Source organism: Mus caroli, unplaced genomic scaffold (genome assembly GCF_978045245.1).
Source record: "Mus caroli unplaced genomic scaffold, Mus_caroli_1 scaffold_8, whole genome shotgun sequence".
Classification (NCBI taxonomy): Eukaryota; Metazoa; Chordata; class Mammalia; order Rodentia; family Muridae; genus Mus; species Mus caroli.
The window spans coordinates 72,221,322-72,293,410 of NW_028227263.1; the positions used below are offsets into that span (position 1 = coordinate 72,221,322).

The following is a 72,089-nucleotide window of genomic DNA, read 5'->3' on the forward strand; positions in this document are numbered from 1 at the left end:
TCCTACCTCTATCTCCTGAGTTCTGTGATCATATGCAGGTGCCACAATACTCAGATTCTTGTTGTCATTTTAATAGCTAAAATACAAATTGGATCCTGTCTCCACAAAACAGTGCCTTGAGCAGCTAAGTCTTGAATACAATTGTTTCATTTGCTAAACAGCACAGAGGGGAGGGCTAAGGAAGTCAGTCAGTGATTTGACCTTGGACTGCCCAGAATATGGAGATTGGCTGCTGTCCCTTTGACACTGATTGGGGTCAAGTGGATATGGGAACTGAGGAGTTAAGATAACCCTGGCACACGGAGGAGTAGAACAATGCAGCCCTGTTCCTGATGTTCAGCTGAGGAAATCTCCCAGTGCTGTATTGGACGGGGACCAGTTCTTTCTCTGGTTACAAAGACCCATTCTCAATGGGGTAAAAGATGGCATCCATGTGCCCTTCTTGGAATTTTATGCAAGTATATGCCAAACAGCTGAAAAATGTCTCATGGCCTTACATGGGGTCATAGCTACTGAGATGTATCTGCCTGACTCCAAAGGGCACAGCTGTTCTCCACCACAACTGGCTGACTTGTTAAAAGCAGGTTCCTAGACTGACAGAAAATAATGTTTATCATAACCACTGAGCTCTGCAGACTGTGGGATGACTTGAAATAAGATTTATCATCATCAGAATGGCTTCTAGCCACTGAACACTTATTGACACAGTGAAAGATGGCATACAGGGCTGGAAGATATCTTCCTATGAATCATGGGTTCAACTAATATTCACTATGGACCTATTAGAGGATAGGCATTGTTTCATGCACCAGGGTACAGAAATGATGAGATAGAAAGGTTATTCTCTGTTGTAGAGTTTATATTCTAGTAAGGAAGCCAAACAGGGAACAGATAAATGAATAAGTAAGATAAGATAAATTCTGTTGATTATGAGTTGCCATTATGGCAAAACGTGGCATGGTGGACAGTCAGCATGTGGGGTAAGAGAAAATCTTTCAATAAGTTGCTCAGAGTGACCATCTTTAATGGTTATTCTGTTTGCTCCTCCTGACCTGCTGGTTACTCCTCTCTTCCAGCACTGTGTCCCAGGAAAAAGCCCCCATGCAGCTCTTAGAAATGAGCAAAACCAATGACACCCCAAGTATGTGTAGGCAGAAAGAGAGAGGCATTCAGAAAATACTGGTGAAGCCCACCAGGAGAATGACTGTTTGTATGGTCCATGAGGTTTTAGAATGAGACCATCTACATGGTGTCATTCCTTCAGTTGCCATGGGCTTCTTACATTATAGAGAGATTCATGTTTTTTCATAGCAATTAATACAATTTCTGGAATATGAATTTGCCTTCTTTTTCCTATGATAATTCTTACAGCACTCCCTGCAAACTAAAATATATAGAATTTCTTTTCTTTTTTCTTGGTATGTCTGCACAGCTTCTTCTATAAGCAAAGGAAAGAAAGCAAATGCAAACTCAAGAGCCTGGTTTTGATACTTTGCATGGATTAATCTACACCATAATCCTATTATACAGAGGTTGCTATTGGCTACTTTTTTACAGGCCCTAATGATATAATTAACTGACCTAATAACTACTTGAAGGAGATTGGATTTGTCTTTCTAATAGAATCCACAATAATACATGCATGTTTTCTCTCTTCAAAGAGGTAGAAATTAACTCCCATCCCCTTGAGTCTAGTTTAGGCTTTTTTTTTTCAACATTCCCAAAGAAGCTTACAAGAAACTAACAGTTCAGTTAGTTCAGTTCAGATAATGACTTTAACCAAGTGACTGAAGACTATGGATAATGTTGATAGTGTGCTTCCCTAAATGATACAATGAGAAAAGAATATGACATCCATAATGTTTTACCCAACTCTAAATCCCCAAACCCCCATCTACTCATGAGAAAAGCACAAACAAACCCAAGTTGAAAACCATCTAGAATATCTGACCTCTGAAAGTCTAAAGGTAATGAGAAACAAGGAAAAGCAGACTGATTATACTGGATCAGACTAAAGAATAGCGATGACTCACATATACTATAGCATCTCCGAGTGCAAAACAGAAAGCCATTACACCTGGCAAACATACGTAGTTTAGAAAGTAGAACTGTAACAGTTTGAGTTTCTTCACTTTTACAAGTAGGCCAATTTCCCACAGTTGGGAAAATGGGTAAATTCTTGATAGTGCAAGGATTTTAAAACAAATATGATAGTTTAAAATTAAATTTTCTTCAGAAAGCACAGACAACAGATCACTGTACAGGATCCCTTCTGAGTCAGAACAATTGACAGCACCTTTCTGGCTACTTTCCATTTGGGAACATTCAGTCACAGACTTAAGAAGTTTTGCCTCTCTGCCTAATGATGGAGAAAACAATATCATGGTGGTGAACAATGGGTCCTGATTATAAAGATTACTACGATGTGACTGTATGTGTAACACGCTCCCACTACTAAATAGACTCAATGACCTCCCATCTCATGGTAGGTCGAGTTGTTGAATGTTCCCTGTGCATCCATAAAACGAGAAATTGTATCTTTTTCTGAAGTCTCCGGTCTCACTTCCTGAAAAATTATGCACTGGTCATGATGAATAGCCACTGGCAAATACCATTTGGGACAATCCGAAGCTTCATTACACATTTGCCTGAAAAACAGCCTCTTTTGGTTAATATTTTTAATGCAGTTCTCACACCCAGCTCCACTGGGATTCCCTGGGCTGGAGAATCAATACAGGCAACAAATGAACTCAGGAAACAAAGAAGGTGAAATATTATCACCAAGAAGCAAGATCCAGGAAGTGGTTTGCTTTGAGCTATTATCAGTTGCCATAAGGTGCTAATCTCTACCATACAATTTACATTGAATGGTATTTATTAATTAATAAATATATAAAAGCCTATTTATTAAACATTGGCAGCAATAACCATCACCACCTTTTATCACAATGGTGTTGCTTTACTGACTATCATAATGTTCTCTACCTTTATCTCCACTACTACACATAAAGTGACTGAAATTCAGAAGGACTAAGTCATACCATCAGTTGAGCCTCAAATACAGATTTCCTTCACTTTAGCCATCAAGTACTTCCAGAACTTAACATAGTTACTTCATAAGAAGTGGTACTTTTCTTGTATGAGCAACTCCACACAGACCTGACACCCATGGCAAAGCAAATGAGAGCCCAGAGGAGAGGCCATTATTTCAGCAAACCATTAAAAACACAAGACAAAACCAAAGAAGACAAGTTAAACATTCAGTTGTTACTTAACTCCAATTGCCTCTGTTTTTCCTTCTTAAGTATGGTCCAAATCCATGTAAACATTGAACAGAAGTGATTTTTTTTCACCATGAGCCACCTGCTCAAGAGAATATCTTTCAGCTTTTTTTCTACCCTTGAATCAACATACATTGCTTTCCTTTTTAAAAAAAAGAGTAACAAAAATGTATCTGTATGATATGCAAAAACAGACTCTCAAACAAATGCCCAAACAGCAGTTTTGTTGTTTTCAACAGGAAACCTTGAACACAGCGAGGAAGGTGTCTGAGAAGCTGGGTAAGATGAAAGGCTCCAGTTCCGCAGACTGCATCACAGTGGCGGAGCACAGGGCAGCCACAGAGGACTCAGAGGCACACTGGGTAACTCTGCTGTATACACAAATTAAGCATCATCCAAGTAACTGAAAATAAAAAAAAATGCCACACTTGATCTATATACAAATATCCTTCAACACACATAATTTTTCATGCACAGAATTATCAACAGTATTGTATAAAATTATGATCAGACTGTATATGTAAGGTCTATGTGAAACAAATTTCTTTTGGCCCTGACTTGTCCTATTAGGGAGATATAAGCCAAACATTCTAGATGTAAATCAAAGTCTAAAATACCTTTAAACTACATTTAAAATACATGTACATCCAAAATCTGAGGAACCAGCAATACCACTCCTGGGCATATACCTAAAAGATGTTCCACATGCTCCACCATGTTCATAGTAGCTATATTTATAATAGCCAGAAGCTGGAACAACCCATCAACAGAGGAATGGATACAGAAAATGTGGTATATTTACACAATGGTATATTTACACAACTCAGCTATTAAAAACAATGACCTCATGAAATTCTTAGGCAAATGGATGGAACTAGAAAATATCCTCAGTGAGGTAACCCAGTCACAAAAGAACACACATTTACTGATAAGTGGATATTAGCCCAAAAGCCCAGAATACCCAAGATACAATTCACAGACTACATGAAGCTCAAAAATAAGGAAGACCAAAGTGTGGATGCTTCGGTCCTTCTTAGAAGGGGAAACAAAATACTCACAGGAGAAAATATGGAGATAAAGTGTGGAGCATAGACTGAAGGAAAGGCCATCCAGTGGCTGTCCCACCTGGGGATCCACCCTATATACTGTCACCAAGCCCAGACACTATTGTGGATGCCAAGCAGTGCATGCTCACAGGAGACTGATATAGCTGTCTCCTGAGAGGCTCTGCCAGAGCCTTACAAATACAGAGGTGGATGCTCACAGCCATTGGAATGAGCATGGAGTCACCAATGGAGGAATTAGAGAAAGGACTGAAGGAGCTGAAAGGGTTTGCAACCCCATAGGAAGAACATCAATATCAACCAACCAGATGCCTCAGAGCTCCCAGGGATGAAACCACCAACTGAAGAGTACACATGGAGGGACCCATCATAGCTCCAGCTACTCCACATATGTAGTAGAAGATGGCTTTGTCAGGCAACAATGGGAGGAGAGGCCCTTGGTACAGTGAAGGCTCGATGCCCCAATGTAGGGGAATGCCAGGGGATGGGGAGTGAAGCAGGATTGGGTGAGTAAACACCCTCAGAAACAGGGGATGGGGGATGGGATAGGGGGTTTCCAGTTTGGAGGGAAACCAGGAAGGGGGATAATGTAAATAAAGGAAATATCCAATAAAAAAAATCAAGTGGCAATTGTCATAGCAAATAAATTACTAAATGTCAGTCACAAACAGGACATACCAAAGGAATGGAGAGAGTTTCCTCTTGTGCCCCATTTTATAGTTGGTAAAATGGAGTATGTTTTCAGACATTTGTCTATAAAATCGCAGCCCTTAAAATTGCAAGAACTCAGTTCATGAAATTTTAGAGAGTAAAATACACTGGAAAATATTACCTCAGGCCATAGCAGAATTGAGGATACAGAGAACCAGAGAGAAGAAACCAAAGATTGGGTTGTTAAGTCATTTGTCCTTGCTCAGATTTGGGGAACATGAGTGTGGCTATTTTGGTTCCCATGGCAAAGAACCCAAACAAAGCATTAATAACACCATGTTTAGGGATCCAAAATAAAAAGAACAACATCTTTACATCTATTTTCTTGAAATTGTGATTCATAGACTCTGTGAAACAGCAGTGGCAGCGGCAGCCAGTCTCTCTAGCCGCTTGACTCACGGATCTCATTAATCTGGGATGCTGTGGTGGTGAGGTTCCCACTTCTGCATTCTGGTCTAGCTCCCTGCTCTCTCCTACACTGTCCCAGTTCAAGGCTCTTGTGTCGTGACTTATTCTGTGTCCTTCTGCTTGTTCATCGTAAAGCCTCCCAGATCTTTACCTCCTAAACTCTTTGTGACCACAAAGGCAGGTGACATTTGCCACACTGATGACACGCTGTGTGACCTCTACCTCTACAAACTCAGCAAAGTTGGCATGTTTGTTCTCACATATCTCAGAGAAAAAGTCAAATAGAAAAAAAAAAACCAAGGTATATTTTGTTCATAATTTAGTCAGTAAAGTCATTGGCATGTCACATGTAACACAGAAATACAGATTAAATGGCTAAAAGGTACATAAGTGCCTGTGATCGTTATGAGTTTCTCGGTGATGGTTGACTTCTTGGCTCTCCTTTCCATTTTTGTCAACTGCCATTGAGTCTGTTTGTTGTCAGCATCATTATTAATTGTTTTGTTTTGTTTTGTTTTTTTCAGGAGGAGGTAAGGCAAGATTTAATGGAGTTTTCCTCTCCCTTTTTTTTTTCTCTCTAGGCAGAATTCATGCAAGGAAAATGGATTTGATTACAGCAGTACAGAAAAGGGGAAAGTGGCATTCGGAAACAGAAAAGCAGCAGCTAAGGAAGAGGAGATGAACGTCGTCCACATGCACATCACACACAGGCACTGGGCTCTACCTCACTAAGAGAAGTCGATGGGAGGATCTATCTTAAAACATTCTTCCATTCACCAGCCCTCAACATAGAACATTTCAATTTAAAGATTAAGTACAAATAATTAGGTGTGAAATCATTCAAGCATTCACACAAACCATTCAGACAGCTTCTTTAACCACTCAAAGGAGTTTCTTTTTAGTTTATATAAAAAAATTAACAAAAATGCTTTATCTGTGATGCTAACAGAACACAGAAGTTCCTTGGGAAATAACTGGAAGCTGCCCTCCAGGCTTCGCCCTGGCCAGTGAGAAGGCTGGGAAGACCAGAAGTGCTAGGACTGCTTGGTGGAATGGGATCCTGGTCACAAAGAAACCAGAAAATCAGGGGTAGGGTAAGGTGGGTGTTTTGAGTCACTCCCCACTTACCACAGGGCTGTGTGGAAGAGAGGGAGCAAAGGAGCCACAGAGACTACCTTCTGCCAGTTGCAGGGCAGGCATCATAAAGATCCAAGCAGCTTAGCACCACACTGAGGGAAACCTGCCAATATTTAGTCACTGGCTACTTTTAAAATTTATTTTGATTGATTTTGGAATAGATAATTGACATTCCGGAATAATTTAATCCATCCATCTATTCATTCACTCTTTTTGGATCATTGGTTTGAGACAGGATCTTGCTGTGTAGCCCAGGTTGAACTTAGACCCCTGACCCTCCTGCCTTCTTCTGTGCATGTTAGGATTCCAGGCATGTGCCACTTAGCTGGCTGTTTTCTGTTTTTTAAGAACAAAAGCTGTCCAAGTTAAATCTTTCTGGTAATTTTACTACATATGCCAAATTCAGAGTAGGGAGGAGAGGGTGATAGTCACCAAATTAGTTCTCTGACCTCCAGGTGAAATCAAGAACAAAAGTATTAGTTTCTCTTTTTTTATTAGGTATTTTCCTCAATTACATTTCCAATGTTATCCCAAAAGTCCCCCATACCCTCCTCCCCAATCCTCTACCCACCCATTCCCATTTTTTGGCCCTGGCGTTCCCCTGTACTGGGGCATATACAGTTTGCAAGTCCAGTGGGCCTATCTTTCCAGTGATGGCCGACTAGGCCATCTTTTGATTCATATGCAGCTAGAGTCAAGAGCTCCGGGGTACTGGTTAGTTCATAATATTGTTGCACCTACAGGATTGCAGATCTCTTTAGCTCCTTGGATACTTTCTCTAGATCCTCCATTGGGGGCCCTGTGATCCATCCAATAGCTGACTGTGAGCATGCACTTCTGTGTTTGCTAGGCCCCGGCATTGTCTCACAAGAGACAGCTACATCAGGGTGCTTTCAGCAAACACTTGCTAGTGTATGCAATGATGTCATCGTTTGGAGGCTGATTATGGGATGGATCCCTGGATATGGCAGTATGGTCCATCCTTTTGTCTCAGCTCCAAACTTTGCCTCTGTAACTCCTTCCATGGGTGATTGTTTCCAATTCTAAGAAGGGGCAAAGTGTCCACACTTTGGTGTTTGTTTTTCTTCAGTTTCATGTGTTTTGCAAATTGTATCTTATATCTCGGGTATACTGAGTTTCTGGGCTAATATCCACTTATCAGTGAGTACATATCATTTGAGTTCTTTTGTGATTGTGTTACCTCACTCAGGATGATGCCCTCCAGGTCCAACCATTTGCCTAGGAATTTCATAAATTCATTCTTTTTAATAGCTGAGTAGTAGTCCATTGTGTAAATGTACCACATTTTTTTGTATCCATTCCTCTGTTGAGGGGCATCTGGGTTCTTTCCAGCTTCTGGCTATGATAAATAAGGCTGCTATGAACATAGTGGAGCATGTGTCCTTCTTACCGGTTGGGACATCTTCTGGATATATGCCCAGGAGAGGTATTGTGGGATCCTCCAGTAGTACTATGACCAATTTTCTGAGGAACTGGTGACACTCCCAATATTCACTCTTTTCTTCCTATATGCTCCCCAGTCTTCATCCCACATCAAGGCCAAGAGGGATGGCCTATAGCAGCACAGGGTGTACTGTTGTGTTCCTGGGCTGGGCCTCTCTGCACAGGTGATGGCTGCCCAGCTCTGTCTAGGAGTACCTAGTGCCTGGAGTACTTTCTACGGTAGGATTTAGCATAGATATAAGTGTTCTGGTGCAGATAGGGTGAGAGTTTCAGAATCTTATCAAGGCTCCTCAGCAACAATCTTTCCAATGTCTTTCTGCTCTGGCCAGGGCCCTTATCAAGAATGCTATCTACCAAGCCCTGGGGAATAGGCTATCCTTTCATTGGTTCTGTGTCCCAGACTCCTTGTCTTCAGCCTTCGTTCCCTCTCTTTTGAACTTACCACAGACCCATTTATTATCAGTAATAGATTTCTAGTGTAAGCACTTGACTGACCATGAGGAAAAAAATTCATGTATTTGTGTATACCTATGTGGTATTGTGGGGTGGATACTACCTTCCAAATGGAAATGTACTCAAATTGTATGTATACTTCATGTGCATAGCCTGGAGTTGACTTTATACCATGTTAGAGTAATTATGTGCACAAAATTTTATTTCATATTTTGGAATTTTGCACTTGCAGTGTCATGTTCTTAACTCAAAGCTTCAGAGTCCAGTGTACGTCAGACCCTGATTTGCAGATTAGGAATCTTCAAACCATCGTACTTCTTAGCACTGGAAGCATAAGGTTCTGCAACCCATTTCTGAGGTTCTTTATAAAGCTCATTCTTTTGATTCTCGATTTTACTCTGCCTAAGCTTCTCACTGAGCTTAGACATCCGAAGTTTCCCTGGGAGCTTGGGTGCCTCCTCATTCTTTTGGGCCTACAAGTGGCAACACACATGACACTTTTTCTTCCCTCTATCTCCCCAGAGCACTTTTCTGCTTTGAAGAATGAAAGGACATGGGAGAAGAAAAGAACTTGGACCATGTGTATGTTTAGTACTGCTTCTGCTTCTTTGATTTGGAGCTTTGTGTAACTGACAAACTTTACTGATAGACCCATCACCCAAGCCCTCTCTTCATGTCTTTTATGGCACTTCATATAAAAATGTAGGAGCTGGAGTAAAACTCAGTGGTAAAATGCTTCCCCTAGCATGTATGAAACCCCGGGTCCATCCTCAGAAGTACAATACAAACACATGCACACACATGAGTATACACACACGCACATCACCACCACCACCAGCAGCAGCACCACCACCACCAGCACCACCACCACCAAAAGTAGAGACCAGCAAGATCATCTTTATAGGTAAGGCCCAGGGACTTTGCATTTTGTCCTAGGCCAAACCATCCTTTCTGAATGTAGTAGGAGAAATTCCCCTCCATCATGTGATCTCCAGGGATTGAGTGCAGCATTGGCAGTAAGTGCCTTTACGCACTGAGACATCTCACTGGCCCTTATTGCCCTTTTCTATGTGACTCATGTCCCAACAGCTGTACAAAACATTCCAAAGGACTGTGATGAAACTGAGTTGACTCTCAGTGAAAAGGGGAATACATTTTAGTTCTAGTTTTGTTACTATACAATAGATACAAACAGATTCTGTTCCTAAGCCAATAGGCTGCTGTATCATGGGAGTTTTTCAACACGAGTCCATCTGGCCACTGTCCTGGATGTGCTGAGGAATGGAGAAGGAAGATTTTCCTTTCAAGAACTCTCCTTTAACATGTACATATTGCTTTTTTCTTCATTCCCTTAAATTTACTTGCTTACATACTCTTCTACATGCTCTCTCCATATTCCATAATGTGCCAGTCCTCATTCTTCTTGCTAATTGCCTCAATGCTCTGTTCACTCATCCAGGATTTATTTTATGCACCCTTCCCCCAGCCTTTCCCCTTCCTACCCTGTATGTTCTAACTAGTCAAGTTCTTCCAGCCACAGCTTCATTAATGTCCCCATTCTGAGAACCTCCAAGCATCTATTTCACATTCCAGCCTGTTCCCCCAAACTCTACAACTCTCTCTACAATTGTTTATTAGCATGTCCAGCATAGCCACTCCCTGGCAGCTTGAGCTGGTATGTTCACTCAGAACACAGAACTCCTGCTCCATGCCAGTTTCTTCCTGCTTCCTATGAAATCGAATGATGACAGTCTTCTATGCCATAATATAAGCCTCCTATAGTATTAAGTCCTGGTGTTTCTCCATGCAAAACAACCCTAATTTGCTGATACTTGGAGATGCTTCATTGAGTGTGATGGTGTGTATATGCTTAGGCCAGGGAGTGGCACTATTAGGAAGTGTGGCCTTGTTGGAGTATGGTGTATCACTGGACATGGAGGCTTAAGACCCTCATCCTAGCTGCCTGGAAATCAGTATTCTGTTAGCAGCCTTCAGATGAAGATGTAGAACTCTCAATCTGCCTGCACTGTGCCTGCCTAGATGCTACCATGCTCCTACCTTAATGATATTGGACTGAATCTCTGAACCTAAGCCAACTCCAATTAAATGTTGTCCTTATAAGAGTTGCCTTGGTCATGGTGTCTATTCACAGCAGCAAAACCCTAACTAAGACACTGAGTAAAGCCTTATTTCTTACATGGAGCACTTAAGCAGTTCCAATTGGTCTCTCAGTGGCCACTCTTTCCTTTCTCCAGCCATCTATCTCTAAGGGACTTATCATTTTAAAAATATGAGCTTGAAAATTAAATCCTTCAATGCTTCCACATTGCTTCTTAGACAGGAAAATAAAAATATCTTCCCCTAAAACCTCCAGAACCTCCAGCAATAAGACCCTTGCTGCTTTCCCTACCCCTACCTCCATTCATTCTCTTCTTATTCTGTGATATGATGTTGTGAGAACATGAAAAACTACTTTTAATAGAACGTCAGCTTTAACCATTTAACCTTGGTGATTGGCTGTGCCAGAGCACTTCATTTCTGAATATGAGAAGCCAAGAAGTGAATATATATGAACGTCACATTCATGCTTGTAGTCTTTACTCTCAGCATAGTCATACAATCTTGAACAAATTTGCATTAAAACTGCATTAATTTCTTTGAACTATTTAGCTGTTTACCCTACCAAACTGAAAGTCTCCTAAAACAGGATCATTAGCATTGTCTATTTCCCTTTGCATACCCTGCCATACATAGAAGACAGCTCAAAGTCCACAATGAACATTTAGCTATAACATAGACCTATTTCTTTACTGAAGTCTCCATGAGATCAACAGGATGCACTAAACTTTTCCAAGTCTAAGATTTCACTTTCTGGGAAACTTTGCCTCATTAGAATTTATTTAATCATTGAGAAGAGTTTTTGTTATCCTAGGTTTTTTGTTATTCCAGATGAATTTGCAGATTGCCCTTTCTAATTCGTTGAAGAATTGAGTTGGAATTTTGATGGGGATTGCGTTGAAACTATAGATTGCTTTTGGCAAGATAGCCATTTTTACTATATTGATCCTGCCAATCCATGAGCATGGGAGATCTTTCCATCTTCTGAGATCTTCTTTGATATCTTTCTTCAGAGACTTGAAGTTCTTATCATACAGATCTTTCACTTCCTTAGTTAGAGTCACACTAAGGTATTTTATATTATTTGTGACTATTGTAAAGGGTGTTGTTTCCCTAATTTCTTTCTCAGCCTGTTTATCTTTTGTGTAGAGAAAGGTCATTGACTCGTTTGAGTTAATTTTATATCCAGCTACATCACTAAAGCTGTTTATCAGGCTTAGGAGTTCTCTGGTGGAATTTTTAGGGTCATTTATATATACTATCATATCATCTGCAAATGGTGATATTTTGACTTCTTCTTTTTCAATTTGTATCCCCTTGATCTCCTTTTTTTGTCAAATTGCTCTGGCTAGGACTCCAAGTACTATATTGAATAGGTAAGGAGAAAGTGGGCAGCCTTGTCTAGTCCCTGACAACAGTCAGAATGGCTAAGATCAAAAATTCAGGTGACAGCAGATGCTGTCGAGGATGTGGAGAAAGAGGAACACTCCTCCATTGTTGGTGGGATTGCAAGCTTGTACAACCACTCTAGAAATCAGTCTGGCAGTTCCTCAGAAAATTGGACATAGCACTACTGGAGGATCCTGCAATACTTCTCCTGGGCATATATCCAGAAGATGTTCCAACTGGTAATAAGGACACATGCTCCACTATGTTCACAGCAGCCTTGTTTATAATAGCCAGAAGCTGGAAATAACCCAAATGTCCCTCAACAGAGGTATGGATACAGAAAATGTGGTACATTTACACAATGTAGTACTACTCAGCTATTAAAAAGAATGAATTTATGAAATTCCTCATTCCAAATGGATGGACCTGGAGGGTATCATCCTGAGTGAGGTAACCCAATCACAAAAGAACTCACATGATATGTACTCACTGATCAATGGATATTAACCCAGAAACTTAGAATACCCAAGCTACAAGTTGCAAAACACATGAAACTCAAGTAGAATGAAGACCAAAGTGTGGTCACTTTGCCCCTTCTTAGAATTGGGAACAAAACACTCATGGAAGGAGTTAAAGAGACAAAGTTTGGAGCTGAGACAAAAGGATCTAGAGACTGCCGCACCCGGGGAATTCATCCTATAACCAGCCTCCAAATGCATATACCATCACATATGCCAGCAAGATTTTGCTGAAAGGACCTTGATATAGCTGTCTCTTGTGAGGCGATGACAGTGCCTGGCAAACACAGAAGTGGATACTCACAGTCAGCTATTGGATGGAACACAGGACCCCCAATGGAGGAGCTAGAGAAAGTACTCAAGGAACTAAAGGGGTCTGCAACCCTGTAGGTGGAACAACAATATGAACTAATCAGTACCCCCAGAGCTTGTGTCTCTAGCGGCATATATAGCAGAAGTTGGCCTAGTCGGCCATCTTTGGGAAGAGAGGCCCCTTGGACTTGCAAACTTTATATGCCCCAGTACAGGGGAACACCAGGGCCAAGAAGTGGGAGTGGGGGGGTAGGGGAGTGGGGGGAGGGTATGGGGGACTTTTGGGATAGCATTTGAAACGTAAATGAAGAAAATACCTAATTAAAATATATATATATATATATATAAAGAATTTATTTAAGACTCAAAAAGAAATTGTTCATCTGAGTTATACTTATAAGATTTTACTACCAAAGAGTTGACAGAAAATTCTAGCTCATTTCCTAATTCATCAAATAAAAACAAGTTAGATAAATACCATACTTCGCATGAACAATTTTCATACTTTCAAATTAGAACAAAAATTTAAAAGAGCTACATGATGTGGTGTGTGTTCTTTCAAAGCTTTATAGCATTCTTTAACTCCACTCAGTTTGGTAGATGAAAACTGGAAGATAGTTTATACTTCACCCATTTTTTTATGAGTTAGGATGATTTTTCTTTACTAGGCTAGACAAGCCCAGAAAGTAAGTATTTTTTAAAAGGTTAGTTCAAGCAGACAATCAGTGTATATTTCTATAAATAGTGATATTAAAAACCTATCTGTTCAGTTTCATCTTTTGCATATATATATTTAACCCATGAACATTTTTACTCTTCATGCATGCATCAATTCATGTAGTTATAATGATTTAAAAGTGTCTTTTGCACACAAAATCAAAAAGTTGCATTTATTAACATCACCAAGCCTGCCAAGGTCACGGTGGCAAATAGGAATTTTTGAAAATTCAAATTTTCACTTGAATTTTTGCATTGGCAAATCAATTTGTCAGTTTTATTTAAAGTGATAGTCTCACTTCATATATTTTTAGGATACTTTGTGAATAATTAGAGTGTTTCTCCATCCTTATTATGAGTAAAAGTGTCATGACATGTAGTTACTTACACTTGCAGGGAGTATCCGAACACAGGAGCTGTTTCTCAAGGACAGACTTCAGTCTACACAAGGGGAGAAAACTGACTCTCATAAGTCCAAGCTGACTTCTGACCTCCATAAATTCCCTATGGCACACTTGTCCCCTTGCACATACAAAACAGGTAAGTAAAATGTAATATTTTTTAAGTACATGGAATAGGAGATAGGAAGATGTGCAAGCACCTTCAGGCTGAGGCTGAGTCAGGGGAGGATGATGTTGATACAGAAGATAAAGATCCCAGGAAAGATGCTGTGGCAGCCACGGTGCTCTCTTTATAATCATAATGTTTTCCCAAAACCCATTAGCCTTCTTAATGCAATGGTTTGCCAAGAAGCCCAGGAAAGAAAACCAAGTACAACAGGCAAATTCATGTTCTGTCTAGAATCAAAACTCAGGCAGTACCATTGATTTACTTTTCTTCTTCATTAGTTTGTTTATTTATTCACATTACATCTCGATCCCAGTCACTGCCCTCTTCTCCTTGTCTCCCCCCACACACACACAGACAGACAGACAGACAGACAGACAGATAGACAGACAGACACAGCCCCTTCTCCTCTGAAGAGCTAATACCAATACTCCTCAAACTATTCCACAAAAGAGAAACAGAAGGAACATTATCAAACTCATTCTATGAGGCCACAGTCATCCCCATACCTAAACCACACCAAACTCAACAAAGAAAGAGAATTTCAGACCAACTTCAATATGAACTCAAAAATACTCAACAAAAACATCCCAAACTGAATCTAAACATTAAAAGCATCACCCACTATGATCAAGTAGTCTTCATCTCAGGGATGCATGTATATGAAAACCCATCAATGGAATCCACCTTATAAGTTAACTGAAAAACAACAATAACAACAACAGCACATGACTATCTCACTAGAAACTGAAAAATGCTTTGACAAAATCCAAAACCCTTTCATGTTAAAAGTCTTAAATAGATCATAGACACAAGGATGCTCCCTAAACACAATAAAGGCAATATACAGCAAGCTGATAGCAAACATGAAATTAAATGGAGAGAAACTTAAAGCAATTCCTCTAAAATCAGGGACTAGTTAAGGCTGCCCTCTCTCTCTGTATGTCTTCAATATAGTACTTGCCATTCTAGCCAGAGCAACAAGAAAACTAAACAAAAACAAGGGAATATAAATTGGAAAGGAAGAAATCAAAGTATTGCTATTTGCAGACAATATAATTGTATATATAAGTGACCCCAAAAATTCTACCAGAGAACTACAGCTGGTAAACATGGTTGCTTTCTTATGACTTTGAGATAACAAAGAATCCCTTGATTCAGAATCCTCATTTAGTTAAGTCCACCCTTAAACACTCTGTCCAAAAGGGTAGAACAGAATTATCTGAACACTGGGAATTCCTCTTTCAACTCAAATTTGCTTCAGGTTGAGTGCTTGGTATCTGCCATCCATTTCTGGATTCTGAACATCACAGGCCAGATCCCAGAGGCTACAGGAACCAGGCTTTCCAGCAGGTATTGCTGTGACCTGCCAGTGCTTCCTATGGATGGAGGGAGGAAGGCACATGTTCTGCTTTGTTTTTCCCTCATGGCATCTGGGAAAAGATCTTGCTGACCTTCCCGAACCACCATAGAGAATTCTGGGAACAACTTTCCTAGCATCAGTGGACCACTGTCCTTAGGCTCTGGGCTCCTGATCCCTTACTCAACTCTCAGGACCACATTGCTTCTCCAGGACATCTTTGGCCCCTTTTACTGTGTCTCCACTGAGGCTTCTGTGTGTTCAGCTTGGCCTCCATCGTTGACCCCCTCAGTGTCTTTCCCTTGACTTCAAGTTATGGAGAATTCTTTCTACTCACTTAAGGAACAGGGAGTGGAGACCACATCCCAGTATTTTGGTGAATTGAACCCTCTCCCTTGACCTTCGCCCACTCATGCCTGGAAGTGGAACAAGATTTCCAGTTACCCATCATACTCTGCCAAGGCTGTGGAGCACTTGACACCTATTACATTCTCATATTTTGGGGCCTTGCTGAAAGCATGTGACATTTAATATCCTCTTATAATAGGCTTAAAGTGTTAGCAAACCAGGACAAACATAAAACAATTATGAATATACTTGGTGTAGAAAAACAAACACAAAGAGAAGACTGTAATAATGAGAAAGTCATGTGTGTTTGTTGAGCAAAGCTTTTACATGTGTTGCTATCTAATTTCCAAGGACTTAAGAAATGTATATCAGGATCAAAGACATAAAGCTAAGTTTGGATAGCACCACAGAGTTTACAAAGGGCTCTCTTATGCATTGTCTCCTTTGATTCAACTAAGAGACTTCATGGATTGTGGTATTCATCTCATTTCCAGAGATAGAACTGGGGTCAGGTATATCAGAGGGGGCTAATTTAATAGTCTAACCCCTACCAACAGAAATCTGCTTGGTGGAAGAACAATTTGCAAAGCCTAACCCAAGATCAGAAGCTGAAAATAACCATTTAAAAACTCTTTATGCAATTTAATGTGTCCACAAATGTAATCCATCAGCAGGTTGTGGACTGCATTCAGTTTCCAAATTGGCATCATGGTTCCTGTGCAGCATGGGTTCTGTAATGGTACTGTACTTGTACAGTAAGGACATGTTCCCATGTGCAAAAGTTTGTCAATTACAAATGAGTTAAAGTTGACTGTCCAGGACCAATAATTTGAGAAAATTTTGATTAGGCATTGTGATTAGAAAGACAAGAAGAGCAGATAGTGCTGTTGTCGATTTGTTCTGTCTGCCATGATGAACATGGGGCAGGGGGGCAGGGAGCAATGACACAGAGAAAATACCATGCCATTAGGTCATGGAGTCTGTGAAAATGGGATAAATTCAGATCTCAAGAAGATTCATAATGAATGAAATACTAATAAACCTGATTATAGAAACACAATTCTCAAAATGCTCTGCATATCTCCAACATATTTGACATGTAATATCTCAGTTGCAATCTGGGACAACCCTGCAAAGAATGGAGTTTTAATGTCATGATATATAGACATCTATGAGCCAAAGCATCTAAGATCCTGTCCCCAGTCCCAGGGCCTCATGGGGCAAGGTTGGTATTGGGACGAGGTCTCTCCAGCCATAGTGGCCACATTTTGTTGCCACCTATAACTTCTGCCCCCTGGAGGGACAATAAAATGATGAATGTAGACACAGTGAAATGAGAATGTCAGTTTTATTATAGAGCAGTTGAGGTAATTTCATGGATGACATCCTAGATGGTTTTTAGATTGACATTCCAGGGAATGATGTAGCCTCCCTTGTAGAACAAAGCAATTGCCCCTTTCAAATAAATCTCTGAGCTTTAGAAGGACACACGTCCAACCTAAGATGGCATTCTTTTTTTCTTTTTACTTAATAGCTTATTCCAGAAATGATCATTGAGTGTTATTCTATATAGGCCAGTAAGATATTTATATCCAGTAAGTAGCTATTAAGCACATACTGTGTGCTAGAGACTATATATTACATTGGAAAGACACAGACATAAGTAGTACCAATGTACAAATCCACAAATACTTGCAATTCACTGTCCTATGTTAAAAATATGTAGGAGATTGACAATTGTATCTGAGGAGGGAGTCACTATTTCTGTATATGGGGAAGGTGAGAACAAGAAGACAGGGAAATAATTCACAAGGGAGATATAGTATGATCACCACATGTTTTCAGGGGTGAATAGGCAGGCATCAGTAAAAGGGCATCTAGACAAGAGGAGTAGTATACCCAAGAGGCTTTAACTATGAGATGGGCTGTTGAAAATGGAAATGGGTCTGCATATGTGACTTCTGTGTGTATCATGAAAAAAAATTTGAAAAATCACAATCCTAACTGCTTCTGGCCCAAGTGCTTAACATCTCTGTGCTTTCGTTTTTGCTCTAATAATATAAAGATAAAAATAGAATCTACTATGGTGATTGTTGTGTGGGTACAGAGAGTACTGAAAGCACTGTCAACATACAGTGTTTAATAAGTGACTTGAGTACCATGGTGACGATAATAGATGGTGATGGTGACAGTGTTGCTAATGGTGATGGCACTGGTGGTGGTACTGGTAATGATGGCATTGGTGGTGAAATAAAGATAATGATGATGTGTCTCCCCTCAAAATGCAACAACTGGGCTTCTAGGATGCCGTGTGAAAAGTAAAGGATAATTTGAGTACAGTATTACAGAATGCTTTATTACTTAACCTACCAACATTTCTTTAAAGACTGTCTTCCTTGGCATCCTGTAGACTTCTGTGAAAGAAGATACATCTAAGAAGCAGTTAGAAGACTATTCTTTCTGCACACAAATGGAAACCTATATTAGAGATCAGAAAACTGCAATCTTCTCTATAACTCAGGGCCCCTCTTGCTTTTGGAAATAATGTTCTTTTGGAGCTCAGTCATATCTATGGATATGCAGTTGTCTTTGGTTGCATATGGCTGGCAAGTCTTCATTTACTATCAGAATTTTTCAGAAAAAAGGCCAACTCTTGCCCTAGATGATGGTCAGATAACCACTATCCACTACTAGCTGCATAACAAGTTCTGGTGTTGGTTAAAGTTAATACAGGGTTGATGGACCGATTGCTAAAAGACATTGGCTCATTTACCCCCCTCACCCAAAAAAAATCATAACACCACTAACCAATCATTAATAGCAGAGTCCATTATTCACAGTTTCTGAGTTTGTAGATTCATATGTACACTAAAATTCAATAGTAAGCCCAACATTAATGCTCATGGCACTGTCTTGGTTGCTCTGGACATTCACAGAATAATAAAGAACATACAACTCAAGGCTCACAAACCCAGCTGAGAGTTGAATGCAGCCATGAACTGCAGTGTTGACAAGATCTCATAGGGTAAACAATTGCCTTTTTGTGGTCTGTTCACAAACATGATTTGTCATGGTTGATTTTGTGGTTTTGTTTGCTGGCTTTCCTCTTTGGATTGACCCCTAAGCACAGAATATTATGCTGTCCAGTGTTACTAAGTGCAAGACAGCTGGACTGCACCCTGTGGAAAAGGTATATAGATACATTCAGGCATGAAGTGCATACAGCACTGTGTGGCACAAATTCTATATTAAGTCACACACACACACACACACACACACACACACACACACATACATTTTACCTGTAGAGCACATAAAGGCTATGAATCACCCAATGAGTAAGTATGTGATCAGGGGTTCAAATCCTAAACCTGAACTTCCATGGAAAACTGTAGTTGAGCATTCACTAATTCAGTGTTCCTGGAGACTTATATTAAGTATAGCCATGGCTAATAACGAGAATTGAAAGTGCAAGGAAAGAAAAAAAATCCACAGAAGCAAAATGCGTGTCACTTATTGGCACAGTATAGTGTGCTGGGACTTTCTTCTTGAGCAATAAAGAAGCTTTCCTATGCCAAATTCTGATGGGTAGGGGAAAATCCCCTGGTCTTCCATCCGATGAGTCAAAGGAAACAGGAAATGGTTCATGGTGGCCTGGGCTCAAGAATCCTTCATATCTACTCTAACAAAACTTTTCTGGGAACTGACTCTAGACTTTGGAGCTTGGGGCCATGACCTCCAGTTTCCAGAAAGTTTTTTTATAAAGACTTCAAATGGCTTACATTCCAGTTTCCACCCCTCTTTCTGACACTCTACTGCAGGTAGCTTCTTGACAGTAACTCCAGACTTGATTGGCCAAACTTCCTAGCATTTTTTTTCATTCTCAACACATTGGGGTATGGGAGGTAAAGAAATGTCCCCAGAGATCACTGCTTTGTGTTAATCCTGGTAATCTCTGGAGCCAGTCTTGGGCAGCGACTTCATGCATGAAGATGTGATCTTAGATCTGCACACTGGGACAATCATCTCACCCCTCTTGTCACTGTGGAGCTTTATCTTTAGCTAAACAGGAGTCTGTGGAGTTGACCATGGACAGATGTGCTTGGCTGTATTGGTCACCACATCTATGTGGGAACGGGATAGCAGATACCTCATGGTTCATTGTATTCAGTACTGTTCTTGTTGTAATGGAAAACATTCCTAAAGAAACTGAAGAAGAAGAGGGTTCATTTTGGCGCATGGTTTGCAGAGATACAGTCCATCATAGCATGTAAAGCATGGTGGGACAGCATGAGGCGGCTGACGACGACGCATGTGCATGTGCAATCGGGAACTCGAGAGACCCAGATGCTGGTGTTCAGCTCACAGCCTTTCATTTACTCAGTCCTGGATCACAGCCAGTAGGATAGAGCTGCCCACATTTGTGGGGGCTTCTCTCCTCAGTTAAACTTTTCTAAAAGCAGACTCACAGATGCACTCCAAAGTGTGTTTCCAGGGTAAATTTAAATTCAATCAAGCTGACAATCAAGATTAACCAGCAAGCTTATCACCTAAGTCAGGAATTAAGCCACAGAGCCTCTGTAAGTCTTGCCATGAGAATCACAACATACACTTTGTGCAATAAAGGTAAGAGCTTGTGTTGGTTTCAATATGGGTGGCTCAGGGAGTGGTACTAAGAGGAGGTATGACCTCGCAGGAGTGGGCATGGTCTTGTTGGAGGAAGTGTGGAGTGGGCTTTGAGACCCTCCCCCTAGCTTCCTAGAAGACAGTCAGTCTTCTCTTAGCAGTTTTCAGATCAAGGTATAGAACTCTCAGGTCCTCCTCTGCCATGCCTGCCCACTTCCTTCATGCCCCTTACCTGGCTAACACTTACCTCATGAGCTTCCCTTCATCTCTAACTGTGCACCATCAGCTCAATTTTGAGATCAGGAATACAGGCACAGAAGAAACAGAACTGGCTGAGGTTGGGTCACAAAGCTGATGAAATGACAGCGGGGGGCAAGAATTCATCTCCATCTTCCTGAAGTTCTTCTCTCAGGAGACCCCAGTGTCAGCTCAGAAGGGTAACCTCTGGTACTATCCAACTCCAAAAGCCCATGGTCTCACAGTAATTGCTCTTGTGAGTGAGAATAATTGGATGACCCAGAACAAAGCACATCTTCCAAGGAAATAGGAAGGTCATTTCTCAGCCCCACTAGCAATGTGAAGGAGTCCCCAGGGTTTGCATAAGGATAGAGCAGAGAAAGACACCAACAGGCGGAGGACTGAGGATGGATGAGACTGTAGCAAAAGCTTTGTCCCAGAGAACCTTGGTGGGTTCTCAGGGTCCAAGTAAAAAATAAAAGCAGGAGGGATTTTTTTTCTGCTGACATGTCTGAATGTTCTAATAATAGTAAGAAGGATGGGGCCACGGCTGAAGGAGTAGTAGCTGGCAGCAGGGTAATCATCAGAGGGAGGCAACATGTGCTTTTGCCTTTGAAGAATGAGGTAATGTATGCTCAGCTAACAGTACATGGTGGGTAAGGAAAGGGAGAAATACAGATAAATATGCAGACCTGAATAATTTCAGGTTCCAAGCCCCTGCACAGAGAGAATTGACGAGCCTTTTAGATATTCCTCAACAAGAAGTTGACTAGGAAAATAATGGTTTTTTTCCATGCTGTTTCCTCTGTGTTTGAGGTTTTGCGATATTAACTCAACACAATATTATAGATAAAATAGTGGATTTTGGCTGTTATTTTCATGTCTGATACCTGCCAGGTTATGAATAAAGATAGTATGATTTACATATTTATTAGCTACTTAAAAAAAAAAACCAGGAAACGAACAGCTCCAAGTCTCCTATGGTCCATGCTCTGTGCTGACTGGCAAGGACATTTAAAATAAGCCCCTGTCACCAATTCTCAATTCACACTGGTCACAGTGATAGCAGTGCATGAAATCATAATGGAGGATGCTCCCATGTCTGCTCAGAAGATCAGGTTTAAGTGTGATGAGGTCCTCTGGGACTCTGCCACCTTTCTAAAGAGCATGGGAAGTCACTGATACCCCAAAGCCCCTCTCAGAACACAGTGGCCTAGATTGACTCAAATGACAAAGGATCTGACTGTCACCTTCGATCTGCAGCTTCTAATCTAGGTGCCTTCTGTGGAAAGGCCTGTTATTTGGAAGAAACACTAAACAGTTATCCTGTGTCAGGGCCTTTAATACCTATAGTGGTTCGTTTAGAACTCAGATTGCTTCAGTGGTCCAACTTATCCCCTGGGAAGACAGGTTCATCCAGCTAGCAAGCACTGATCACAGCCTTCTGGGCATGTTCCCTTTATCTGGTGGGAAAATATATACATGTAAGAATTCATCAGGAGTGTCCTTCACAGAAAGAGAAGGGCCTGCTAAGAGGACATTCTTTGGCTAGGAAATGCAGGCTATAATTTAGAAGAACCTAGAATGCAGGGTCAACACACAGGCATGGCTCTTGGTATCTCTTCATCTGATAGAGCAAGCAATGAAGGTTCCCTGCATGAGTCAGAGAGGAGTGGATAAGGGGATAGAAGAAAGTGATCGGTGAATACAAATGCTCAGCTCTGAGTTTAAATAACCCTTCTCACTTCTAGCATCACTAAACCATAATTAAAGCACTTAGGAAACAGTGTTGCCTCCAAGGGACAAACCTTCTGTGAAATGGGGTATCCCTGTGACATGTTCCTGCTTAAGTGTTTGGCCAGTGATGCAATAGCGTCTTGTCTATTTCTCAAGGACTGGGAAGAAATGTAAGACAATATAGACATTTTGTCATTGGAAGAGGTGTTTTCTGTTCTTTTCTCAAGAGCTGGAAAGCAACTTTACATCCACTCTGAGAACAGATGTCTTCTGAGATACCTCACTAAGTGTAATTGGAATCTAATCTAAAGAAAGCATCCCAGAGCCACTGCAGAGGCTTGCTGGGGCCTTGGAGGTCCCTTTTCTAGGCCAGCAGGGCCTCCAAGCAATTTCAGCTACACCCCCACGTTTTACTCAGATTCCTTCCTTTTTAGGCAGACTCATTCCTACAAGGCCAGAGAAAATAGTGATGAACACAATGCAAGCTGAGGGGTTCTGGAAAGGATACAGTGAGCCAGGCCTGCAGGAAAGTCCCTCCCTACACTCAGAGACCAGATTTCCCTTTAATCAAACTATTTCTAGACTGAAGTCTTCAGACTTGGCTTAAATCATCTAAGGCCAGGCACCTCCCAAAGATAAGTGTCTATGTGGGCCTCATCTTTTCTAGCACTTTGTGTGCTAATACTCTATCGGAACCATCCACACTGTTGTTATTAAGTGAGTTAGGTTTGTGGCTTCTCCTGATGAGAAAGAGGCTCACCTAATACAAGAGACATCCCCAGCTGAATCCGAATGATTCAGGAATTATCCCTATTCCTCCCATAGCTCACCAAATGACATACCCTTACTAAGTCCCTAGGAATCCACTGAGGAACAGAGGTCATGCAAGAGAATATAAAGGTCAACAGGTGGACCCAGGTCTGGACAAAGAATATTTTCTTTCTCCACCATCCTCACAGATCTCCCCTACAATCATTCTCTCTAATACTCCCAAAGCTCTCATTAAGTAGGAAATTCGTCAATGTGTGAGTAGTTGTAGTGAAAAATAAATTTATATTTTAAGAGTGTTGTAAATTATTGTCCACTAGTCTTCTAGGAGACTCGTTGAACTTGATTAATCTCCCTTGAACGTGAACAGTCCTCTGTGGGGATTGGACAGAGAATCCAGATTACATGGAAGGATATAACCCACGGCAATGGATGAATCTTCAGTCTTTAGGTATAAGAAAATTCCAGCCTCACTGTAGGAAGACTCCTGGAAAGTTTGCCATGAAGAAAATTTCTAGACTGGTAGCTATAGAGCCACCAACTAGAAAAATGATGTACCCAACAGTAAGTAAGTACTATGGCAATGCATGCTTGCAATCCCAGAAACATAGGGAAGACATCTTGCTTCAAAAAAAAAAAGAAAGAAAGAAAGAAAGAAAGAAAGAAAGAAAGAAAAGAAAAGAAAAGAAAAGAAAAGAAAAGAAAAGAAAAGAAAAGAAAAGAAAAAGACTAAAGAAGTTATTTAACCTCTCCACATAGCCAAATATCAATTTTCTTGGTTGTGAAACCTCACCCATAAGCATTGTCAAGAGTACCTTCATTAATTAATTCAAGTGTTGGGAAGATAAGTATACTATAAAATGCTGGCATTCATATGACAGCAATACAACGTGGGGCAGATACACAATCAGTATTGCCTCTAGAGGCTTGGTACACACGGGTAAAACAAAGGTGATAATAGAAAGATATGGGATGGGAAGATGGCTGCATGAGGACACCAGTTTTATTTCCCCCAGAACACACATGGAAGTTGGTTCCAATGGCATACCTCAGAAATGGGAGACAGAGACAGGGGAATCCCTGGGGCTTCTGGTCATCCAGTGCAGTCAAATCAGAAGGCTCTAGGATCAATGAGAGACCCTGTCTCAAAAAAGCTTAAGGTGGAAAGGGATTGTGAAAGACAGTAGACATTGACTTCTCACCTACCATTGCATGTATACATGTAGAAAAACAAACATACAGAAAGAGACAAAACAATTAAAAATTGAAAAGAAATGAAAATATAAAATAAATATGGTAATTCCTATATGCATACCTGTGGTAACTTGAGTTTTCCAAGGATTTCTAAGGAATCAGGAAAGACTTTTCTCTAAAAAGGCATTTGAAGTAGAACAGCAATGATGAATGCCTTTTTCACATAGTTGGTCTGTAAGGTCTTTTGGCCAAAGACACACAAAAGCCCAAAGGTGTCTCCCTGCACAAGATTTTAGAGAAATAAAATCCTTTACTTTAAGGTTGTTCATTGTTAGCAAAAAATCTGAAGTATGACTTTTTAATTATTAAAAATTCAAAACTTAGCTGAACAAGAACCAGATCATATATGTTAGTGCCAGAGAGATTTAGTAATATATATATATATATATATATATATATATATATATATATATATTCTTATATATACATCCAACATTCTTACCCTTTAGCCATGGAGTTTGGCAGCAATGAATAAATGCCAAATATTCTCTGGAAATTTAAAACATAAGGTAAAAGATAGAGGAACTCTGAAACAAACCCTTAAGCTCAGTGTCATCAGTGTCTGATATGACATCAACCCCTAGAAGGTATTTTTAATTTTAAATACCCTGTTTGCTAGTCAAGAAAAAATAGAATGACCCTCTGTGCAATGTGATGTGTCTTTACTGTTATTTTTCAGACTTCATTTGAAAAACTAATAGATACATTAAAAGAAACAATTTAATCTGTTGAATTGGCTCATGAGATTATAGTAGTTGGCATGTCTCAAGACCTCTAATCAGAGGTGGCCGCCCAGGAGAGAATATGCCTTAAGTTGCCATCTGAAGCCAGGTGAGCTTTAAACCCTGGAAGAACAGAAGTTCTGATTCAAGGCTGAGTGGCAGGACGGCTGGTATCTCAGGTAAGGCTGGCATCGGAGGAAGGGCTTGTATCCAAATTCTAAGCAGTCAGAAAAGAGACCATCTTACCATTCTGGATTCTGTGTCTCCTTGGCCACACTTAGACCTCCCAAGAATTGGATGCGCTCCACTGGGGAGAACCGTCTGCTTTACTTGATTCACTTATTCACTCGAAAACATACAAAAGGTGTCCACAAACACCTGAGTATCCTGTAGCCAAGTCAGGTTTGGTATATAAACTTGCCATTGCATCTCCTGTGCTGATAAAATGTGTTGATAAGCAGAGATACCACGTATATAAGGTAGATGCTTTACCCCTAATACCTATGCTAGTTGGAATAGTGATGAAATATAGCAGAAGCAGAAGGAAGACAGTGGTTAATATAGATTATCAACTTGACAGTATAGGGCATAAACCCCTGGGCATGTCTAAGAAGGAACATGTAGTGTAGGTTAACTGAAGACCCCACTTGTGAGGGTGGCACCCTTCCTTGAGCTGAAGTCTTGGACTGACGTAGAAGGAGAAAGTGAGCTGAGTACTGCCATTCATCTCCTCTGGTTTAAACTGTAGACACAGTGTGACCAGCTGCCTCAGGCTCCTACTGCAACAACTCCTCTGCCACAGTAAACTGTACCTTGGAGCAGTGATCCGAGATAAGCCCCAACTTAATGAAGCCACTTTTGTCAGCTATTCTGTCAAATCATCAAGAGAAGCAATCCAAGTGATGGACTCTAGAGATAGGAAAGATTTCCTTAGAGTTCAGAAGTCCCAATGTGTACTTCATCAACTCTTTTTTTTTATTAGATATTTTCTTTATTTACATTTCAAATGTTATCCCCGTTCCTAGTTTCCCCTCGGAAATCCCCTATCCCCTCCCCATTCCCCTGCTCACCAACCATCAACTCTTAAACTTACCCCCGGTTCACTAACAGAATATAGCACAGCAGAAGTTTTTCATCTAAAGGGATCCAGATATTGGAAGGTTGTGACAAGAAGGGATGTAAATAAATAAAATCTATTTTATAAAGTTATATATACACATATGGCCCAAGTGTTCCAAACTCAAAAGGGAGAATCGAGAACTGTTCCCAGCAGACTTGACTTAGCAGAGTTTCCGAGGCAGCATGTGGCCGTTCATTATAAAACACACATCATTAAAATCCTCTTCCTGGATGGAGCAGACCTGTGCACCTTCCCACACAGCATGATCGAAGGCAGAACTTGGCATTCACACTGCTAACCTGCTAGGTATAAACAGCCAGTTCTCTCCATTCAGGGCCAGGGCGATCTTTTTCTTGGCCCACTGTAGGAGTTTTTACCTTGCATTCCATCATATTAATTGGTTAATTGCAAGTTTTCCACTGAGCTTCCCGCTGCTTGAAATCCCCAGGGAGCTTCACTTAGGAACAAAAAAGTAAAACTTTTACAAATATCTCTCACAAAGCCCTTTCCAGAAAATAGAAAGACCAGAAAATAGAAAAGACTTTTTCTTTCCCCTTAAAGTGTCCATTTGCCCACTTTTTTGTACCTTGGTGGCCTTAAGGATATAGAATCAATTTTTTATCACCTCCATGTCTGTTTTTGACCAGATGGTGAGATTCTGAGTCAGGAATCTGAGGCTCTCAGGTTTATGTGACACGGCTTGAGTCATCTCCTAATGTAGACTGGTCTATCTGAGCCAAACATTCAAGCCAGCTACAGATGTTATTTATGTTCAGACCAGTGAGTCCAAACCAGTCTTAGAGGGTCATGAAGAGGCTTGCCCATGGTTGCCATGTGGAGAAGGAAAACTCCCCAAAGCAGTCCGGCTCCCAGCTCTTGTATACATGACTTCCAAAACACACTGTGAAATGAAAGGGTCCATGATTAGCAATACTTTCTAGTTAATTGTTTATAAATCTAGCTTTCTCCCTTTACCCCTTGTGATCTTAATGTTAATTAAACTAGACTAATTAAATGAGAAAATGTCAATCCTCAGAACTAAGAAGGGGTTCATTTCTTACTCCCAATTTATATGGCCAACAGGTAAACAGAGTTCTCCTCAGGACCCAGTTGGGTTGATTCTAATGTCTGAGCCTTGGTCCTCCCAATATCATGGGGCAAGAGAGAGATGGAAAGTCTTATGCTTGGGTGTTTCAAAAACTCCAAGGCAGTAAAGATTACTTTCATTCATAGCCCACCCTTACCATGTAAAGGAAAGACACAGAGAAGCATGGGGCTACAGAATGGGTATCTGCAATAATGCAGGCAGGCACTGGAACCTCTTCTTTTCCCTTCATCCTAGACTCCTGACTGCCTACCTCTTTCCAACCATCCCCAGGGTTTAGAATTTCTTGGATGCTTTTGTACAACTGTTGCTATCAGTAATGCTGTTCACATCCTACATACACATGTAAGTGCATGCCTGCAGTCTCACTAGTAGTTGATAGGCATTGGGTAGAAACTAAAGCAAGCAGAATATGGAGTGTTCTGATACTTGGGAGTTGTTACAATGATTCTTTTGCACTGGTTGGTGTTGTTAATCTCTGGGGTCTGTCATTCACTATTGTGTTATTTGATGTATAAAAATACATCATAATAAATCCATGTTCAGTGCCACTGCTCTTGTATGTATTGTAATTTATGGATGGCAGTGATCCAGTCTAGTCTAGTCTAGTCTTAGTAAAAACATCTCACATCCCATTTCCACCACACCCCACCCCACCTTCACCCCCCGTGTGTGTGTGTGTGTGTGTGTGTGTGTGTGTGTGATGTCTGTCTCTGTATCTCTCTGTCTATAGGTATGTCTGTATAAGTACATATTGTGTTAATGGGAACTAGCAAGATCATTACTGTCTAAATATAAAAACAGGTAATTCAATCAACATTGTCTGGCTGAAAGATTTTACTATTTATTTATTTATTGAAATATAAATTAAATTTGTGTTTTAAATGACACATAAATAACAGGCAAAATAAAACATATGCAAATTAATGGTAACTCATATCACATTGTAATGCATATATGTGTGTGTGTGTGTGTGTGTGTGTGTGTAAAGAGAGAAAGAGAGAGAGAGAGAGAGAGAGAGAATAATACATTGCTACCTGCTGGAATAACCAATCACTTCTTTATGGTATAAATATTCAAATTTTCCCTTCTAGCATCTTACACATATTGCAATTTAGTATAACATGCTTTAAATTTTGTTTTTAATTATGTGCATGTGTGTATGGAGGTAGTATCTGTATAAACAAGCTCCGTCGGTTCCCCTTGGAGCTTGAGTTGCAGGCAGTTGTAAGCTGCCTGGCATTGTGTGGGAAACTAAGCTCCGATCCTCTGCAACATCAGAGCATTCTCTTAACTGCAGAGCCATCTTTTCTCCTCTGAAATGACATGGTGGCAATAGCAATCTAAAGACTTAAACATGTACATACACATTTTCTGGTATTTCCATGAAAAGTCAATTCCTAGGGATAAGTACTAAGTTGTGAAGTTGCAAAGCTATTCACTACAGCAGTATTTCTTACAGTATTGAAGTTTCTTAGGTTCCTAAGAACAGGGAATTTGTTAAACAAATCACTGCATATTATAGGACTCTATGAACCCAACAATCATAATTATATTATATAAATATATCCACTAACTGAAAAGCTCATGGGCAAAGTAGCCTGGCATACGCAGTAGAGAACAACAAAGTGACCCCATGTCAAACAAGGTGTACATACACATTTTCTGGTATTTCCATTAAAAAACATTTTCCAGGGATAAGCATGAAGTTGTGAAGGTGAATGTGGAAGACTGACATCTGTGGCTGTCCCCTTACCTCCACATAAGCACTGTGGGATGCACACCCCTCCAGACACACAAAGACACACACTCAAATCACAATATTTTAGTTAAAATATGCTAATTGTACTATGACCATTACTCATGTGGTAGGTATAAACAGAGATGATAGGAGTTATTTCATTGAACTGACACAAGGACCCTTCTTACCATCAGTCCATGCTCTATTGTTATGACTTATACTCGACAGACTCTCGTTTCCTTCGCTCATGGCATTGAGCCTCTGCATGTTGGGACAATCTGTCTTCTACCATGTCAGAATCAATGAGCATTGTTCATTGGTTGTAAAATGTTAGACATAATCATTGGCCTGGAAGAAACAATTATGCTTGGGCTAAGAATCTTTCAGCACATTTTACAATATATGATCTCCGAATATATAGAGCCTCCAAATCCAGGAACACAGAGCTACTTGAAAGTGTGTGTGTGTGTATGTGTGTGTGTGTTTGTGTGTGTGTGTTTGTGTTTGTGTGTTCGAGTGACAACTTCTGTTGGGCATGTTATTCTACATCATAATGAAAATAAGGAATGAACTATCTGGATCTACTATACTCTATGAAATATAAGGCATGAATGAAGTACACACTCATTCAGAGGGGTAGCTGGTTAGGAAGAGTTGACTGCAACAGAGGTCAATGCCAAAGGAGCCCTGAGATCCAAGCTACACACCACAGTGATGGGACTTGAGGGCAGCTTATGTATTAGCTCATATATCACTGGCCCAAATAGAAGATTTCTTTGTTTATAAATAAAATGCTCCTGCCAGACCTCAAAAATATACAATCTGGATTATTAAAAGAGCTTCACCTGATAAGGTTGGGTAACAAAATGCAGTATGACTGGAGCTGCAAACATGGTACCTTTGTTCTGACCCAGGGCCCCTTTCACAATAACTTTATGTTGCACATAATATTAGCAAATACATCATCAAATTTACTATGACTTTTTTCCCAGTGAATGGCTAATCACTGTTGACATAAGATTACCTGTTGATAAACCAGTGGCATGTGGCAATCATTTAGGGATCTGCACTGCACTCATGAGAAGAGATCTCACACCTGAGTGTGAGGACCACATTAGCTATTCTGGTGACTGCTAATAGCAGTCGCTGTGTTCAAGGACTCTCTTATTTTATTAGACCTGAATGGACTGAAGGAGAGGAAGGATGTTAACAATGGAAGGAAAGAATAGCATGGGGAAGCTTAGAGAAAACTGACTTAAGACCAAAGAATCCGGTGTCTCTGCTACTTGTTTGCTGTGGGACTTGAGTTCTTTAATTCTTGTCCCGGTCTCTTCCATTCTTGGTTCTCTTATGTAATTATTACAAGTTCCCTCAGCTACCACAGCAAACACTGTAAGATGGGCTACTTGAACAACAGAATTTGAATTTTCTGGAGATTCTTGAGCCTCGAAACCCAGAATTGGACATTGGAAAGTTTGGTTTCCTCTAAATCCTCTGTATGTGGCTTGCAGATGGTCACCCCCTCTCTCTCTGTCTCCTCTTATGTCCTTTAGTCTACTTACATCCATGATAATATGTATGTCCTAATTTCTACTTTATGAGAGAACACAAGTCAAAAAGGATTAGAAGCCAACCATAACAGCTTCATTTTTAAGTTGATAGCTGCTTTGAAAGCCCAACTCCAAATAGAGCTACATGGTGGCTTTGGGAGTTAGAAATTTAATAACATCAGCTTTCAAAGGGAAAACACAATTCAGCCTATAGCACAGAGTAAGTTTAAATATGCAATGAGATAACACATATGCAGTGTAGATTGCTAGTTGCTATGCTATATAATATATTGCTAGTTGGAAGGATGTGTATCATTGTTACAGACCTACACCAGAAGTAACTGGCTCAAGGAACCATCTTACAGGCTTCTTACATAATGTAGGGGGCGTGGAATGTGTCTTTAAACAAGATAATTATTTTTAAAACATTCTGGCCCCTTGGCACCCATCTTTTCATAAACATTCCCCCATTTCCTTTAGACCAATGACCTGTGTTCTCACTATGGAAGCTGGGGGATCCCTGCAAAGCCTTTCTCCTGGGTGTTTCTTTTTACTCATGTGGCACATGCTGCCTGGGTTGGCTACTGGGTTGTGTTTTCTTGGGACATCATTCATGCTTAGATGATGCATGGACAGAGAAGAAAAACATATGGGCTTTATTCATTCAAAGATTTCTAGCGGGACAATGTGCTATGATGCCCTGCTTCTAAGTGGAGTTTTTGTTTTGTTTTATCTAATTTCTGATTCTTTTTCTAATATGTTTTCCATAAATCCTATTTTGATTCAAATGTCCAGAGTTTTTGTCGGTTGCTCATCATTGTAAAATGAAAAACTAGGGAGGAGGAGTCTGAGAGGACAGACATGAAGAAGCTTGCAGGAGACAAGAAAGATGGATGAGGAGTGACAGAAAGAGTGAAAGGATGGAGAGGTGGAATGATTGGATAGGGAAGGGGAGGGAGGAAGGATGGATGGATAGACTGAGTGAGTGAGGGAGGTCATGTCCACTACCAGAGAAAAGAATGTGGCCACCATGTAGTGATTAACTACATAAGGAGTTTTGGCCAGTGAGATCTTTCTGTTCGTGGAAAGCTACCATATCTACCCAGGTCTTTTGACACATATGGCTTTCACTCCCTCAGGCAGGTTATGAAACCTTATACAAAGCTGAAATTTGAATCCTATAACCTACACCCCTAGGGACAACTCAAAATAGATCATCTGACAGCTTTGCAAACATCCTAACGCTCACCAAGAGAGACAAGGCAGGGATACCCTTAGGAACCATTTTGGAGCACTGTTCCACAGGGTCATTCTGTTCCAGATTTCAGTGTAGATACAAAAATTCAAATTTTCCAAGAATTGATCATTGATAATGTAATTAAAATGCATTCCCAAACTACAAAAACTGATGGAAAATCTGAATAAACCCTCTAGCTTCACTTTCTTTTAACTTGCTTAAACATCACCGACTTGGGGGGGTCAATGAGCTGAGAAATGTATTAGTGTCCCCCTGCCTTGGCTGTGCCTGTACATCAAGCCTATCAGATGTGTGCATCTGAGTTGCCTCCATTATATTTCAAGGGCTTGGCATCTCCTTTTGTTGAAAAACACTGACTTGCCACTGCAACCTGTACAAGTATACAGTTATTGCCTTTTGAGAACAGCAGACTTAAAAAGTCCTCTCTCATCTTACAGTAATTCCACCATCCTCTGAACATATGTGCTATAAAGAACAATAGTGTCTGGTTATAGCCAGTACAGACCATAAAGCACTCTGCTTCCAATCACCTTTTGCCAAGTCAGAAACATCTTGCCACTTTACCTCATAAATTTCTTCAAGCCTATCTATCCATGGGGCCAAATTTAATATTTGCATCTCCTATCTTTTCATACTTGGCCACCTTATTCATAAACTCTTTTTTCCCCTGAAAAATGCTTCAGTATAGGAATGCTATATGGTCAGCGAAATGAACCTAGCTCAGTGATTAGGATAATGTGGGAAGCAGGATTTCAAAGTCTTCCTAAGAAAACAACAAGGTAGAATCTGATCTGGATCCAAACTTGGGTTCCGCATTTCATGTTTTGCTCTGTTTTGTTTGGGCATGATGACTTGTTTTAACTCTAAACTTGACACAGCCTAGATTCACCAAAAAAAGAGTCTCAATGAGCAATTGGGTTGGCCTGTGGCATACTGGAGAAGGGGTATCTTAATCAATATGGGAAGATCTAGTCCACTATTGGTAGCACCATTCACTAGGAAGGGGGCCCTGAAATATTTCATAGTGGGCACAAGCAATCAAGCAGGCAAGTGAATGTACATGCATTAATTTCTTCCTGTTCTTTACTATGGATGTGGTGTGAAAAGTTGCTTTAAGTGCCTTGATTACCCACAATGATGGACTGTAACATGGAATTGTGAACTAAGTTAACCTTTGCCAGAGTGTTTTATTATAGAAACAAAAGTGACACTGGATCACAGAGTGTCAGGTAGACCAGCTTGGCTTTTAACCTTGCTATGTAATCAAGAATGGCTTTCAACTCCTGATCCCCCTGCCTCCACTTCTCAGGAGCTAGGATGACAGGGGCTATAACCATACCTACCTAGTCCATGAACTTTTCCTTTAATTGTAGGGATGAAAATTGAACCCTGGGCTTCATGCATATTAAGTTGCATTTTTCTTGACTGTGTGGTTTTGTGCAACTTAGTTGCTATCTTTGAGCCTTGCGACTTAAGTGGCTGGTGTGAAAGTTGTACTAACTAGCACCTGTATAGTGTCTGGAGACATGTCAGTAGCTGTTAGTCACTTTGGTTCTCTTTTGCCTGGACCTCTTCTAATGCTCTCAGCTGCTCTGACTGCCCAGCTCTGACTACAGCAACCAGCTGAGCATGGGCTTGAATTTTATTCAGGTGCCTGCCTTCCTCCTTCTATTTCTCCTTCCTCCTTCCTACTTCTGCCATCTTATCAGCTCCTATAATAGACACATCTTGCTATCCATCAGTATGAAACCCTAATGTGCGGGAGAATTACCACCACTGAGTAAATCTGTAACCAATGCATGGCAAAACTCCAGATAAGTTTGTTTCCTCTTCCTGTCTTCTGCTGTCCTGAGATACAGTAACATAGCTGCTTGGAGCTCCTGTGCTTCAAACCTATGTCCCTGAACCCCTCAGAATTCAGTACACAGTGGAGATTGTTGGTTAATTATGCTTAATATACTATTCTATCAGTGACTATACTTCTATATCTTACTCTTCAGGCTTCTCTATACCTACTGACAATACATAAGCTCTTCTTCACACTGTTCTAGGAAACCCAGATATAAAAATGATTTAAATGACAAATTTAATGTTTTTAACAATTAAAATATAAAGCCTTAGTGGGCCATTGCTTTGTGGACATGGTTAAAAATCTGTATCAAAATTGTAAGTCTATTCCATTAAAACTACACTATAAAGTTATCTCTGTTAATGCTTGTAGAAATGGCTGGAAAGCCAGTATCCTTTGCTTATTCCAGACCTGTTCTTCTTTGCCTAAGAAAAAAGAGATTATTAACATGGAAAAGGGGAGCAACTTTTTTTTCATCAATTATCATGGCTTGTTCCTATCGCCTCTCCCTTCTCCCTTCCATTTGTTTTTTTTTTTTTTCAGGTGTCTGCTTTCTGCAGATGATTGATGATGATGATGATGATGATGATGATGATGGTGGTGGTGACGATGACCACAGAAAGTATGCCAGGTGTCAGACACCTTCTTATATCCATACCTGGCTACTTCATGTAACCCTCATTGCACCACAGTGAAGTTTGTACTGTAATGTATCTCTATATTATAGATAAGAAACAGAAGACATGTGACCTACCTACATAGATACTTTGTCTTTCTGAGCTCTCCTATGCAGGCAATGTGGCTTCAAAGTCTGGGTGCTTCACCCCCATATTACCCTGTCTCAAACCCCACCCTCCATTCTTGCTACTCAAACAATACTTCCACTGGCAAGAACATGTAACTTGTTATTAATGCAGCCTCCCCCCACCCCTAGCCACTAGCTTCTGCCTGCCCCTCCATCTCTTCTTTGGGGTCAAAACATCTCCACTTTTTCTCTCATATTCTCCATGGTTTCCTTTTTTGACTATCGTGCACTATCACCCCATGTTCCATGTGTACCATTGCGAGACCATTCCTGAAAGAACTCGTAAGCCATATTTAAGTAAATATAGACAGAGTTTATGCTAGACTTCCTCTATGTTGACTGGATGAGACCTGTCACCTAAGCTGTGATTTCAATGTGTCTAGTCCCTGTTGAAGGTTGAATTGCATCACTCTCCCACCTACGCTGAAATCCTAGTTCCCAGTAGCTCAGAATGGGAACTCGCTTGTAAACAAGGGCATTGCAAATGCATTTTGTTAGGATAAAGTCATTAAGGATGGTCTCTAGCCCAAAGTGAGTAGTGTTCTCATAAAAGGGAGGAAATTGGGAAATGACTTGATAGTGAGGGCAGACACCATGGAAACAGGTCTCCCAGTCAGTGAACACTAGATAATTCCTGTACTACATGAGAAGCTAAGGAAGAGACTCATAGCATGGAGAACTAACCATCTCCACTGGAGTCTTAACCTCAGGCCCTTTGCCTCCACAACCGTGATGCAGTAAACTACTGTCCAAATGACTCAGTTTGTCAAGTTTTCTCATAATAGCCCTAGCAAATGAAAGTGCCACTCGAGATATTTTCTAGAAGGGAGCAAAAATATATCTCAGTGGGTAATGTGCTTGCTGTGAGCTCAGATCTCCATCACTCACATACAAACCTGGGCATGGTAGCATGTGCCTGTAACTCTAGCACAAGGCATGGTGTGGGAATATGGAGAAAGACAGGTCCTGGAGTCACTGCTAACACTATCTAACTGATCAGCAAGTAGGGTTTAGTGAAAGATTGTCACAAAAACAAGGTGGACAATGATAGAGAAAGATACGTGACATTAACCTCTGGAATCTGTATGAGTATGCATGGGCACTGGAGCACACATATATGTATATGGAAAGATATATCACATACAAAAATCACATCAGTTAATGCATAAATAAAAAATGTTTTTATACTAGTTGCATCTTTGTTATTGTATACTGTGTTATTTTTATGCTCAATAGTGTAAAATTAATCACATTTTTTACACTTACTTCCCAAAATACTTCACAAATATTTACACACACCTGTATTTAATTTTGGTTCCAAATCTTGCTCATCGAAATCATCTAGAATCTTGATTCTGTCAAAATTTGCATCCCTGTGACAGTTTCCGCGTTCTACGAACTAAACATTTAGTGCTTCCAGGGTAGAGGCTACCTCCTCTGGCTCCTGGGAATCAGAAAGTGAATGAATTAATGGTGCTTAAGTACCTTGACCTCCCAGAAAGATATGGAGTCTGAATGAATAGTGATAGTTTGATTACTGATATCACTAACATGCTTTGTGAATGGCAGATCACCCACAGGCAAACCAAAGTCAGTAAGATGGAAAATCATTTCTCTTCTTGTTAAAATGACTCACTGGTAATGTGATAAAAGATTCATATCTCCACTACAGTTTTAGAAAATCCATCAGGAGTTTCTGAAAAATAATCAATGAATCAATGATTTAATTCATGTTTCCACAGATCTGCCTCTGCCTCTATCTCTATTGCCTATCTGTGTACATACCCACTTAGCTTCTTCTTGGTCTACCTACCTATCTATCCAGGTAACTAGCTAACTCAGAGAACAACTGGCTAAAAGTCAGAGAAAACTCTGGGTGGGATTTTGCCTGTTTTGTGTTTGTTGATCCAGTGACTGGCCCAAAGCTCTCTGTTTTAGGATGACAATTTTCATACATCATCAACATTTTCAATATGAATAAACATTGTTCCTTGACACTGTAGCATGACAGACAAAGCTTGAACTTCATTTTTTTCTCTCCTTCCTGTGGCCCAGTGGCCACGGAGACCTGCTGGCATGCCATCTCACATATTAGTTATCATTATCCCCTGACTGATCTCATTGTCTTTCTAGACACTGGGAAATAAAGGGTCTGAGGTGACCAAGCTCTGAGGAATCCTTCCAGCCAGACATCTATTGATCCTTTACTCAAGGTGGGGCTGTTTGGTGTTGGAATTTTTATGTAGATCTTTGTCTTTAAGATAGTGATTCTCTTTTTAAGAGCTGTTTTAGGCAAGAGTTGATAGAGGCAGGAATAGAACAGATTCAGTAATTCTATTTCTTCTTCAAAACCTTTCTCAATGTTTGTAAGTGAAAGGTGTCAGGGACGTCACTTTCTAGAGTATGGATTTTGCTGAATAGCCAGAATAAATCATTTATAACTTGGGAAGAGATTTCTATCAAATCTGTCTGAAGCCTCATGCAGATAGAGATTCAGTATGGATGCAGCATTAATACTCATCTATAAATAACTCATGGCTATTATTTCTACAGATGTCTGAAACAATGCATGTCAGGAAAAGGCATTTGAAAAATCAGGAGCTTCCCCTAAACCCAAGACTACATTCTGTGACCCATCGAGTTAGTTCCAGGCATCCCTGGAGGCCACCAAAGGCAGCCACAGCCCTGGTGGAATGGGGAAATAAACAGTTGTTACAGAGAAGCCCAGGGGCTGGGAATGAGCAGCAAGCTAGGAGATCCCATGAGCATAGAAATTAGTGTTGGAAAAGTATAATATTGAACTTTTGTCTGATTGCTAAAATGTATCCCCTGGGTTGCTTTTGAGGAAATCACTATGGATGGATTCACGGGACATAGGCTATATGTAGTCTCTCTGGAACTTCACAGTACAGGGAAGTCCTAACTTGAGTTTCTTTGCTTAGGTCTACTAGATGCATTCTAAGGGACAAAGTGAACCAACATTGGTTAAATATTTACCACTTTCCAAACACTAAGAAAAAATTGATTAAATCTCAAAAGAATCCATTGAAATACTAGCTCATTTGAGATATGAGAAAAATGACCCCTGCAGAGAGGTATATATCTAACTCACCCAGGACAGAAAAGGCATAGATGAATTATATTCTCATAGCACTTTTGGTCTACCATGTAGAAAGTAATACCATGTAATGTCACTGGAATTCTATATTTAAAAATGTAAGTAAACATTAGCCATAAAGTACAGGATATCCAGGCTATAATCCACAGACCCCAAAGGAGCTAAGTAACAAGGAAAGCCCAAGAAAGGATGCTTGAATTCACTCCGAAGAAATAAAATAGGCATTGGGAGTGGATGAAAGAGGGAATTGGGGTAGTGGAATGAATAGAAATGGGGGGCAATCAGGTGTGGGGAGAGTAGGGTGGAGGGAGGCCTGGGAGAGAAAACAGAAATTGGTGGAGGGGGCATCTCTGAGATAAGCCAGAGACCTTGGAAAAGGGAGACTCCTCGCAGTTTGTGGAGGTGACCCTAGCTGAGGCTCTTAGCAGCTGGGGATATGGAGCCTGAAGTGGCCATCTCCTGAAGCCAGGCAGGACTTCCATTGTAAGGAGGGAGAGACCAACCTACTACAAAACCTTTGACTTTTGACAGCCTATAAGATGTGCGGGGATAAAGATGAAGCAGAGATTGGAAGAATGGCTAATTAATGACTGGTCCAACTTGAGACCTACCCCATGTGAGGGAGCCAACTCCTGACACTATTATTGACACTATGTTATGCTTGCAGACAGGAGCCTAGCATAACTGTCTCCTGAGAGGCTTCATCCAGTAGCGGATGGAAACAGAGGCAGAGATCCACAGCCAAACATCAGGCAGAGCTTTGGGAATCCTGTGGATGAGTGGGGAATAGGATTATGTGAGCTGCACTGTTCAAGAACACCACAAGAAGACCCACAGAGTCAACTAACCTGGGCCCATGAGAGCTCACACAGATTGAACCACCAACCAGAGTATGCAAGGGATAGACTTAGGCTCCCTACACATTTGTAGCAAATATGCATCTTGGTTTTCATGTGGGTCCCCTAACACTTAGAGCGGGGCTGTCTTTGACTCTGTTGCCTGTCTTTGGATCCCTTTCTCCTATCTGGGCTGCCTTGTCTGGCCTCAGTGGGAGAGGATGTACTTATTCCTGCTGCCTCTTGAAGTGTCAGGGTCATTTGGTACCTAGGGGTCCACCTCCTCTCAGAGGAGAAGGGGAGGTAGCACGGGGAAGGGGATGTGAGGATGGAACTGGGAGGAAAGGAGGCAGGGGGTAGTGATCAGGATGTAAAGTGAATAAAAATAAATAAAAAGGTTACCTATAAAATGCTACCAATAATAACAAAATATTAATACATCTATAAACATCATTGCTGTAGAAAAAATCTCTACAAATCTCTGGAGTACTGGACTCTTTGTTCAGTAATCAAGTTTACATCCTATTTCAACTCAGTAAGCTCTTCTGCAGCACTTGCTCCAGAAAAGATCAACATATGTTTGTCCAGAAAAAGCCACAGCTCCATAGACTTGCTTTAGTAGTCAATGGGCCTTTCAGAATTACAGAGAAAGTGGTGTGTGTGTGTGTGTGTGTGTGTGTGTGTGTGTGTGTGTAGCTTTTATTTCATTTGCAGACATTTCCTAAATTTACGGCCTGGGCTTAGCAATGTATCTTGAAGTCCCAGGCATAGGAGGCTGAAGAAGGAGGACTGCCGTGAGTGTGAGGCCAGTTTTCATAATGAGTTCCAAGCAAATCTGAGCTCCAGAATCAGGGTCTGTATAGACAAAACACAACACAAAAATAAGTAAATGGAATTTGAGGCATAATGTAATAGATTTGCTGAACTATTACTGTGAGTCTCCAGTTACTTCAGACAACTTAAGGATGGACCATATGAGCAAGCAAGGAGGCAGTTGCTTAAAATGATATAATGAATCCTTAGGAGGAAATCAGGAGAAATACACTGTGCAGAGTGAGGGGACAGTCTCCACACACTTAGTATGATGTGCTTCATCCCCACCTCCTTCCACCAGTCCTGAGTGCCCATTGGGAAAGACCCCAGCTCCCAGGACACATCCAGAACACAGGGTCAACTAAGCATCCTGAACTGCAAGGATTGAACGCACGTACTACCACACTCAGGCAGTACTGCTTTGAAAGGCACTAAATCCATATGTAACAATCTGGAAGCAGGCATCCTCTGCTGCTCAGCAATGCTTCATTTCCATATGGCTTTTGCCTATAAGCACAAGCCATATGGAAATGGCTTGTATCAGGAGTCCTGGGCATAAAAAGGAAGATAAGAGCTGATGGAAATGCTCAGACCCTGGAGTAGAACTGGAAATTGTTATAATTTTATATTATTTAATCTATTTACTCATTCTTGTTTGTTACTTATTTGTATTGAGACAGGTTCTCTCTATGTAGCCTAGGCTGTCCTCAAATCCATGATTTACCTGCCTCAACATCCTGAGTTGGAAGGACTGAGCATATGCACTGCCACATTCAGCTAGTACTGCTTTGAAAGGGACTAAGCCAATGTGTAATCATCTCGAAGCGTGTATCTTCTGCTGTTCAGCAGTGCTTCATTTCCATAGTAATGTTTTTTGCCTGTAAACATGAGTAGCCAGGCAGCAGAATTCCATTATCATATTGTGTGGAGTGACAGAAATAAAGCAAAAGCAAAAGATATATATATGTCAATGGAAGGCAGAGTTTTATTTAAAAGGTTGCACAGGATCAAAAGTGAAGAGCAGCTGAAATGAATGAAATAGGCTTATGACATAGATTGTGTCCATTGCTGTGACAAACACTGTAAATAAAAGCTGCCGAGGAGAAAACAACGTCACAGTCTGTCATCAAGGGAAACCAGGGTGGGAGCTCAAGTATGACCCTGGGGTCAGTCACTGAATCAGAAACCATGGAGGAATCCTATGCCCTGCTTTGCTCTCTGACTTGCTCAGCCGTCTTCCTTATACAGCTCAGGCCTAGATGCTTTGGATTGGCACTATCCACAGTGAGCAGGGCACTCTTACAACAATCATGATTTAACAAGTGCCCCACAGACATGCGCACAGACTTATCTGATGACAGCAATTCCTCAATTAGTTTCCCCTCCCCTGGTGACTCAAGATTATGTTCAGTTGACAGAAAAATAACCAGAATAGACTATATATTCAAACATGTAAAATCTCAATGCTAGTGTTTAACCACTTTTTTAAAAATAAAAATGAAGAGCTAAGGAGATGATCCAGTTAGTTAGGTGCCTACACTTAAGGCACAAGAAACTAAATTCATATCCCCAGAACCAATGTTAAAAAGTCAGGCACAGTGACTCATATCTGTAGTAACCCCAGAGTTCTGAGGCACAGACAGGAGGACCCCTAAGGCTCGTCAGCCAGTTCTTGCCAAATGAATGGACTTCAGATTCACTGGAGGGCTCTGTGTCCAGGAGAGAAGGTTGGTCTCCAAGCCCATATGCATGCATGTGCACACACATCCATGATAACAAGTACATTCAACATGCAACATACATACAGACACAACATGCAACATGAAACATACATACAGACACAATTTAAAAATAAAAGTAAAAAGAAATCAGGACCAGTGGGGTGGCTTAGCAGGAAAGGTCACTTGCCTCTCAGTCTGACTGCAACCTCCATTCAATTCCATGGATTCACATGCTAGAAGAAGAGCACCAACTCCCAGAAGCTGTTTTCTGACCGCCACGTGCACACTGTGGCACGAACACGACACACACTAGTAGAAGCAATACAATTATAAAAACACATTTTAAAAATTACAAAAACAGATCGCAAAAGTCTTACAGAATTTTATATCCTTAGTCTGAAGTTTAAATTAATACATGTAAACTGTTATACATGGTTTACACACACACACACATATATATTTACCATAGGTTGTGCTAATACATGCTAGCATGTATATTTTTACCATACATATATGCATATTACCTATATGCATATATAGGTGTGTGTTTACCATTCTAGAGGTGGTCAGACCTGGGAGAATGAGGCAGACTAAAGTCTCATTGAATAGCCAGCTTAAGTCAAGGCATCAGACAATTTATACTCTGAGGGTCAAGATGAGTCACAGGAGTAACATGTACAGTCACAACATGGCAGAAACATGTTTTTTCAGAGAGTCAAACAAATATCAACAGCTAGATGGAATGTATAATGTGAAGTAAACTCATCCATATCTGTTACGAGTGGGAGGAGCATGAAAGCCACAATCCAAAAACATGGATGTTCCATGGTTTTGAAGAAACTGAGGTCACAGAGCTCTTGTCTTGTTTTCTTGGAGATTTCTCATAAGCACTTAGAATTCTCACAGGACTTCATTCTTGAAGTGCGTTCCAACACATATGTATTTGCATATATACATATGCGTATATGGAAAAAATATAAAAGTCTACGTGGAAATGGTACCCACAGCACCAAGGTTGTGGTTTGGGGATTAGGAGTGGAGGAGAATCGGAAGGGACCTTAGATCTGTTTCAAATAGCTCTTCAGCTTTATCTAAAATGTTTTACTTATAAACACCCTCTCCCATGATTAGTCCCTTCATTGGCTATCTAATGCAAAATAGTCATCCTTTAGCCCATGTAGGGAATGGACAAATAACAGAAAAAGATCAAGAAGTTCATATGTATTGGTTTCTGCATAGATACAACACATGCCCATGTATATGTATTAACAACGATCAGGGAAGAAGAGGCTATTGATTTGAGAGTGTAGGGGTGTGCATGAAAGGAATTGACAGGAGAAGACCTGGGGGAAGCTGGAAGGAGGATGGGGTAATGTGATGTAATTATATTTCAATTAAAATCTATAAAAGTTTAAAATGTAAAAATATGTGAAGCCAATTTCAAAAAGGCAACGTTTCACAAAGGTGGGTGGTAAATACCAGGCTTTCGTAGTTATTGCTACTATTATTTACTCTTATCTTTGTACCCATGATGCTTTATAGTAAAACTAAAATGTAAAAATTATGTAGTCTTTTGTATTTTTTTCTTCTTTAAAATTTTTTAACATGTCTTTTGACAAAGTTTTAACCCTAGCACATGCAATTAGTAATGAGAGTCTACACCTTGGGGCTTTGTGTAGGTCAGGAGCTAATCAATCCTCCAAGGAGCTCTGCTTCTTAGGTAGAGAATTTCTAAAATACCCTGTGCTCTTAAAGAGAGACTTTTCTCCATAATAAAATGAGGCGCTAAGTAAGATTAACTCTGGGTGCTGGAGCACTGCTCCATGGATGTTAGTTGCTTGTCCCCACAGAAACCACTCCCCGCCTTGGCTCCTTGTTAGAGCATCTGTCAGTTACCTGACATTTCGTGGGTCAGGAATGTGAATGTGAAGCATCTGGGTCAGGTCTCCCAGGATGATGGATGCCTTAAAATATGACTGAGAAAGGTCTTTTCTACACTCACAGGGCTATTGGCAGAATTTGCTTCCTTGTGGGCTTTTGGAATGAGAGCCTCAGATCTCCACTGGCTATTGACTGGAGTTACACTCAGCACCATGCCACATAGGCCCTTCCAATTTCATTATGCTGATCAGACCAAGAAGGCAAGAGAGTGAGGGCCAAAAATAGAGAGAAAGGTTTAGAAAGATAGAAGTCACAGTCTTTCAAAGTCACAGTCTTTTTTTTTCTTTTTTTTAAAATTATGTATTTTCTTCATTTACATTTCCAATGCTATCCCAAAAGTCCCCCATGCCCTCCCCACCCCCCCCACTCCCACTTCTTGGCCCTGGCGTTCCCCTGTACTGGGACATATAAAGTTTGCAAGACCAATGGGCCTCTGTTTTCAAAGATGGCCGACTAGGCCATCTTCTGATACATATGCAGCTAGAGACACAAGCTCGGGGGGGGGGGGGGGCTACTGGTTAGTTCATATTGTTGTTCCACTTATAAGGTTGCAGATCCCTTTAGCTCCTTGGGTACTTTCTCTAGCTCCTCCATTGAGGGCCCTGTGTTCCATCCAATAGCTGACTGTGAGCATCAACTTCTGTGTTTTCTAGGCCCAAGAATAGCCTCACAAGAGACAGATATATCAGGGTCCTTTCAGAGCTGAGACGAAAGGATGGACCATCTAGAGACTGCCATACCCGGGGATCCATCCCATAATCAGCCTCCAAACGCTGTCACCATTGCATACACTAGCAAGATTTCGCTCAAAGTCACAGTCGTAACATGGTGTGGTGGTGCACACTTAAAATCTCAACACTTGAAAAGCCAAGGCAGGAAAATTACAAATTTGAAGTAGCTTAGGCTACATAGTGAGTTTCAGGGTAGCCTGGGCTACATAGCGAATCCTTGTCTCATTTAAAAAAATAATAAGTCAATCATAGTTTTTAAAACCTAGATTCAGAAGTGACAACCCCTCTGAATATCATATTTCCTTTAGGAGTGAGTTACTTTGTCTACCCCTCACACCTGGGGAGGCCACTATAAGGGACATGAATGTCAGAAGACATAGTTCTCTGAGGGCCATCTTCCAAGATTACAGATCAGGACACTCCCATGCGCTGCTCTTAACTCCGCTCCTTGGTTATCAGAGATTTGTCATCTATTCACATCCCGTATAAACACCGCTGTGACTTCCTGTTCCACTATCTACATGCTAAGGATAGGCATCTCTAAGTGTGTTTATTTGTGCCTCTTCTTCCCCTGGAGAATTTCTGGAACAGCAAGATGCACACTACAATTTTGCTAGAGTATCCATTGGACATGACGTAGCTGATGGGCTTCAAGAAGCTGAGGCACAAGATTAAGCCCATGCCAAGTCTTCTGTGGCTCAGTGGGCTTGTGTGTGGCATATTTTTAGGCCTGAAGGAAAGTTTGACTCTCCACAGATGGACAGTGAGCCACAATTAAGATACTGTGAGCAAACCACTATTCTCCTTTATTACATAAGAAAACAAAACAATTACAGAATCTCCCTTGACCAGCATAGGAAAGCCAAAGACAGGCTTTGTCTCTTTGTACTCACCTTCAGACCAGAGAGATCCATCTTCCCCTTCTCCTCAGTCCTAACTAGCATGGCATCACCAGGCCAGGCCTGCACAGCTCTGCTAAAATGTCCACTCTAGCCACACCTTTACCAGTTTGCAGTACATTTCAGAATAAATTCATAATCATACCAAGCATGCTGCCATTTAGACCTTGAATATTCTCCAAATGTTCAAGTGCCAAAGAATTGCTCTTCAGTCTGTGGTGCCACTGGGAATTGGTGGAATGTTTTAGGAGTAGAGCTTTGTGGAAGACAGACTCTCCTGAGGATACTGAGACTCTGAGCCCTCTTCCTTTTCCTTGCCTTTCTTTCTGGTCATGATGTGAGCAACCATCTCCCTAGGTACTCTGTCCATACTGGGTCAAGTCATGTCATAGGTCCAAGGCAACAGGGCCATTCAACTAGGCACAAAACAACAACAACAACAGCAACAAGAGCAACAACAAAAAATGTGTTGTGAATTTGGTTTATTGCTCATCTTATGCTATTTGGAAATTGCATGAGAATCCTGCACATGAGACGCCAAGGGTCCCTCCCCCCAGCTAGTTCTGGTTGGTAAATAAAAATGCCAGGCAGCTAATGGTTGGACAGAGAGACAATGGTGGTTTTGGGGCCATAGGACAGAGGAAGAAAAGAATTGCCATTGCCAGGAAAGGAAAAGGATCAAGATTGAGAGCTGCAGGAGAGAGAGTGTGTCCAATCATGTAAGTGCGCTCGCCCCACACTTAGTCTAGGGTGGCAAAGATGAAATATAGATTTCAGTAAGTAATAACTCAGGAGTATCAGAGGGGAGGTGTTAACAACATGGAAGTTTAGGAGTGTCCCAGCCATTGAGCTGATTAAGGCTTATTAATAAAAGGACTGTAGGGGGGTGTCGAAGAGAGGGGATAAGAGCATATTAACCAACCACAGCTACACAACAACAACAACCTGGAGTTGATATAAGCTTTTCTTTATAAAATCAATTATTTTGTGTGCTTACTGTACAAACAAAAGTGAAATGATCCAAAGAATCATCAGAAGAGTTCTATGTCAATAACACAGCAAAACTAAAGCCCTTTTCTTTTTTGTATTCTGTGACATCCCTTCTCAAACCCTCTGGGACTTACAGACTTTTGATAAGCAAGTATTTCATGGCTTTCATTGCTGTCTCTTTGTGTTGTCCTGTTCACCTGGCCCCACCCTGGTTTCTCTCTCCTCTCACGCTGTTCTATGCTGTCATTCTCATAGCTCCTGGGAGAATCTGTGAGCAGTGGCCATGTTCTTGCTGCATTAGAACTGTGTGCCTCCCTGCTTATATGCCTTCCAGGCTGTGTCTGTGATGGTCTTTTCATCTGACCATCTCCTCTCATCTTCTTCCTCCTCATTGTTCTCTTCTTCTTTAGATTCAATAAGGCACCAGGTTCAGTGACACTTGGGTAGCAAAATATTAGTGCTATCATAGGGATTTATGAGATTGTATCAAAAATATATTTTGGTTGGAGCATTCTTAATCCAAAAATCAAAGGTGCCCTAACAGTCATACTTTGGGGTTACAGATGGGCTGATTAAAACAGTTTCAGATTTAGAACACTTAGATTTTGGATTTTCTGGTTAGGATGCTCAACAAGCAAAGTCTACACAAATATAAAAATTAAAATTCTCTGAGATATGAAAGGCTGTTGGTCCCACATATTGTGAGGAAGAGACAGACAACCTGTGTTTGCAAGCTTTCGTCTGCCACAGAGGCTTTTCCCATCATGCCCTAGGGCCCATGTCATTGACTAGTGGTCCCTGAGCAGTCACACATATTAACCACCTTAAAAACAACAGGTATTTTTATTCCTGCTTACAAATAAAGAATCCCTGGCTGGAAAAGGGTAAGTATCTTGCTTAAGGTCACGTTGTTAGAACGTAGCTGAAGAAAAAGTATATCTCATCCCCAAAGCACCAAAATCCACCTCCACAGCCATTGGGCAACACTGACTCATCCAACTTTCTACCACCCTGCCATCATCTATGCTCCTGCTTTCTCTGAGTGGGACATACGGTTGGTTTAATCAGTGTTTATCCTATATAACTATACCGGACCCAGCTAAGGAGATTACTTTCCTACTGCCTTTTTCAGAGCCATGGCAAATAAGTTGGTCTTCTTTATGGGTTCTGGTTTAAAATGCATTTGTCTTATTTTTCTCTAAATAACAGGATAATCATCTTTCCCCTCATTGCATACAGGCACAGTACAAACTGTGACAACAGCTGCGTATTTAGGTAGATGATTCATTGCTGAAATGAAGCCATACTGTGCTTCCAGCCCTCCAGATTCATCTCGGAGGTGTCTATCAACCAGGCTTGAGGTGCGTTATTAACAACTAGAAAGAGTTAACTACTCTTGCACAATGGACAGTCATTTAGAAGGAGCCTCTTAACTATTTCCTGAGTTAAGGCTGTTCATGGACTGTGCCTCACTGTCCCCTTAAATACCACTCTCTGGCTCTTTGGGGAAAGAAAATGATGGATATTTCTAATTACATCCAGCCGTGTTCTTCTCTGCTTGGTTCCCTACAGGTTATACTATTTGCCAATATCTATTTAACTGTAGCGGTAACAGGAAAAACTCCCAAGTCTAATCAACTAGAAATGCCTTGGCTCTTTCCCACTTTAGGGGAATCATATCTTTGCAGTTCAGGTCATCTTTATAGAGGAGAGAGGAGAGAGGCTGGGCAAAAATTGGTATTAAAAATAGAGCCAGGTTCCAGACACTCATTCTCTAGAGTTCATGCAAGACTCTGGCCTTTTATTATTAATGTTTAGTACTGATACCACGCCCCTAGATCCAGAACACACCAAAGATCCATGACAGTGGCCTGTCACAGTGGCCTGCATGACTCTGCAGTGGTGGAGTTGGCACCTGTTAAAAGGTTTAGTTGCCCTCCTCCTTGGTCTTCACAGGGCTCATGGCAGCAGGAAGTTTCAAGGTAAACAGGGGACATGTCTGTTCTGACTGATCGGATCCCTGACCGTTTCTCCCACTACCACTTTCCAGTGCCCAAGGCTGCCTCTGACCTGAAAAATGCCTCCTCCAAAGTTCACAATTTAGGGCCAGAGATTACCAACCAGCTAACTCACTGGGCTATGTTATCAATATGAGCACTCTATCTAGTCAGAAAAAAATCCAACTTTTGTGAATAAGAGCCTTGCTCTCTAATGCAAAGACTGACTAAAAACAGAAATGCAGAATATATATGTGATGAAAGACCTTTAGAAAATCTTTTAGGTTTAGAAATTTAAGTTTGAATTGATCACAGACGATGCTGGGACAGGCAAGAAAAGGGAAGGGAACATTAGTGGTTCACTTTCCATGCTAAACACTTGACTATATTCGAATTTAAATTTTTCGTTTAATTGCTATTAGCATGCTTTGACTATATATGACAACATCAACCTTCATGCAGTTGAGAAAGGTGAGTTTGATGAGCTCAAATAGCTTTCCCAGTATCCCTTTCAGGGAGGGGAACTTGAGCCTTGGTTAGTGATCTCTAGAGTGTTTTTTTCCTTGATCCCATATTGGAACTGGGGGCAAGTGATGGCCCAGGCCAGGAACAGGTGAAACATTTTCATAGGCAGCTGGGACAAGAGCCAGGTACATGAAAAATTCAATAATCCACTCTTTAGAGCTTATGGAAGATTCTGGTATTCTATTAAGTCTGAATTTTGACAACTCCTCCTGCCTTGAAGCAAGCTGAAACTTCCATAGCTCCCTTGTTGGAACTTGCCTGCTGCCACAATTAACATCCGATGGCAGTTTCCTATAATAAGTCCAAATCTGAGGCCTAGGTTAACAGTGGCAACTAAGATAGAACAAAGGGAAGGGACCAGATGCACTTGGGTAGTATGAGGAAAGATAAAAGGGATCTAGTTATGTCTATGAAAGGCCAGAGGAGGATCACACACACACACACACACACACACACACACACACACACAAATATACATCCTGGGGAAATGACTGGGCCAGGATCTCAGGCCTTAGACAGCCGCACTCAAGACTGGCTTAAAATAGAGATGCTAGGTATAAGTCCTTAACTTGTGTCAGGGGCTCCTTTGTCTTAGGTTTTCAGTCTGAGAGACTACAAGTTAAAGAGACATGGGATTCACTGATGCATCAAGGCCTGAGGCAAAGTCTCCATGTTATCATAGAAACTGACAAACTTGCCAGCTCCTTTATTCCCTCACTCAGCATCTCACCCTTTAATTCACCAAAGACTTGCTTGGTAATTTACAGCAATTCGTTCTTTCTGAGAATTGGTACTACCAAACTGTGCTGTGTGCCCTGTTCTGCTGTGGGTAGGGACATAAACCAGACTATTCCAGGAATCGTGAGCTAGAGACCCAGCCTCTCTCCCTTATTAAGTTTGTAACTGAAGCTGTTAGAACACAAATAGAAATAGTTCAAATATCAGGTCACATATGATATGGATCCCAGTGGTGGGGTAAAGAAAACCATTTAAGGGCTGGGGCGGGGGCGGGGGGAAGAAAACCTGGGCTCCTGGCTTGAGGGTACCAGTGTTGATTTGGTGAGCTTTGCAGTAGTACACAGTTTTAACATAAGCCTAAGGAGGGCTTAGACCAGGGCAAGTTTTATAAGAATGAGCTTCATTCTTATAAGATGATGTCCCATTACCTAACATATGTCCTCTATGGTGGGTCCATTCCATTTAAGGAGCCAAAATTTCTTGTCATTGCCATGCCTACAACAGACCTCAGAATGCTTTCCTCTTCTTTCTCTGCTTTCCCATTAAAACATGCTCTTTCCCAAAGATCACTAGCATCCCCTCTACTGTAGAGCAATCTGAAATAACATTCCTCTGGTTTCGTTGCTGATTACCCTTTGTGTTGAGCATTCAAGACCCTATGGCTGGAGTCACAAGTCTTTCCTCACCAAAGCCAGTAGTATTCCCAGAAGATGTAGGAAGCCAATCTATATACAACTATATACAAAGAATACTGAAGTGCATTATCAACATGGAGGAAGCTCTTGTTAAATTGAGTGGTCTTTAGGGATATACATAATATCATCCTTTTCCCTACAAAATTATTCTGGAATAAGTTTTCCTTCTTTCTATTATATGTCTGGGTTCTTAGATACATATTGTCATGGGAGTTTGTCTCTAGGGGGTTTCTTTCTTCACAAACTTTATTGAAAATAGAGAAGTCATTTGTATAATCATCTACTCGAAGAACATGAGGTAGTGACCTGTCATAAAGTCTGAATACTGCCGTGGCTAGCTCACAAATTAGGAGGTGGTGCAGTATCTTACTGTTTTGACATCATCAATGCTTTATGTGAGACAGCAGCCCTATGTGCAAGCAGCCTTGTCCAGATCCTATGTGCAAGGCCTCTATGGACCACTCCTTTTAATCTTTAATCTTAAAACCCACCAAATTTACATAAACTTAGCTAAGGCTCTGCCCTCTCAATGTGATGGAGCAGCAGAAAGTGAGAGAAAAGGAAAATTGCCCTGCTCCATTCTGTACATTTGGTAATCACTAACTAATCAAAATTCTAAACTGTTACTGTGCTAAAGTCTGTTCATTTTCACAATGAAAGGAACAGGACCTACTCTAAAAGGCTGTGAATATGAAAAACGTCTGGGTTATAGCAAGCTCTTAGGTATGATAAATCTCCTTCTTTGAACTTCTAAATTGTAAAGAAAATGTTTTTTTTTTTTAAAGAAGAGCTGAACTCCATTTTTTAATAAATTATCTTGGATGTAAAAATTAAGTTTGGTTTTCTAAAGAGCTGACTTAAGCTTAAGCACAGACACAGCTCCCTAAAATATGTTTATGCATATATACAGACTATATGCCTAAGTATATATAATCTCTATCCTTTCTCTCTTTTATCTCATTTCCTCTTTACTCTCTCAGCTCTCCTCTCTCTCTCTCTCTCTCTCTCTCTCTCTCTCTCTCTCTCTCTCTCTCTCTCTCTCTCTCTCTCTCTCCCTCTCCCTCCCTCCCTCCCTCCCTCTCTCCCTCTCTCTCTCTCTCTCTTTCTCTCTCTCTCTTTCTCTCTCTCTCTCTCTCTCTCTCTCTCTCTCTCTCTCTCTCTCTCTCTCTCTCTCACACACACACACACACACACACACCTTGAATTAATTGTAGGTGTGGTAAGCATTTGATGCCAGCATTAATTTCCAGTCCCACCTAAGAAGTTACTATTGCTAAACTGAATTAACATTAACATAGTAAACAGAACTGCAGGTAAAAGTTTCCCCAGGGTCCCTTCATTACCACACTCGAAACTTAGTGTTAGCTGAATTGGACCAGGAGCCCCAGACTACCAAAACATAAGAAAGAAATAGTCTGCCAAACAATAAGAAGGGAACAGTATGCATGTTTCTTTGACAGGACTAAGAAGCTGGGCTTGTTCCAGCCCTCAAACAAGAGAAGGAATGCCTTGTATGAGTCTGGGCCTCCATGAAGGCAAGAAATATCTGCCACACCTTGAGGAGAACACCCACACCCAGTTCCTCTGATGTATTTAGTTATTAACTAGATCATATCACTAATTTAGTTTCACTGTAATTATTCATGCTGTTGCATTGCTCTTGTGTAATACCTTGAGAAGCTGTGTACAATGGACTATGTCTTATGTATTTCTATCCCTTTAGTGCCTGCCTTATGTAGCTTCTAGAACATACTTAAATGGATGAGTGGATGATGAATGAGCAGGCAGGTGGATGAGTGGATGAATGGATGGATGATGGATGGATGGATGGATAGGTGGGTAGATGGTTAGGTAGCTGGTTGGATGGATGGATGGATGGATGGATGGGAAGATAGGTGAATGAATGAGTGGATAGATAGGTGGAAGGATTAAATGAATGAGTGGATAGGTAGATGAGTAGGTAGATGAAAGAGCACTTGATGGAGAATCTATATAGAGAAAAATAGGTAGATGATATACAGGTGTATAGATAGATGGGTATGTATCACATTGGTTTGAGATTTAGAGTGAGAAAATTGTTTTAAAGTATTGACCTTAGTGTTAAAGAGTGCCAGGTGTCACACCACCATGGCAAGATGCTTAGACTTCAGACAATCAGTCATAGGTGATTATAGTGACTGGCACTATATCCCTATATAACTCAAATTATGCTCATCTCTCTCCTGTCTCTTTATCAAAATTGCTACCTTTCCCAGTCACTATCCTCAATCTCATCTCTCACAGTCTTATTTTGGACCATTAGAGCTGAAAATTAGCTGTGACCTAGACATTCCCAGAAGCCTTTAAAAACACTTGCCAGTGGGCAACGTATCCAATCAACACAGGAGATGCTTATCTACCTTAAAACCCTTATCCAACATTATGAAATAGGATGTCAAAGCTGCTGATTTGTGATTCTTGAGAAAAATGTTTACTGAGTCTCCTGACCCTACTCCTCGGTCATGATGATGTACAGTGGTTACCCAGTTCCTTCTTTCTTTTTTTATTGGGTATTCATTTCATTTACATTTCCAAAGCTATCCCAAAAGTCCCCCACACGCTCCCTCACCCACTCCCCCACCCACCCACTCCCACTTCTTGGCCCTGTCGTTCCCCTGTACTGAGGCATATAAAGTTTGCACGACAAATGGGCCTCTCTTTCCACTGATGGCAGACTAGGCCATTTCTGATTCATATGCAGCTAGAGACACGAGCTCCAGGGGGGTACTGGTTAGTTGATATTGTTGTTCCACCTATAGGATTACAGATCCCTTTAGCTCCTTGAGTACTTTCTCTAGCTCCTCCATTGGGGGCCCTGGGATCCATCCTATAGATAACTGTGAGCATCCACTTCTGTGTTTGTCTCACAAGAGACAGCTCTATCTGGGTCCTTTCAGCAAAATCTTGCTAGTGTATGCAATGGTGTCAGCATTTGGAAGCTGATTATGGGATGAATCCCCGGATATGGCAGTCTCTAGATGGTCCATCCTTTCGTCACAGATCCAAACTTTGTCTCTGTAACTCCTTCCATGGGTGTTTTGTTCCCAATTCTAAGAAGGGGCAAAGTGTCCACACTTTGGTCTTCATTCTTCTTGAGTTTCATGCGGTTAGCAAATTGTATCTTATATCTTGGGTATCCTAAGTTTCTGGGCTAATATCCACTTATCAGTGAGTACATATTGTGTGAGTTCCTTTGTGATTGTGTTACCTCACTCAGGATGATACCCTCCAGGTCCATCCATTTGGCTAGGAATTTCATAAATTCATTCTTTTTAATAGCTGAGTAGTACTCCATTGTGTAAATGTACCACATTTTCTGTATCCATTCCTCTGTTGAGAGGCATCTGGGTTCTTTCCAGCTTCTGGCTATTATAAATAAGGCTGCTATGAACATAGTGGAGCATGTGTCCTTATTACCAGTTGGAACATCTTCTGGATATATGCCCAGGAGAGGTATTCTGGGATCCTCCGGTAGTACTATGTCCAATTTTCTGAGGAACTGCCAGACTGATTTCCAGAGTTGTTGTACAAGCTTGCAATCCCACCAACAATGGAGGAGTGTTCCTTTCTCCACATCCTCGCCAGCATCTGCTGTCACCTGAATTTTTGATCTTAGCCATTCTGACTGGTGTGAGGTGGAATCTCAGGGTTGTTTTGATTTGCATTTCCCTGATGATTAAGGATGTTGAACATTTTTTCAGGTGCTTCTCAGCCATTCGGTATTCCTCGGGTGAGAATTCTTTGTTCAGCTCTGAGCCCCATTTTTAATGGGCTTATTTGATTTTCTGGAGTCCACCTTCTTGAGTTCTTTATATATATTGGATATTAGTCCCCTATCTGTTTTAGGATAGGTAAAGATCCTTTCCCAATCTGTTGGTGGTCTTTTTGTCTTATTGATGGTGTCTTTTGCCTTGCAGGAGCTTTGCAACTTTATGAGGTCCCATTTATCGATTCTCCATCTTACAGCACAAGCCTTTGCTGTTCTATTCAGGAATTTTTCCCCTGTACCCATATCTTCGAGGCTTTTCCCTACTTTCTCCTCTATAAGTTTCAGTGTCTCTGCTTTTATGTGGAGTTCCTTAATCCACTTAGATTTGACCTTAGTACAAGGAGATAGGAATGGATCAATTTGCATTCTTCTACATGATAACCGCCAGTTGTGCCAGCACCATTTGTTGAAAATGCTGTCTTTTTTTCACTGAATGGTTTTAGCTCCCTTGTCAAAGATCAAGTGACCATAGGTGTGTGGGTTCATCTCTGGGTCTTCAATTCTATTCCATTGGTCTACTTGTCTGTCGCTATACTGGTACCATGCAGTTTTTATCACAATTGCTCTGTAGTACAGCTTTAGGTCAGACATGGTGATTTCATCAGAGTTCCTTCTTTCTTACTTTTCTCCTCTTTTCTTTCTCTTAGGGACCTATTGTCCCTCTTCAGGTGCAGATGGTGATATGCTGATTGGAAACTCCCTTGCCTACATAGCTTTCCTCTTCAGGAAGTCATCAACTAAGACTTTGCTTGCTTCCCTACTTCCAAGTAGAAGAGATTTCTTAAATCATATCACCTTTGATTATGCATCTGGTTTACAGTGACCATAAAAAAAATTAATAAGTAAGAGAACTCAGTATCTAATTGTCATTAGTATTGGTTACCAGCCAAGCCTGAAGTGATTTTTAACTGTTTCTGCTGAGGGGTACTGGGGACAGTCAGTCCTTGTCTTTGTTTCTCAGCAGGAATCAGCTCTGACCAGGCAAAGCTGTGGAGCCTGGGAGCGAAGGCAGGTCTTCTGGAAGCTTCCTGTGCTCCCTGACCTCTTCCAGACGCTTCCCCACTAGGTAAGTCCTGTAGCTTGAAACTGGGTTAGCATGTTTCATGCTTCTTCTCATCCTGCTTGCTGTTGATTTACAGGAAGGTAAGACAGGAATGGTGGCTTCGTGCTATCAGATTTGCTATGATTTTGATGTCTATGACCTACTTTTTGTCCTAAGTTCTTGTTTTAAGACCTAATTCCCAGGCCATATTATTGGGAGATAGGACCTCTCAGATCACATGCTAAGGCCCTGGTATTAGAAGGCAAGCTCTCTAGGAAGTATCAGATTCCCTCAAAGATGTGATTGCCTCATTGTTTGCCTTTTTCACCATGTGAAGATACTGTATGAACCAAACAATGGGCCCTTGGCAGACCCAGGATCTTCAAGCACCTGAGACTTAGACTTTTGAACAGCTAGCGTGAAAACGTAATGTATGTGGTTTATAAGCTACCCAGTCTAAGGTACTTTGTTTTAGCAGACTGAATCAGCTAAGACAATCTTCAAATGTATGTCTGTGTCATGGTGACAGGAACAAAAGTTTAACCCCAATGGCCATTTTTCCAAAAACTGGGAAGGGCTTTGTCTTCATCCTTTCACTCTTTGGCTCATCTATATGACATTCTTTGGCAAGCATCTACTCTTTCCTCATATCTTCAACTGCCCTGGCTTCTGGACATTGGCAGCATAAAGAATGGACTAGCCAGCTACCGCCTGATTCTTGGGTAGACTTACCCAGTCCTCAGTCTCCTATCTGGACTGGTTGTTCTGTGAAACCCCAAAGGATCAAGTTCTGTGAGATTTCTCACTCAGTTCAAAGCCAGTGTCACAACAGCTAAGAGCATGGCTTTGAGATTCTGGCTGGCTGTGTGCAGGACCAGCTCAGTTATTGTATCGCTCTGTGACAGAAGACCTGATGGAGGCCACTTGAGGGTTTATTTTATCTCACAGTTTAGAGGGGATGGCTCATGATTCAGGGGACAACATGACAATTAAAGTGGCAGTAAGATCTTACAGCATTGTGGTGGCAGCCAAGAAACAGAGAGCGTAGGCCCAGAAGGAGGGCAGAAGTACAACTCTCAAAGGCCTGCTCCCAGTGACACACCTCTTCCAGGCATTCCTATCTATATCCTCAAAGTTTCCACATCTCTCACAAAGTGCCCCATCTTGGAGCAAAATGTTCAAAGGCATAGCATGAGAGGGAGTGGTGGGGTAAATTTTACATTTAAATTGTGGTAGCTACTACATAGACCTTCGGGCCTGCAATGAGTACACATGGCTAATGACCTCCGGTGCACTGAACACTAAAGGTCAAAGGCTGAGCCTAAAGCTACCCCCTGTTGCCTCTCCCCAGATGCCTCTGGTTCTTCAGGGACAGGGGGCATTTTCTAGTCACCAAAGGACTTATCCAACACCATGACACCTTAAGAAACCATAGTCCTATTTGTCTGATAACTGTAATTCATTACCCCCACACCAGGAAGCTAGAAAGGGGCAAAAGCAAAACAGAATCTGAAGCTAGTCCTGTCTCTCTGTGTTCTAGCCCTGCCATCAAGTGAAGGGTCCTTGGTGGACTCCCAGATAATGACTGTGAAACTACCTTATAGTGCCTGACTCTCTGAGAGAGTTGTAGGTGTGGTTATGGAGGGAGGGTTCTCTGAGCCCATAGTATGAATCAGTGCATCCAGAGAATAATCCTAGAAACCCTATGCCTGTTTGAGGAAGGAGTTCTGAAGCACTGGGGAGACAGGAAAAGATAGGACAGCTACAGAGCTTGTAGAAAGCTGTGGGTTCAAGAAGTGCCATGGCCTAAAGAATTAGCCAAGGCAACTGAACACTAGGAGTGGCATATTCTTTTCCACACCAGGGATCATTACTTTCTTTATGCAAACTAGGCATGAGAATTTTGTGAGGATACATATTAAAATTTTTAAATGATAACATAAATATTATTATTATTAATTACAAGTGATAATAACAGCAAAATTTAAAGTCTGAGGGTTAGAGCTCTTCAGTGCTTTGCAGAATCATCTCATACAAAAGCCCTTTTCCTAGGTCAGTGTTTTTAAAGTTTCCTATGTCACAGAACCTCCAGTATGAAATAATCTTTAAACATCTTGAGTCAAGATCTATATGGTACAGAGACAAAGTTCAGAGCAGGAACCGAAGGAATGACCATTCAGAGACTGCCCGACTTGGGAATCCATTTCAAAAGCAACCACCAAACCCAGACACTATTGCAGATGCCAACAAGAGCTTGCCTGATAGGAGCCTGATAGAGCTGTCTCCTGAGAGGCTCTGCCAGTGCCTGACAAAAACAGAACTAGATGCTCATAGTTGTCCGTTGGATGGAGCACAGGGCCCCCATCGATGGAATTAGAGAAAGTACCCAGGTCTTAATTCTATCCATCTATCTATCTATCTATCTATCTATCTATCTATCTATCTATCTATCTATATATATATATATATATCTTGATTCTTATTCTTGTTTTTTTCCTTAGTTACTCTTACATGCATACATATTTTTATTCCTTCTTTGGTTGAAATTGTTATTTTCTGTTGAGTTGCCTAGAAGTCTTCTCTGCCTGTTCAATTGCTGAAACTGTAACTTTATTGCTCTGAAAGCCTTAGTCCTGTTTGTTTTCTTTAGAATAGCCCTGAAAGGCTCTTGTAAAAAGCCAAAGATTCCATGTCTTTAAAAAAGCTGTGGAATAGAATAAAATTCATCCAAGTAAGCAGAATTCAATGACTATATTATGATGTATTATTTGTAGAAAAAGATCTCTTCAATAATATTACATAATGGGAGAGACTGACTTGAAAAACCATCAAAATGGCAGATTTAAAATTCTAACATTTAAAATGGATTAGATTGGTGGTTCTCAACTTTTCTTATGCTGTGACCCTTTAATATAGTTCCTTATGTTGTAGTGACCCGCAGCTGTAAAAGTATTTTCATTGACATTTCATAGCTGTTATTTTGCTATTTTTATGGACCATAATGCAAATATCTAATATGTCATATATCTGAAATATGACCCCTGTGAAAGAGTCATTGAAACTCCATTGGTATTTTGTTCCCCCTTCTAAGAAGGATAGAAGTATCCACACATTGGTGTTCCTTCTTCTTGAGTTTCATGTGTTTTGCAAATTGTATCTTGGGTATTCTGAGTTTCTTGGCTAATATCCACTTACCAGTAAGGGCATATCAAGTGACTTCTTTTGTGATTGGGTTACCTCACTTAGCATGATATCCTCCAGATCTATCCATTTGTCTAAGAATTTCATAAATTCATTGTTTTTAATAGCTGAGTTGTACTCCATTGTGTAAATGTACCACATTTTCTGTATCCATTCCTCTGTTGAGAGACATCTGTGTTCTTTCCAACTTCTGGCTATTATAAATAACATTGCTATGAACATAGTGGAGCATGTGGGGTATGCAGCCCCACAGGAGAACAACAATATGAACTTATCAGTACCCCCAGAGCTCCCTGCTACTAAACCACCAATCAATGAAAATACATGGTGGGACTCATGGTTCTCGCTGTATATGTAGCAGAGAATGGCCTAGTCAGTCATCAATGGGAGGAGAGGCCCTTGGTCCTATGAAGGTTCTATGCCCCAGTATAGGGGAATGCCAGGGCCAGGAAGTGGGAGTGGCTGGGTTGAGGAAGGGGGGGCAGGGAATTTTCAGGGGGGAAACTAAGAGAGGGGATAACATTTGAAATGTAAATAAAGAAAAATTCTAATAAAAAATAAAATAAAATAAAAACATGGAAAAAAAGATCTATATGCTACATGTGTCTGCATGGATATATAACAAAACAAAAGTTTCATGTAATGTTTACTTTCAAAATAATTTGGATACTGTTGGTTTTCAGACTACTTTGTTCAACTCAAAATAAGATATTATTATTCCTTAAGCTTACTAAAAACCCACTAACCATCATAAGTAACTCCTTGAAAATGTCATCTAGACTAGAGGTCAGGGGACCACTGTGAAGGACCATAGCTTCTGGCCTGTTTTCTATATTAATTCAACCTTTCTAGGTAGATATGTAATAATGAGTTAATATGTATTAATCATGACTTTAAAAAATGTCTTAAAACCTATTTAAGTCTCAAATTCTCTGAAAACTTTTTAATACATCCAGTTTGGCCTTCTGTATTAACCTAGTCTCATGGAAGAGAAGGAAAACACCCAACAGCAAAAGCCATCCAGCTCTGCCTACTTTGACAAGTGCCTTTCTCACTGCAAAGTAATAAGTTAGCATCTCTTTTACATGCTAGTATTCTTGAGAACATTACTGTGAATCTTGGCCAAGACCTAGATTGAAAGAATCTTGAGTCTACAAAACTAAAGACCAAACCCCACACTGCCAATTATAAGATGTCACAATCCATTGTCTTCTTTTGTCTCAGTACATTTTTCTCAATCACTGCCTGGAAAAAAAAATCAGGCAGATCAGTATAATAAGTATGGGAACTCTGTTCTATAACAACAGTTCCACTTTTCAGTAGAGCCTTTGACCTTGTGCGACTATAAGAAAGCAAATTGAAATGATCTCTCCAGAAAAGGGAAATCTTTGGTCTTAGTTCTTTTTCTATTGCTGTGCTTAAGACACCATGACCAAGGAAACTTATAAAAGAAAGTTTTTAATTGGCCTCATAGTTCCAGAGGGTTAGAGTCCATGGTGGAACAAATAAATGCCTGAGAGCCCGAGCAGCTGAGAGCAAACATCTCAAAAGTGCACATAGCAAGCAGAGAGCATATTGAGAATGGAACAAATCTATTAAAACCTCAAAGCTTGCCTCCAGTGACACACCTTCTCCAACACGGCCACACCTCCTTATCCTTCCCAAACAGTTGCACCAATTGGAGACTAAACATTCAAACATGAGTGAGCCGACTGGGGCCATTCTCATTCACCCTTTTACCTTGAAATTGCCAATACATAATTTGTTTCATTTTCATTTAAATATCCCAAAAGAGTGTCTCTAAGAAAATGTTTTCTATTATAGCTTTTAAGATAAAAAGTGAGAGAATGATACTTGCTCTCTCTGTTCCTGTTCCATATTGTTTTATAGGATATGGACATCATACATAAATAAGTACGATAATCCAGAAAACAAATGAATGTAGACTAGAAAGCAACACATGGGAATAAAACTCATTTTGTTCCAAGAGTACATAATTATCAACATTTAAAAGCTGTTGGAATTATTAAGAAAATTTAACAGAATTAAAGGTCACATGGTCAATATTAAAGCTAATTTGCATTTCCATATACCAGCAAAGAACAAGTTTAAAATGAACTAATCTATAATCCATATAAATTAGTAATCCATGATTTCCAGATACTTAATAAATAAGTTAATATAAACTAAAAATAAACATATATAGCAATATGAAAACAATATAAATAAAATCTAAATAATTAAAGAGATACATTGATTAGAAGAATTAATACAAATTTGATTTTTCCAAGATGATCTAAACAATAGCATGTTTATTTGTGCAAGTGTGAAAATGGGCAATATGAATTTAGAAATTTACATATAAGTGTAAAATTTTAAGAATATTAAGGATAAAATTGAGTTACTTCTCAAAAAAAGCCAACCTACATAAAATTGATCCTCATTTATACAAGGAGGAAACAAATACATAAATGCAATAGAAAGACCCACACACCAACATTTGATATATAACAGAAATGACACTGTAGATCAGAGACAGGATCAAATAGTGATGCTGAATCCACTTTTATACATAAGCAAAAATAAAATAAAATTTGATGCCTGCTTTGATAGACAGAGAAAACTCAATTTTACATAGGTATATATAATAATGAATCTTATCTTCAGAATGCGTTTTAGTATAGATAAATGTGTTTCTCTACTTTTAAAATACGAATAAATCTTATAAAAGCCTTTTTTGAGTAAAATAACCATACGAGTTAATTTGTATAAAGTATAAATGCAGTTAAAGCTAACTTATGATGGTGGCCATCAGAAGAGGGGTAATTTGGGTAGGAAGTGATAATAAAAGTGAAAGACAGCAATTTGCAAGATGTGGAGTGATGAAAAGAGGTCAGTCTTGGGAAACTGGGATGGATGGGTTTTAAGGTTCAAAGATCTCTAAAGGTCCTTTATTTGGGATGTATTATTTATTTCAACATGAGAAGGGTGGTTACATGTTATCAGCCTATAAGAAGCATTTCTCATAAGCCAAGATTAGGACAGCTTATGTTTCACTAAATATGTACCATGTAATTCAAACCACGGAGCAGTTGTTGATAAATGCAGCATATTATAGAGGTGCATGTGGGCACTCTTTATTCTCAAGTCGCTTATTGATTAATGGGTCTTTGTTCTGCTGATTTGAAAGATGACTCAACACCAGTGCTTACCCATTACAATGTACATATTAGGTGTTCCTAGGTAGACCCTGCACCAAGGGCTGGGCATCCAGATGTGAACATTGTTCTCTCTTTCAAGAAGCTAGTATCAGGAAAGTAATAAACAAATTAATAGAGGCAAACAATGGATAAAATATGATTAGGTAGTGAGAAATCTAACAGAGGGGAAAAGAGTCAACATCATTGGAGAGAATGACAGTGACTGACATTTAAGATTCCCTTCCCTCCTTTTCTCTGTTGGGATTGAACATCTGAATTTGCAACATGCTAAGAAATCATTTAACTTCGAGCTATAACCCCAGCTCAGGACTGATATTTGGGCTTTCTAGAGAGATGACAGTTCAATAAAGAAATGAAGGAAGGGATTTAACAAAGAATCTGGATATCTTGGGAAAGGGGAAAAGGAGAATTTGAAACATGGTAAGCCATGGGCCCCAAACTCTTCACATGGAAACACGACGCCCATTCTTCATGAGCACTCATGAAGCTCTTAACTCTCCCTTTTCCACTACATAGTGGAAGTCCCATTAAGACAAGGCCTATAAATGGCTTACTCATTCGTGTTTTCCATGGTCGATTATCCCTTGTGCATAGACTTGCTCAGCAAGTATTTATATAATGAAGAACTGCAAAAGACATCTTTATACACAGTTGACTTTCTATATTCACAAGCTCTGTGCCCATAGATTTACCTAACTATGTTAGTCAACATAGTTAACTTTCTACAAGCTCTCAATTTTCTACAAGCTCTGAGTTCATAGATCTAACTAACTATGATTCAAGACGACTGGGTGAAAATTTACTTCTGCAGTCTCAGTGCTTAAGAAATTGAGTCAGAAGGTTGCCACAAGTCTGAAGCTGCCTTGGGCTACAGAGTGAGACCTTATCTCAAAACAACAACTTACTTCTGAACAGACTTTCCTTCTTATCATTAATCCTTGAACATTATATCAGGAGAATTATTTATATACTTGCTCTAGACATTAGCAATCAAAAGATATTTCAAAACATCAAGGCAAATGAAAATACATTATATACAAATATAACATCATTTCCTATGGGGGACTTAAGTATCTTCATATTATGGTGCCAACAGGGATCCTGAAAGCAGCCTCAGGTGATAAACCAAGAAAAGACTATCCTGTGTGTTCTAGATTACCTCTTCTGCCACTGGGATTTATCTGTGTATTTGTGCATTAGTCTTACACTCTTTTAATTACTATGGCTTTAGAGTTTGTGTTAACATTTTGCAGTGGTTATCCCTCCTAATACTCCTAGGAGGCATAATTCAAGCAATAGGCAATGTGCCGGAGATAACAATCCAACACAAGTAAAAATAGACTATGGTGTCACAGTCCACGTGAAAGCCAAATCTGGGTAGGATGGTTAAAAACAGACAGGCTTAATTCCAGAGGAGAAGTGGCAGAGGAGTCTAGGTCAGACAAATTGATGAATTCAAGTGAGAAATAGATGGGCTAACCTGTTAGGCCTTGTATGTCAGCCATCATAATGTAGCTGGTTCACGGTTTGCATTTGAAGTGAGCTTTTAGGGAGCCATGGTTGACTCTAACATGTCTGTGCTATTTCCAGCCACTAAACCTGAAAGGTGAGTGCCAGCAGCTGTAATGTGAGCCACAGTAAAGGGGAACTGAGATTGTATGACCCCAGTACTGCTCGGGCCACTGGTTCATCTGATCCTCCTGCCTCAGCAACACAAACAACTTGGATCATTCCTCTTGCCCTGTCATTGAACCAGTGCTGGTCAGGGGCCCATGGTTTAAGAGTGGATTTAAAATTTTAAATAGCTATCTGACACGGTTCTGGGGCAATAACCCAAGTGTGCCCTTTGGCAGGAGTTCACTCTTCCACCATCCCAAGTGGGGATAGTGTGGCTGGCTGCCCCAGATTTTGTGGGCAAGATGGTGAGTGGTTAGAATGAGACTGTTCCTGGCACAGAGAGGATGCCCCAGCAGATTTAGAAACCTCATTCACCTCAGCAAGAGGTTAGACATAGATTTCAGTCTTCACGATGGCTTATGTTTAGGCTGCATCTTCTCACCAAAAGATTTCAACTTGGTGTGAAAGCTAACCTTACTTGTTTTGTTTTGTTTTGTTTTGTAGTCATTTTTGGCACAAGGCCTTGTTCTCTCTTAATATCCATAACCTAAACAAAGCTCTATTAGACTATGTAAATGAAGTGTCCAGTTTCATGGTTCTAATGCAGGCATCTCCAGACCCTTTCTCAGATAATAGGACACATGATGTCCAAGTCCTTTGTAGCAAAAAGCCTACTATTTATATAAAACCTATAAACTTTATACCATGTCTAGATTACATCCGGTACCTAGAACAATATAAGTATTGCCTAAATAATTGCTAGGGCATATTTTCACTTATATTATTTCTGTTGCTATAGTATGGTTTTCTTCCTTAATATTTTCAATCCAAGTTTGGTGAATCTGCATATGTGGAAAGTACAGGTACAGAGGAATAGCTGTACACCTTATTTTTATACTTTGATCCTTCTCAAAGTGAGATGTAACAAGCAAGCTCTAGACAGCAAAGTGATAAAGTTTCACCTTCTTGATTTTCACAAGCAAGTCTTCCCACAGAGGGAGCCACACTTACCAACTTCAGCCTGAGCTGAAGTCTTCAGAAATGAGTGAGTTGTGAGCCTTCAGTTCTCCCCTGATCTGAGCCTAATTATCTTTAGTCATTTGTACTTAGTTTTGCTTCTTTTTCTGCGAATGAATTTCTCCCTGAGCCTAGGATAATATCAACCTGGCACCTTCCTGGAGTCTCTCTCTTCCTCCTAGGAAGAATAAAACCACCCTGGGTAAATGCTTTGCAGACCATGTCTAAGGAGCATTCCCTAGGCACACTACAGTCCCAACCTCAGCTTCTGGCTTCACTCTGCCAGACACCAGATTGTGACCTTCTAGAGGGCAGAACCTCACCATGGTGGATAGGGTGGATCAAAGATGAAAGAGGAAACCACAGGAAGTGGCAGGCATCCAGTTTGCTGAAGCAAGGCTGGATGTGGAGCTTCTGGGCTCCGAAAAAGATAGATCTTGTTGAGTCAAGTCCTGTACTCTGCCAATAATCTTTACAAGTAGATTCTCCCCGTCTTTGTCTGTACTTCTGTGTGGAGAAGGTATACCACCTTCTATGTGGAAGACTGTGAGCATGGCCCACAATAGCATACATTGAATGTATTGATTGCCAAGCACCTAGGCCTGTCAGTGATGAGAAAGTGCACTGGCGGGTTTAATTATACCTCCAGCTCTTATCTCTGGGGATGATCAGGACCTGCCTTCGATTCATGCAGCCTCAGATAAGTAATTAAGGGAATGTCCTCTCTTGTACATTTTAGCATCTCTCAGTCTCCTAATTACTAAAGTCTGCATTTACTGTCTGTTCCTCAAAGCAGCTTTGTTCTTTCCAGTGAATCATTGCCTGCTAGCCCCCTTGCTCATACCTGTGAGTAACAATTTGTTCACTGTCTCAAAAAACCAACTAACAACATAATTATGTGGATTGGACTGTGCAAAAACAAAATAAATGTCACTGAATTTTATCTTCTACTCTTACTCTGATTGCTTCGAGAATCTATTCCTCCTCTTATCAGGCAGAGGAAATCAATTACCTATTCTTAAAATTTATATATGCTTCTGCAATGCTTAACAAAAGAATTAAGATGTGTATGGCAGTCAGAAATGATCAGGCACTGAGGACACAGCTAAGCTGGAAGAGACAAGAAACAAGCAAACTAAAGCAAAGGAATGCATACCCACAACATTCCAAGCAGGAGAGGATAGAGAGGTGGTTAGGGGCTCTAGAAATCAAGTTGCTAACTAATGGAAAGAAAAAGGCTCACTAGGTCTCCATCTTGATGAAGCACCTCAGACTCTGAATTATTGCCTGGGATAATCATTACTGTCCTTGTCCTGAGACGTTAAGAACATTTGAATGTTACTAGAGATTATGAATCATACCCCAAACCCACTAGAAGTTAGCTCATTCTTAGAATCCTATTAAAATGCAAAGCCATTAGAGTAATGGCAATGGATTCATCCCCAGACAACCTCTTTTCTGAGCAGAGGCAGACATATAAGACAAGAAGTAGAAAAAGATGATTAGCCATATGGTAGCGGTTCCAGGAAATCCTTGCCATGAGTTCATAGAGGGACAGGGGCATTCTCAATACATGTTTGAAAGTGGGAAAGGGCACTTTTCTAACATCACAATGAACACCCAACACCTCAGCTTTCTCCCACAGACTCTATGAGATGTCTTTTATCTCCAGGTATTCGATTCCCCATGCTGCCTTGTCATACAAACTTGAGAAAAGAGAAACAGAAGCTGGGACATCATCATTTTGCAGGACCCAAGGAGAGAATCTGTGAAAATCCACTTCTCCATCTTTTAACTCCTGGGTGGAAGAGAAGATTTTGACCTTACTATCTTTCAGTTTTTAATTTATTTGACTCTTAAGAGATTAATTAATTATTCTTACTACCCACATTTTAATCAACTAAGAAGAAACAAATGGGCTCTGACAATGACGTTTAAGATATCCATTTTACTATTGGTGAAGAATCAACAGACATCCAAGATAATGAGTTTTCTATAATCATAACTCCACCAATACTCAGAAACCCTTATCAAGTAGTAGGAAGCTCTGCTCAACATCCTCCTCCAACAGTAAGTAGCAAGCCTTGACTACAAAGACACCGTATAGCATCAGAGCAAACTAAGGCATAGGATCCCCCCAGCAGCCACACCTTGAGAGAAGAGACAAGGGAAGTGTCCCACTTGAAACTTCCTCTCATCCACCCAGGGGTGAGTTAGCAAGGGGTGGTGGGAGACCAGGACCTCTATAATGAAGGTTGCTCCACATTCTTCTCATTTATTCAACACTGCTCTTTGAAAGAGGAGCCCCCTCATTCATCCCTTTCTGTTGTGGTGCTTAAAATGGTGCACTGAGCAGGGGAAGCTACAGCCTTAATGATGACTAAGGAATTTACATGTGTTCAAAGCCATTGCAAGTGGTCAGATCAATGACAGGTGGAGGCCATTGGACCCTGGGAGTTCTCAGGGCCATCACTCATGTAACCTAAGTCCTCCACAACATATCAGGGGACAGTTTTCAAGTAGTAACTTTCTCATGGGAAGCCCCAAGTCATCTCAACTGTGAGTGCCTAGGAGAGCAGCAATGGAATGGAAGGATACAGGGTGCTGGTAGGGAGGATATATAAAGACATATCCACATAGAATTTCAAAGAATAAATGCAGCATTATTACCATTCATTCATTCAACAAATACCAAATGCTTATGAAAGCTAATCCCCACTCTAGTGATTCAGTAGTAGACAAAGCCAACTTCCTCACCCCTTTGACCTTTCATGTTGGTTTGGATGACAGCAAATATAAGGTAACAAAATAAATAAATAAACAACATGCTATTACTCCAGGTAGTATCAAGTTCTATGATAAAGATAAAGGCTGGAGAGGGGACAGAGAGGAATGCATTTGTTGAGTACCATTTTTCCAGCTTGGTTACCATGGAAGTGAGAGCAAGACATTAGTTTTACAAACAGAAAACATTTTATTCAGTGAGACAAATAACGAAATTTCAAGGATTAGAAGAAAACATAGACACTGGAATCACATGGTACAGAGCATAGTTTTGTTAACACACGTAAAACACAAAAGTTTTGTCAAGCATTTCTACTTCCTACACACACACACACACACACACACACACACACACCCCTAATACAGTTTAGTACCACAATTCATGAAACCTTATGACAGTCATAAGATAAAGCCCTAAAAATAATATCAAATTTAAAAGAAGAGATTGTTCCAGATTTCTCAAGTCTCCTTTCAGCCCACTGGTTTCACACAGATTTTCTGATAACCAAAGAGGATTAGCTAACAGTGCCAAGTGGCTCAGGGGTCTACCCGACAATTCATTAAAGGTTTTACTATAACTTCCTGTAGACAGTGTCCATAACTGTTAAAATCATTGTCACCAGAACCTCGACAGTGTCTCCTACCACAGGGTTGGAGCCTTACAAACCCTCAGTGGATGAACAAATAATGCCATTAATTTTACATGTATCCAGGGACATTAATGAGGAAAAGAGAGAAAGAAGGGTCGACTCTATAGGTGTCACTTGGGACCAATGGAGTATTAACTTCAGGGGAGAGTAATATTACCTGAGGTTTCGCCCTCAATGTATGTCAGGAACTCTTGCTGAAATTCAGAAACCCCCTTGATATAAATACCTTAGTCACACCAGAGTACTATTTGCTTTAATTTTACAATTGGTAATAATTATGCAGACCAAAACCTGAAATGGAATTGTGTGCGTGCGTGTGTGTGTGTGTGTGTGTGTGTGTGTGTGTGTGTGTGTAGAAAAAGGTTACCTTAATGAATCTAAAAGTCTATGGAGAGGTTGGCATTGTGGCATAGTGGTTAAAAGTGCTCATCTTGCAAGTCTGAAGACTTGGGTTCCATCCCCACAATCCATGGTAAAAGCAGAGAACAAGATTCAAGAAAGCTGTCCTCTGACTTCCACATAGGTATGCATTAGCACATGCATATAAGAATACAGGAAAACACACACACACACCACCACCAGCAACAACAACAACAATATCAGATTTGAATGAGTAGGACATTTGACTTAACAGAAGCTATTATATTCAAACATACAATCCAAACTTAAAATAATCAAAAGTATCTGGATTAATTTGTCTCACGGAAGTCTACTCAAAGAACAGTCAAATGAAGAGATGCAGAAATATAAAGGAAATGTAGATAGGGGCTTGTCCAATGGAAACTTGGAAAGCTTGAGATGATACAATATGGAGTTCTAACCAAGTCTACCAATTTTGCCTATGGTAGGAGTCCAAGTCTTTTCTATAAAGTGAAAGGTGGTAAACCTTTTAGGCCTTATAGGCTACATATTATTTGATCCAACTTCTTAACCTTGCCAATAAACTTTAAAAACAGCCAAAGACATTAGTAAACAAGTGAGCATAGGTATGTGCCAATAACATTTTATTTACTGACTCTCAAGTATGAATTCCACATATTTTCCGTGCATCATAAAATCATTTTCTTCTGATTTTCATTGAGCTATTGAGAAATATAGAACATGCTCATTGTTAAAAGGCAACTCCTGATCCTATACATTCTATTGTCCCCTCCTTAGAGACTATAACCTGACTTTATCATACCAAGAATATAGAGTGACTTGTAAAGTAGATTTGAAGGAAGGTAGGGATTTAATCACAATTTATGAATCTCTTGAAGTACATCCAAAACATTAAGAGACTCCAACATGCTAGCAAAGTGACATCCATCTATCCTGTCATGTCTACTGGTCTTTCCTTCCCCAGACCATACCTTACATATTGTTTCAACACAAGTTGGGTATCTGGAAGAACTTTATAACCCAGCAAATTCCAGGAAACCAATGTAGCCCTACTGTCCCAACCCAGTCCACGGTTTCCCATCGGATTTTCATACCCACAATACATTTGTTACTTGCTCCATTGCTGCAACAACAATAATAAAACAAAACAAGCAAACCAACAAGAAAATAAACAAAACAAAACAAAAAAGCCAACAAGAAGTTTCTTATGGTAACAAGAGTTTATTTCAATGTACATATCAAAGCCCTTCATGGCAGAGGTGTCGCGCAGCAGGTGCAAGAGGCAGCTGGTCACTTCGCACCCACACTCAGGAAGCAGGAAGAGATAAATACCTGTACTTACTTTGCTTTTTCACTTTTATTCAGTCTGGGCCTCCAGTCTATGGAATTGTGTCACTCAATTTAGGGTTGGTCTTCCAACTTCCATTAACACAATCTAGATAACCGCTCACAAGCAAACCTCAAAGCATTGCTGTTAGGGTGATTCTTGGTCTTATTTGTTTGATAATTAAGATTAGCCATCACACACACATACACACACACACACACACACACACACACACACACACACACCCCTAAACTAAAATAGAAAGGAATGTTGTGATCACATGTCTGAAAACAACAGACTCCTGTCCCCACCCTCTTTTTTTCTACCTGTATCACTTTCTATTGACTGTGGCCAGCTGAAATAAGAGAAGACTGGATAATAAAATGCACTGGACTCTTGACTTCAACTGCCAGTGGAAGAAATCTAGAAGTTCCCATCCCAACCTACCAATATGGAAGAAGTTAAACAAACTGAAAATCAACACTGCTCTTTCGAACAATAACAGAAGTGATGTTGAAGAAGGCAATGCCCCTTCCTTTGAGTGGGAGAGGCAGTCGAGAATGGTCCAGGACAGAAGGATAAATGAGCTTGGCTTCATTATTTTTTACTGTACAAAAGACACTGTCAAGAGAGTACAAAGACAAACCATAGGCTGGAGAAAAAAAAAATTGCCAAAGAATGGTCCAGATCCAGGAAACTGGCAACACCAAATGCTGGCAAAGGTGTAGAGCAACGGGAACTCTTATTCATTGCTTGTGGGAATGTGAAATGCTGCAGACACTCAGATATAGTTTGGCAGCTTCTTCCAGAACTAATTATACTCTTACATTATGGTCCTGCCATCATGCTACCCAGTATTTCCACAAACCATACCAAATGTGGCTTTCTTCATAATTGACAAAATATAGACAAACAAGATGTCCTGCAGTAGGTCAATCGGTAAGTGCTCTACAGCTAGATAATGGAATACAAACTATCAATCAAAGGGAGGGGAAACCTAACAGCATATGATGCAATGAAAGAAGCCATCAGGAAAAGACTGTTCTGAAGGACTCCAACTGGGTAATATCCTGGAAAAAAGGCAAAATAATGAAGACAAAATATTGGAAGTTACCAAGAGTTAGGGATAGGAAAGGACACATAGGCAGAGCCCAAAGGATCTGTAGGAAACTGAAAAGATTTTGATGCTTATAAGGGATGATACGTTTGTCCAAAGCCATAGAATGGACTGAATCAAGAACAAAGTCTAGTGTAAACTATGGGTTTCAATGATATTGATGTGACTGCATGGGAGGAAAGCCCAAACCATTCTGTTGAAAGATATTGACAATAAGGAAAGCTAGAGGTGTGTGGGAAATGGGGGATATTAGACTCTCTGTGCTTTCTACATTTTACAATGAACCTAAAACTTCTTTTTATTTTATTTTATTTTTTTTTTTTTTTAGAACAGCAGACACCTTTATTACACTATGCATGAGGCTCATTTGCCTTTCCGGGCTTTGATCTTCCGAAGATAGAACTCCAGCTCCTTGCCTTCGAGCACATAGCCGTCTGCTCTGCCACACTGGCCTGGTCTTGAGGCAATACAGGCTAGAAGCTTGCCCTGCTGGAACTGCTCCTCCAGGAGACTGCTGATTTTGGCATTCTTTTTCCTTTCGTCGTATTTCTTTTGAATTTTCTTTGATCGTTTTTTGTTTAAAATCTCTTCCTCCTCAGGAGTCAGCTTGGCCCCCTTCTTGCGGCCCAGGGGCAGTGCATAGTGGGACTCATACCACTGTCGGTACGGCGTGCTGTCAATAAGCACGATGCAGTTCTTCACCAGGGTCTTGGTGCGGACAAGCTCGTTGTTGGATGCATTGTAGACAACATCAATGATCCTTGTTTTGCGAGTACAACACTCAGAGCCCCAGGAAAAGTTCCCCACATCCAATCTCAGGGCGCGGTACTTCTTATTGCCTCCTCGAACTCGGACTGTGTATATGCGGCGAGGGCCAATCTTCGTGTTGGCAGCGGGCCGTCCCAGCTCATACTTCCGCTTCTTGTGATAGGGTTTTCGCTTACCCCCGGTCTTGCGGAGCTTGTGCCAATTGTCCCAAGAGATGCCCATCGCTCGGCGCTGGCTGGAAAGAGCTAAAACTTCTTTTTAAAAGAAGGATTTTTAAAACAATAAAATAAATATATTGTCAAAAAATGAATTTTCCTCTCAAAAATATATGCAGCTCAGAGATAGAGATTTCCACATTAAATTTTCTTGTCAACAGAAAGCCTTGATTAGCTGGGGCAAGTTGCCTGCTCCATTCCAGGTTTTACATCTCTAATCCGAGGACAGTAAAAGATCACAACTTCCCTTCTTCAGGGCAGGTACTAGAACTTGCACACACCAGATTTCTTACAGAAAATTGCCGTGGTTCCCTCCAGCTGCAAGGAGGTATAGACGATGAATTTGCTGAAGTCATGTGCTCAGCTGATACTTGGAGTCTGTTCATGCATAACTGATGCTTCTGCTGTGCCATCCATGGTTTGGAGAGACACTGAACTCTGTCTGCCCTTCCCATCTACTTTGCATCACCTGGGGAAAAGATAAAGAATGCCAACCAGCAAGTCTTGAAAATGCCTAGATCTGCTTCTCTGGATTGCATCTCACACTCCCTTTGCATAGCTAGGGCTTCTCCTGGCTACTAGTCTCAGTGTTTAATCTCCTCCTCATGTGCCTCCTCCTTCCTTCTCTTTCTCCACTCCGACCTCAGCTCCTTTAATCCGTATTTATGGCCCCACATCAGCAGTCTTCTATGTAAATAGAAACCTGTCAGGCTGATCAGACTACAGAGACTTCCAACCTCATGGTCTTCTAGAGTGAGTCCTGCACTTATTTCTTACACTGACTGCACGTACACTGTGGCCCCTTCAACCTGCTTATCTCCCATTCAAGATGGTGTACCTGAAGCACAGATATGAATCTATGTTGATCCTAAGGCTGCCTTTAAAATAAAGTAAAAGCATAAATGCTGAGAAAGATACCTTTGTTTCTTTTCTTTTTCTTCTTTTGTCTCTTAAAAAATACATTTTGTCTCATATGCAGAAGGCCCTTGAGTCAATCTTCAATACTAAATAAAAGGAAACTCTTTCAGGGCTATGAAGATGGCTCAGTGGGTTAAATACTTGTGCAAATTGAAGGGGCTGAGTTTGATTAACAGAACACATGTAAAACTGGGTGTCATTCCATGTGTCTGTATCCCCAGCTCTCCTAGGGCAGGACAGGAGGCAGGCATAGGAGAATTCCCGGAAGTTCAAGTATCAGGTATCCTGGAGTACTCAGTGGACATGAGACCCTGTCTAGAACAAGGAGGAAAGTAACACCTGAGGTTGTGCTCTTAGCCCCATGTGCACACACACACACACACACACACACACACACACA

The 72,089-nt window shown here is 40.6% G+C and overlaps 1 long non-coding RNA gene and 1 pseudogene across 1 annotated transcript; both read right to left on the minus strand.

The window, feature by feature from the left end:
• Positions 1 to 24,263: 24,263 nt before the first annotated feature.
• LOC115031555 (uncharacterized) lies at positions 24,264 to 36,050 on the minus strand. The gene is made up of 7 exons (XR_003837225.1): positions 35,919 to 36,050; positions 29,346 to 29,505; positions 26,285 to 27,212; positions 26,004 to 26,100; positions 25,438 to 25,623; positions 24,531 to 24,689; positions 24,264 to 24,336 (listed from the first exon to the last, which is right to left on the minus strand). It is a non-coding gene; the product is annotated as an uncharacterized LOC115031555 (long non-coding RNA).
• A 34,050-nt stretch (positions 36,051 to 70,100) lies between these two features.
• On the minus strand, positions 70,101 to 70,805 carry LOC110298701 (small ribosomal subunit protein eS8 pseudogene; annotated as a pseudogene).
• Between the last annotated feature and the right edge of the window lie 1,284 nt (positions 70,806 to 72,089).